General features: G+C 38.7%; 8 protein-coding genes and 1 pseudogene across 9 annotated transcripts in view; 3 read left to right on the forward strand and 6 right to left on the reverse strand.

The window, feature by feature from the left end:
• Positions 1–333: 333 nt before the first annotated feature.
• LOC126797035 (F-box/kelch-repeat protein At3g06240-like) lies at positions 334–1,370 on the reverse strand (annotated as a pseudogene).
• Positions 1,371–3,279: 1,909 nt separating this feature from the next.
• Positions 3,280–5,100, forward strand: LOC126799880 (photosynthetic NDH subunit of subcomplex B 2, chloroplastic). The gene is made up of 3 exons (XM_050527145.1): positions 3,280–3,799; positions 4,230–4,667; positions 4,889–5,100. Exons 1-3 carry the CDS (start codon positions 3,362–3,364, stop codon positions 5,081–5,083), a joined length of 1,071 nt encoding a protein of 356 aa, XP_050383102.1. The 5' UTR covers positions 3,280–3,361; the 3' UTR covers positions 5,084–5,100.
• A 12,241-nt stretch (positions 5,101–17,341) lies between these two features.
• LOC126799369 (putative pentatricopeptide repeat-containing protein At4g17915) lies at positions 17,342–20,301 on the forward strand. 2 transcript variants are annotated; one of them, XR_007672615.1, is made up of 3 exons: positions 17,342–17,729; positions 17,890–19,616; positions 19,775–20,301. XR_007672615.1 is itself a non-coding variant. In XM_050526569.1 (2 exons), exon 2 carries the CDS (start codon positions 17,932–17,934, stop codon positions 19,303–19,305), a length of 1,374 nt encoding a protein of 457 aa, XP_050382526.1. In that variant the 5' UTR covers positions 17,342–17,729; positions 17,890–17,931; the 3' UTR covers positions 19,306–19,666. The 2 variants fall into 2 exon arrangements, 1 of the variants encoding a protein (XP_050382526.1); XM_050526569.1 differs by lacking the exon at positions 19,775–20,301 and having other exon boundaries at positions 17,890–19,666.
• Positions 20,302–22,016: 1,715 nt separating this feature from the next.
• LOC126799861 (chaperone protein dnaJ C76, chloroplastic) lies at positions 22,017–26,462 on the forward strand. Its single transcript, XM_050527124.1, has 9 exons — positions 22,017–22,624; positions 22,835–22,963; positions 23,052–23,181; positions 23,373–23,493; positions 24,071–24,152; positions 24,373–24,426; positions 24,721–24,759; positions 25,422–25,521; positions 26,089–26,462. Exons 1-9 carry the CDS (start codon positions 22,400–22,402, stop codon positions 26,217–26,219), a joined length of 1,011 nt encoding a protein of 336 aa, XP_050383081.1. The 5' UTR covers positions 22,017–22,399; the 3' UTR covers positions 26,220–26,462.
• A 2,955-nt stretch (positions 26,463–29,417) lies between these two features.
• Positions 29,418–30,206, reverse strand: LOC126797036 (uncharacterized). The gene has a single exon (XM_050523725.1). The coding sequence runs from the start codon at positions 30,204–30,206 to the stop codon at positions 29,418–29,420; it is 789 nt and encodes a 262-aa protein (XP_050379682.1).
• A 29,918-nt stretch (positions 30,207–60,124) lies between these two features.
• LOC126801033 (ras-related protein Rab11D) lies at positions 60,125–64,157 on the reverse strand. The gene is made up of 2 exons (XM_050528481.1): positions 63,795–64,157; positions 60,125–60,823 (listed from the first exon to the last, which is right to left on the reverse strand). Exons 1-2 carry the CDS (start codon positions 64,013–64,015, stop codon positions 60,388–60,390), a joined length of 657 nt encoding a protein of 218 aa, XP_050384438.1. The 5' UTR covers positions 64,016–64,157; the 3' UTR covers positions 60,125–60,387.
• A 282-nt stretch (positions 64,158–64,439) lies between these two features.
• Positions 64,440–65,181, reverse strand: LOC126801032 (ATP-dependent zinc metalloprotease FTSH 8, chloroplastic-like). Its single transcript, XM_050528480.1, has one exon. The coding sequence runs from the start codon at positions 65,179–65,181 to the stop codon at positions 64,774–64,776; it is 408 nt and encodes a 135-aa protein (XP_050384437.1). The 3' UTR covers positions 64,440–64,773.
• A 754-nt stretch (positions 65,182–65,935) lies between these two features.
• LOC126797037 (pentatricopeptide repeat-containing protein At2g41080) lies at positions 65,936–68,508 on the reverse strand. Its single transcript, XM_050523726.1, has 2 exons — positions 66,545–68,508; positions 65,936–66,084 (listed from the first exon to the last, which is right to left on the reverse strand). The coding sequence occupies exon 1, from the start codon at positions 68,506–68,508 to the stop codon at positions 66,583–66,585; it is 1,926 nt and encodes a 641-aa protein (XP_050379683.1). The 3' UTR covers positions 65,936–66,084; positions 66,545–66,582.
• A 599-nt stretch (positions 68,509–69,107) lies between these two features.
• The window catches only part of LOC126801133 (ATP-dependent zinc metalloprotease FTSH 2, chloroplastic), a 4,033-nt gene continuing 1,798 nt past the window's right edge, over positions 69,108–71,342 (reverse strand). Inside the window, exons 2-4 of the mRNA XM_050528599.1 lie at positions 70,798–71,342; positions 69,975–70,215; positions 69,108–69,595 (exon numbers count right to left, since the gene is read on the reverse strand). The exon at positions 70,798–71,342 is cut by the window's right edge and continues 939 nt beyond it. Coding sequence (XP_050384556.1) covers positions 69,257–69,595; positions 69,975–70,215; positions 70,798–71,342 — 1,125 coding nt within the window. The 3' untranslated portion in view covers positions 69,108–69,256. The remainder of the gene's footprint in view (positions 69,596–69,974; positions 70,216–70,797) is intronic.

Here is a 71,342-nt window from a genome sequence, read left to right on the forward strand (position 1 = left end):
TTTGCCTATATAAAGGCATGAGAAGTGGTCCAATAAACATAGAAGAACAATAAGGGAGAGATCATCTTGTGTGTGATCAAGAGTGAGAGATAGAGAGAAAACTCCAAGTAGAGAGTTTTGTGTGTGTAGCAAAATAAAGTGTGTGAGAGTGTATCCCTTTTAAGTGTGAGTCTTGAAGTAGTGTTTCTCTCGGTGTAACCTTTCTTCGTATAGTGGAGGTTCTTTATTGTTGCTACCCGTGGACGTAGGCACTTTGCCGAACCATGTTAAATCCCGGTGTTCTCTTTCATTTTATTTTCGCTTGTGGTTGTGAGTTATTTCGATTTCCATTCTTCAGTTCATTCTTCCGCATTCCCTAACAAGCAGAACTTCATTGTTCTCAAAAATGAACAAAGGCACCATGCTCCATTCATTCTCTTGAGGCAAAACCTCAGAAATGATTTCAGCCCAAGATTCCTTCACCCCATACTCCTTCATCACTCACACAGTGTAATCATTCCCAAGACTCGGCGCAAAGTACACAGTCAGACAGTTGCTGACAGCTCCAAAATTGGAAGGACATGGGACTGCAATCTCCCGAAACTTCTCCTCTGCCAAATCAAAACACATTACTTTGGAAACAATCAACCCATCCCTCCGTTGATCATTCAACCAATGCAAAGCTCCATTCACAACACAACCCTGGCCATACAAAATAACAAACTCCAAACTCTCAAGGGTCCTCCAAGAACCAGCTTTCAGTGAAAAGACTCAATCATGGTTTCCTCAAAACCCACCCCGTACTCACCATGATCACTACCAGCAAGAGACCTATAACTCCCCAAAACTACCTTGCAATCGTCGGTGGAGGAATCATGACCAAGTCCATAAAACAGTGACACCCTTTTTTTGGCTATTCTAGATTTTGTCCAACTGAAACAAGTGGGTTCTGGTAATACTTGAACCACTCTGGTGCAAGGGTTCCATAACACAATCTTGTTGTTATCAAATGAAAGACATACAAGGCCATTGAAAGAACCAACCAGAATCCTCCAGAGAGAATATCTCACCGGACGGACAAGTTCTGTGCTTGGAACTGGGGCATCACCACCACCACCATGTTGATCACTGGAAGAAGCAATGTCGGACAGTGCTCGGTAGTCTATGAGTTGGGGAGGAGTGGATGAGAAGAAGAGATGCAAGTTGGACATGTTGTGGGTGAGGTGCTTCTTGATGAAACAAGGTTCCGAGATCAAGGTTCGCCAGGCTTTGCAGACACGCCGGAATCGGAGTAAAGATTTGGCGGGTAATCTGTAGAGGATCTCGTCGATGATGGAGTTCAATGCATCGGAGTTGGAGCGAAGAAGACGTTGCTGCTGAAGCTCCGCCATTTCTTTTCAGAAGAACCATTGAAGCATTTCTTAGTTTTCCAGTTATCCCCAACTTGTGTGCCTGTTTTACATGCACTTTGTCTCTGGTCTCGAGATCCTTATTACCATTTTTGCTAAGGCTACTGTTTTTGAGTTTTGCTGAACAGTTTGGCCTCTGTCAATTATAAATTCATTTACATGGGCACTTCTCCTATTGTACAAGGGAGACTCATTGTTGGTTGGAAAATTAGATACATCTCTTTCACATGCATTGGTATACATATCAGTGGCTTTTATGGAACTCGATGCTTATTTATGGTATCTAATAGTTGTGCCTCATACACATGAATGTCAAGACAGATCTAGTGAGCACAAGGATTTGCATCAGATAAATCATATTTGCTATGCTTCTCTTTGGTTTTCAATAGCCGAGTAGTTTGTGGCTCGTAAACCAGTACTTAGTTGATGCAACTGTTTTTTGAAGATTCACCAAGATCGAGTATATCTAATGTTTTATTCTGATGTTAAACAAGAGTGTGCCTATACACGTGGTATCAGTTCAGTGTGAGCGAGTATTAGTAAGACATGCTCTTTAAGTACTGTTAAAGGTCTGAACGAGTTCATTGAATCAGGTGCTACTAGATGTTCTGTAGTAGAAATGGCATGCTATGAAAGATGCATTCTTCTTGGCAAATATGGAAGGCCCAAAAGTTTACAAATAATGATGTGCTAAATGAGTTACTTGAGATCAGGAACAAAGGCACATGATGTGCTAATTGTTCAGATATGAAGATGGGATTAGGCGTAGGGCTACAAATTAGTCAAATGATCATGCAATTCATGAAAGCATCCGGATGTGTATCTTGTTTTCTTGTAGTTGCACACCCTGATCAAGTCCGGTGGAAATTTCGGTTCATGAGTTCGATCTCATCACTATTGGAGACGGTAAAATCATTTTGCTACGGGAAGTGCACTAGTAGAGAATAAAGTCTCTCGTTGTGGGTTATAATTCAATTTTGTGATTTACTTTCGACCATTTTGATAGGGCTGAAGCACTGGAAAAAGAAAAAGCCGTGCTGGGTAAGTTAAGTCCATAAGAAGATGGTCTAATGGTTCCTAGTTCCTAAAGTAGCAAAGGTAACTGTCGGTGGATACTATCATGCAGGTCTGATCAATGATGACTTGAGTTTAGCTTTGAACAATGTAGGGAATTCAGAAGTTTTAGGTTGAGGTGGAGATAGGCTCATCTTGTCGATCACATTAATCACCAATAGACACATTAACTTGGTTGAAGCTAGGCAAGAAGACAAGACTAGCTAGCTCTCTACATAGAAGCGTCTGTAATGTTTTATGGCAATATGAATCCAACGTGATTCAAATATGTAGTCATTCTTGCAAAATCGAATAATTTCACAGCACAAGATTATTGGGGGTAGCTCTCCACTGAAGCTTATACGATTAACATCAAGTTTAAGGACATCTAACCTTCCAAAGTCGTGTGGCTTAGCATCAAATACGTCGAACGGGTACAAGTTCATGGATATACACAGGCAACATTGCAATCCCAAAGAAAGAAGTCTAAGAGGTATATCATTAACATGGAGGATTAGAGGTTCACTGAGCCTATTCATGTATGGTAAATCTTATCAATCGCCCGCATTATACATTTGATTGAAGATGCCAAGTTTGCAAGACTACAGGTCTACCAAAGGAGTTAGTTTTAGTTTACAAGCTTGTGTATATATCGGGAAGATGGACATTTTGATGATAAGAGTACTTTTTACTTAACAAAGATTCAGGCATAGTGAACAATGAAAACAGATTATTGTTGTCTGACATTATCAGTGAATATCCGTTATTGCTACCAACCTTAATAGCTGCTCTGGGGTGATGACATATATAAGTCCAAAGTATACAAACAAACAAAACAGTTGAACAAACATAAGGATGAGCCTAGCAAACTAAGTGACTAGTGTGTGGAAGCTGTTAAAAGCTTCTTCATTCTCTTCCTTATGGCTTCTCTTCTTTCCTTCTCTCTTCCCAACTCAAAGATGATGATGATAAGAGCTTCTTCACCGTCCACTTCTTCTGCGACGACGATTACGGTGCCAGAGAGCCTTACTGACAGGTTTGGCAGGAAAGGCATCAAGTTTGTGGAGTATGACAACACTCCATTTGTTGAGCTCACAGTCAGAAATGGCAGTTCACTTAAGCTTCAAATACCTAATGCTCATGTTACTTCGTATATGCCGAAAGTGTACTGGAAAGAAGATGGCTTTGAGGAGGTTCTTTACACAATTTCAGGTAAAGGAAGTGAGCCTAACAAAGCCAAGGGGGGAATTGGTTTGGTTTTGAATGAAGTATCACAAGCAGGTTCAAAAGGGTCACCTGTATCCACTTCTGAATGGACAGTGAAAGATGTTGATTCGGATTCCATTGACGCTGTGCAGGTATAACATAATGTCATATTCTTTTCAGTCTTCATGCGCCACACATTTGAAGCAATAACAAAACACAGATAATGCGAATTCTAGTCCTCAAATATTGATGGTATCTTAGCTTAGTTGTCATCAAAGCACAGAGCCTACCATGTTTGTGTGCTGTTATTTCAAGTTCTTATACTTTGTGAAAACCATGTTTTGATCCTGAAAAAAGAAGATGCTAGCTGTGTTGAGTGCAGACATTCTGCATTATAATGTAAACTTGTAGTGGTCTAAAATTCTGAAGAGTCCACTTTCATGAAACTTGGGAGACATTGGTGCAGTCCAAGAACGACTTGGTCATCTAATTTTGATCCAAAGAGTTGACATTCAACGTGCACTGGAATCATCATGTTGCTAGAAATGATGAATTCGGGGATAACTTGGTGCTTTGTTGCAGGTTGAATTAAGCAGCACCAGTGGAAAACTAGATATCACATATGTTGTCACACTATACCCAGTAAGCATTGCAACAGCAGTTAAAGTGAAGAACAATGGCCGAAAGGACGCGACTCTAACAAGCGCAATACTCAGCCATTTCAAATTTAAGAGACGAAATGGAGCAGCAATCCAAGGCCTCAAGGGCTGCAGTTACACTGTACACCCTCCCCTATCGTCTCCTTTTGAGATTTTGTCACCAAATGAAGCATTAAAAGCTGATCCATCTCCTGGGTGGTTCTCTTCAGAGCCTGAAGGAAAACCAGGTTCCTGGACTGAACAAGATGTACCTTTCACCATTTTGAAAAACAAGCTCAGCAGAGTTTATGCTGCACCTCCTAAAGAGAGACTCAAGCCTATTTATAACACCCCACCTTCAAAATATGATACACTTGATCAGGTAATTAACCATGTCCCTTTTTTCCTATTGAACTAGTTGAACAAAAACCTAAACCTGTGTTTCACTGTTGTAATCTCTACAAAATAACTTTGGTTGAACTCTATCAGTAGCAAGTATACAGTCACCTTGTACATATGTTAAGCTTGATGATCTTAATATATGCCAGAACTCAAAGTAGATTACATTATTTCCGGACTTGTTGCTGAGCCATTTTATTTCAGGGACGAGAGCTCTTCTTCAGGGTGATAAGGATGGGATTTGAGGACATATACTTATCCAGCCCTGGTTCTCTGTCTGAGAAATATGGGAATGACTATTTCATATGCACTGGCCCTGCTTCAATGTTAGTACCTGTGGTTGTGAAACCTGGTGAGGAATGGAGAGGAGCACAGGTCATTGAACACGACAACTTGTAGTATATCCATCTTCAGTAATGTATTCTTCATATTAAATTTATACATCTGTAGAGCGCAATTAGTTTTTCCTCATTTGTTTCATCTATCTGGTTCAACCAAACATTCTACCAGCACAAGAAACGTATATATATAATTTTGATGGTGTCAATCGATCACATTGTACCAGTAATAATTCTAGTAAGAGATGATGAAGGTAGTTTATACAGACAGCACCGTCAGCACGCATTGCAAATCACAATCTTGGTATAAAATCTACTCATCGTCTCATCACAAGAATAAGTTCATTTATTGGGGATGAATGCTGTCAAGTACCCTGAGTGATGCTGCGGGCTTGGTTGTTTCTTTTAGCTAAACATTTTACTTGCATTTTCCTAAAGATGGTGCTTTAACCAGTATTGTATAGTTGCTGAACCAAAAGTTGTACACTTGCCCAATTTATTTGGCCGAGCCTGGTTGTCACCGCTTGTCACTGCAATCGCGAGCATACATTTTCACAAATCACAACTCTGCAAATCGGAACTCGCAGAATAATTGCTGTGCAGGTCTACGTACTTGTAGAGTTTTACAATGAAGAGGTGAAAATTGTAATAACCCTCGTTTTCAAACAATATTTGAAATTGAATTTAATTCTATTAAGTTGTGAAGTTTGATTTAAACCGAATATGATTACTTGCAAATGTTACGAAACGGGAACGGAAACGTTCCGAGAACGTTTAATAAGAAAACGTTACGTTTCCGAACGAATTTATCGACTTTTATTTCGTCGCTCGGTTGTGAAAACTTTCTTCACGGAAGTTGTAGAGCTCGTCGATACGAGTTCGTGAGTATGTGACGCGTTCGAATCGGACATCGTATGTAAAAGTTATTAACGATAGAAGTTGTTTCCGATTTTAGAATTTGGTATAAATAGAACCATTTTGTTTTAGGGTTTCCATTTGTGGAAACCCCTTCCCCTCACTCACCCCGCCGCACACCTCTCTCTCTCTCTCTCGGATCTCTCTCTTCTCTTTCTCCTTCTTCTTCCTTCCCGAGCTTCCTTCCTCTCATCCCTCTCTCTCGGTTCCTTCTCCTCCCTCTCCCTCTCGACCCCGAGCTCCTCCCTCACCCTCTAGACTCGCAACCCTCTCTTCTTCTCTCTCTCTCCCGACTCTCCCTTCCCTCTGAAACTCTCACCGATCCGCCGCCTTCCGAGCAACGTGGCCCTCACCGCCGGCCTAGGAGGCACCGCGCCTACCCCTGCAAGCAACCCCAAGGAGGACGCACCCACTCGAGTCGCGCCGGAGCTCCACGGATCGCTCCAAGTTTCTGCGTTCTCCACCACCGTGTCAAGCCGAACTCCGGTGGTTCTCGAGCTCCGATCGAGGTGAGGATAGCCTAGGTTTGTTGATGAGATGTTGTTGTTGAATTTTGGTGTGTTGTTGTGATGTTTTGGTGGAGATCGGAGGTTGGAGAGGATGGAGGGGTACCGCCGCCTTAGGCGGCGCGTGAGAGGAAGTGGGAGGGTCTAGGGGCGGCGTGAGGCCGTGGCGGAGAAGAGGGGAGAAAAAGGGAGAGAAATGGGGCGGTGGTGGCGTGTTATGCGCCGTCCCTGGGCTCGGCGCGTGGGCCCCACGCGCGGCCGGCCGGAGGTGGCGCGTGTGCCACACGCGCCGCCGTGTAAGGCGGTGTAATTAGTTTTGACTGAAAGGGGTATTTTGGTAATTTACTGTGTAACGGTAAATGTAAATGTAAATTTTATTTACGTATGGTAAATGTAATTAAGTTTTACCTACGGTAAATGTAATTATAAATTACTTTCAGTAATTGTAAAAAGTAATTTTGAAAAAAGGGTAATTTAGTAAATTTTATTTACTGAATTTGTATTTACATTAAATCGTACGTATACGTACAGAAATACGTATTAATATTCATACGTACAGAAATACGTATTAATATTTATACGTACAGAAATACGTATTAATATTTATACGTACAGAAATACGTATTAATATTTATACGTACAGAAATACGTATTAATATTTATACGTACGGAAATACGTATTAACATTTATACGTACAGAAATACGTATTATTATTTATACGTACAGAAATACGTATATAATATTATACGTACAGAAATACGTATTTAATATTTATACGTACAGAAATACGTATTAATTGAGTATTGTACAGTACCCGTGAATAGTGAACAGTGAACAGTAATTTCGTATAAACCAAAATTGCTGAACAGTAACCGTATATTACTGTTTTGGCATTTAAAGGTTTACGAAACGATTCTAAATTCTTTTCTTATTCTTTTAAGGTGATCGTTAAATCGAGGAAAGGAATTAGCATCGCGAATTGTGGAATTACGCTCAAGTCAATAAGGTGAGTAAAATCTCACTGAATTACGAATCTACCCCCGTGGTGATTCAACATTTTTTGCAAGTGTGTTTATTTAATGAATTACAACATGTATATAACTTAGTGGACTACGTATGTATTGTATAATGGTAATAAATACATATATATATATATGTAGTTCATTAAATTACATACTGTTATTAATTCATTAAAAATAGTCATTTCGGTGACAGAAAAAAATTGTGCATGTGTGATTTTAATAGTACGATATGATGTGAGATTATCGTACGTAATTTTTCAGGTGTTTATGAAATATGACATGTATATGATATAGTGGACTATGTATATATTGTATAAATGGTAAATAAATACGAATATATATAGTTTGCTATATAATATACTGTTATGATTTTTATTGTGGATATATTGTGAAAGTTTTAAAACGTACAATATGATGAGTGATTATTGTACATGATTTTATCACGGAAAATGTGAAATATTGTGATCTGTTTTCGGACGTGATGTGTGGTACAATATGATGTGAGATTATTGTACATGTGATTTTATCACGGAAAATGTGAAATATTGTGATTTGTCTTCGGACGTGATGTGTGGTACAATATGATGTGAGATTATTGTACATGTGAGGCAAGTCGGAACCTAGCCTTTGGCCGGGCGAAAGTTACGATACAGTTAGAGCTCTAGTCTGTCTGCCTTAGTACTGCATGTGAGGTAACAGGTGGTTATCTGCACATGGGTACTCGGTGTATTTTGGATGTTGGGTAGCGGGTGGCTATCCAATATCAGCGGTGTATTACGAAAGGGGTAACAGATGTGTACCAGCGTTCTTGGTACCCGTATTATAAATGCATTGGGTAACCAGAAGGGTTACTTAATTTCCTCATGAGCTTATTATTTCATATTTCTTTGGGTCAACCAGATGGGCTGACCATTGGCTCATGGGGGCATTTATATTTGTTGTTTTGTGATCTTTCGTATATATTGATATGCGAACTGTATTGTGATTTTACTCATACGAGCTATAAGCTTACCGGGTTTGTGTTTACAATCCCGGTGCACCAATTCGATGGTGTAGGGGATAATTCTGCAGGTGCTGATTAGTGGAGGTTGAGTGACGACTACAGAGGCTCGAAGTCGTTCGGATCCTACTTGTGGTGAGATTTTAGCATGGATTCGTGTGTGAGGATTGTGTATTTTCATTTGTGAGATTTGTGAGTGATTTGTGAGAATTATTACATTTCCATTTTGTGTATGGATTATAATTTGGGTTGTAATAATTGGTTGTCTGAGTTGTATTGAGAACTCAGAATTGATCCGCTGTTACACTTAAATGATTTCGGTTTATTTGAGATTATTTGTGTTTAACGACTTTAGAATTTTGAGTTTTTAGGCTCGAAATTTTGGGGTCGTTACAGTTGGTATCAGAGCCTAAGTGCGTATTTGGCGATTATCAATATCATCCGGGAGCGATGATCCGACTGCAGGCGGGCCCCCATCACATGCTCCTCGGTATTGATATGTCGTTGGGTACGCGAGAGTGATTTAGGAGCCATACCTAATGGTTTGGTCCTCCGAGAAGTATCGTGATGATACTTCGATGATTCATCATATCCTGAAATTTCATGTTAATACCTATTGAATCTGTTTCAGTTGAATTCGAGATTTCACAAGTATTGACTAAGTGTTTCGTTGGTTGAAGGTGATGAACGCTGATAAGGGCCGAGGACGGGCGAGAGGACGTGGTCGAGGTAGGACCGCGGGCCGAGTCCGCAACGTGGAGAACCTTTATGAGGAGGCTGCTCCACAGGTAGAGCGGGTAGGCCGAGGTCGAGGTAGGGCCACAGGTCGAGTCCGCAACGTGGAGAACCTCTATGAGGAGGCTGCTCCGCAGGAGGAGCAGGATGAGCCAGCTCCTGCGGTTAGAGATGACGGTCGAGTGTTGAAGCTGATCAAGGATATCAGTGCACTGTCAGCTCCGATATTTCATGGGGGACTAGATCACATGGTAGCTGACCATTGGATCGAGGGTATGGAGACTTATTTTGAGATGATGGAGTGCACAGAGATTGAGAAGAGAAAGATAGCTGCATTCTTTCTCAAGGGTGATGCTCTAGATTGGTGGAAGAGCATGAGACAGACTGTGGATGTGTCTACATTCACATGGGGAGATTTCACCACCATATTCCAAGAGAAGTATTTTCCAGCCTCAGTACAGGAGGACTTAGAGTTGGAGTTTCTGGCATTGGTACAGGGAGACATGACCATTAGAGAGTATGATGCTCGATTCTCGCAACTGTATCGGTATGTCAGGCCTATGGGTGTGACTGCTTTAGCTCAGAAGTATCTACGTGGGCTGAAACAAGAGTACAAGACCATGATATCAGTCATTTGCCTGACTTCACGGGAGCAGATATTTGAGAGTGCTATGAGTTTGGAGCAAGCAGAGAAGACTCGAGCAGGTGATGTGGGGAACAGAGATGCGAAGGGGAAAGGCAAGGCAGTCTATACAGGCAGCGAGCACTCAGGGCCGAAGGATAGGTCATGGAAGAGGCCAAGACCCCACTATCAGGCCCCGACAAGGGCGCCACCCTTAGCCATCAGAGCAGCACCAGTCAGACCATTAGCAGCAGTGAGGTGTTATAGCTACAATGAGATGGGACATTACGCCTCAGCATGTCCGAAACCGAAGAGAGCAGGCTGCCACCGATGCGGGCAAGTGGGACACATAGCTCGAGATTGTACCCGACCACTTCCGGGTAGACAGGAACGGCCGCAGAGACAGCTACCAGCGGGCCAAGCTAGAGTGTTCGCAGTGGGTCAGCGAGACACAGGGGTGGAAGGTACATTATCACTTTTTGACTACCTTGCTAGAGTGTTGTTTGATACGGGAGCATCGCATTCATTCATTGCTAGTTCAGTAGTGGAGATGCTAGGATTGATTCCTACACCTCTCGGGGACGCCTTATGTGTCACTTCACCCCTTGGAGTGTCACTTGAGTTAGAGACAATCTGCAAAGCTTGTCCTATATTGATTGGAAGTAGAGAGTTCTCTGCTTCGTTGATTGTGATTCCGGACCATACTTATGATGTGATCTTGGGGATTGATTGGTTGAGACCACAGCATGCTGTGATTGATTGTTTTGACATGGTAGTGTCCTTTCATAGACCCGGAGAGCCAGTGTTTCGTTATCGTTGCCTCAAGTCTGATAACGCCATGAGATCAGGAGTTTTGGCACATGTGGAGTCAGTGGATCAGAAAGTATCTATCGCAGACATTGTGGTAGTATCTGAGTTTGGTGAAGTATTCCAAGAGATACCGGGGCTACCACCTCGAAGAGTGGTAGATTTCTGCATTGATGTAGTACCCGGTACAGCACCTGTGTCAAAGGCGCCATATAGAATGGGGCAGAATGAACTTAAGGAGCTGAAGGTGCAGATCGATGAGCTATTAGACCAAGGGTTCATTAGACCTAGTGTTTCACCTTGGGGAGCACCTGTTTTGTTCGTAAAGAAGAAAGATGGTTCTCTGCGGTTGTGTGTGGACTACAGAGAGCTGAACAAGGTGACCATCAAGAATAGGTATCCCTTACCTAGGATTGATGACTTGTTCGATCAGCTCAAAGGTGCTACAGTGTTCTCTAAGATTGATTTGAGATCCGGTTATCATCAACTCAGAGTGAAGGAAGAAGATATATCGAAGACAGCCTTCAGGACCCGGTATGGACATTATGAGTTTGTCGTCATGCCATTTGGTCTAACGAATGCACCAGCTGTCTTCATGAGTTTGATGAACCAAGTATTTAGTCCTTACTTAGATGAGTTCGTAGTGGTGTTTGTGGATGATATTCTGATATACTCCAAGACACGAGAAGAACATGTGGTGCACCTGAGAACAGTGTTGCAGACTTTGAAGGAGGCGAGACTGTATGCCAAGCTAGAGAAGTGTGAGTTCTGGAAAGAAGAGGTCAAATTCCTTGGTCATGTTGTTTCAAAAGATGGAGTACTAGTGGACCCGTCAAAGGTAGAGGCAGTAAAGAATTGAAGTCGTCCAAAGAACCCTACAGAGATACGTAGTTTCCTCGGTTTGGCAGGATACTACAGGAGGTTTATTGAGGGGTTTTCTAGTATTGCATCTTCATTGACCAAGTTGACCAAGAAAGATACTCCGTTCGTGTGGACGGATGCATGTGAGGAAGCATTCAACAAACTAAAGACTAGACTGACCACAGCTCCAGTGTTGACGATTCCCTCTAGTGGTGGTGGCTATGTCATTTACAGTGATGCTTCACTCCAGGGTTTGGGTTGTGTGTTGATGCAGCATGGAGGAGTCGTTGCATATGGCTCGAGACAGTTGAAGATTCATGAGAAGAATTATCCGACTCACGACCTAGAGCTTGCGGCAGTTGTATTTGCCCTGAAGATTTGGAGACATTATTTGTATGGTGAGAAATTTCAACTCTTCTCAGATCATAAGAGTTTGAAGTACTTATTCTCACAGAAGAAGCTGAATATGAGGCAGAGGAGGTGGATGGAACTCCTCAAGGACTATGACTTCACTTTAGAGTACCACCCGGGAAAGGCAAATGTGGTGGCTGATGCCTTGAGCAGAAAACCGAGAGGCGTAGTAGCTTCACTTATGGTCCAGGAATGGTTCATGCTAGAAGCTGCATCAGAGTTTGATTTGGTACCATCGGGAGGAGAACCAAGGGTCTTTCTTGGTAGTGTCACAGTGCAACCCACATTGATCACGAGGATCATACAGGGTCAGGTGCAGGATAGACTCTCACGAGCTAAGTTGGCGGATCTTGTAGTTGATACGCTTGATGGGTGTCCTTCTGAGTGGAGAGTTGGACCCGATGGAGGGTTGAGGTTTGGGGCAAGATTGTGTGTCCCAGAATGTGATGATCTTCGGGAGGAGGTTCTTCGTACGGCACATCGTTCACGCTATACCGTCCATCCAGGGAACACCAAGATGTACAAGGATCTGTGCAGACAATTCTGGTGGAACGGTATGAAGAAAGATGTAGCAGAGTTTGTATCGAAGTGCCTTACATGTCAGCAAGTGAAAGCAGAACATCAACGACCAGCTGGCATGTTGAAACCTCTGACTATTCCTCTTTGGAAGTGGGAGCAGATATCTATGGATTTTGTGACCGGGTTGCCTAGATCGAAGAAGGGTCACGATGCCATATGGGTGATTGTCGATCGATTGACGAAGTCGGCTCATTTTCTCCCAGTGTCGATGAAGTACTCAGTGGACGTGCTTGGGAAACTATATGTGGATGAGGTAGTGAGACTTCATGGTGCTCCAGTTTCTATTGTTTCCGATAGAGATGCACGTTTCACTTCGAAGTTCTGGGGTGGTTTGCAGAAAGCGATGGGCACTACCTTGGATATGAGTACAGCTTTTCACCCTCAGACGGATGGACAGACAGAGAGGGTGAATCAGGTGATGGAAGACATGTTGAGAGCATGTGTGTTGGATTTCAAGGGTAGCTGGGAAGATCATTTGAGATTGATTGAGTTTGCCTACAACAACAGCTACCATTCTAGCATTGGCATGGCACCGTATGAGGCACTTTATGGTAGGCCATGTCGATCTCCGATCTGTTGGGCCGAAGTTGGTGATGAGGCACTGATGGGCCCAGAGGTGGTTCAGGAAACCACAGAGAAGATCTCGATCATTCGGGATAGAATCCGGACCGCTCAGAGCAGACAGAAGAGCTATGCGGACCTGAAGAGGAGACATGTGGAGTTTGAGATTGGTGACCATGTGTTCTTGAAAGTTTCACCTATGAGGGGTGTAGTGAGATTCGGCAAGAAGGGAAAGTTGGCACCGAGGTATGTTGGGCCTTTTGAGATACTTGAGAAAGTGGGCGAACTAGCATATCGACTAGCCTTGCCTACTAGTATGTCGGGCGTTCACAACGTCTTCCACATTTCCATGCTGAGGAAGTATGTACCAGATGAGTCACATGTGATCGATCATAGCACCATTGAAGTGAAGGAAAATGCCACTTTTGTTGTCGAGCCGGTTCGTATCCTGGATAGATCCACTAAGAAGCTACGGAGGAGAGAAGTTGGGCTAGTCAAGGTGTTGTGGAGTCACCATGATGAGGGTGATGCATCTTGGGAGCTAGAGTCAGACATGATGACCAGATATCCACAGTTGTTTGTTGAGTGAGCTTGAATTTCGGGACGAAATTCCTTTAAGGGGGGTAGATTGTAATAACCCTCGTTTTCAAACAATATTTGAAATTGAATTTGATTCTATTAAGTTGTGAAGTTTGATTTAAACCGAATATGATTACTTGCAAATGTTACGAAACGGGAACGGAAACGTTCCGAGAACGTTTAATAAGAAAACGTTACGTTTCCGAACGAATTTATCGACTTTTATTTCGTCGCTCGGTTGTGAAAACTTTCTTCACGGAAGTTGTAGAGCTCGTCGATACGAGTTCGTGAGTATGTGACGCGTTCGAATCGGACATCGTATGTAAAAGTTATTAACGATAGAAGTTGTTTCCGATTTTAGAATTTGGTATAAATAGAACCATTTTGTTTTAGGGTTTCCATTTGTGGAAACCCCTTCCCCTCACTCACCCCGCCGCACACCTCTCTCTCTCTCTCTCTCTCTCGGATCTCTCTCTTCTCTTTCTCCTTCTTCTTCCTTCCCGAGCTTCCTTCCTCTCATCCCTCTCTCTCGGTTCCTTCTCCTCCCTCTCCCTCTCGACCCCGAGCTCCTCCCTCACCCTCTAGACTCGCAACCCTCTCTTCTTCTCTCTCTCTCCCGACTCTCCCTTCCCTCTGAAACTCTCACCGATCCGCCGCCTTCCGAGCAACGTGGCCCTCACCGCCGGCCTAGGAGGCACCGCGCCTACCCCTGCAAGCAACCCCAAGGAGGACGCACCCACTCGAGTCGCGCCGGAGCTCCACGGATCGCTCCAAGTTTCTGCGTTCTCCACCACCGTGTCAAGCCGAACTCCGGTGGTTCTCGAGCTCCGATCGAGGTGAGGATAGCCTAGGTTTGTTGATGAGATGTTGTTGTTGAATTTTGGTGTGTTGTTGTGATGTTTTGGTGGAGATCGGAGGTTGGAGAGGATGGAGGGGTACCGCCGCCTTAGGCGGCGCGTGAGAGGAAGTGGGAGGGTCTAGGGGCGGCGTGAGGCCGTGGCGGAGAAGAGGGGAGAAAAAGGGAGAGAAATGGGGCGGTGGTGGCGTGTTACGCGCCGTCCCTGGGCTCGGCGCGTGGGCCCCACGCGCGGCCGGCCGGAGGTGGCGCGTGTGCCACACGCGCCGCCGTGTAAGGCGGTGTAATTAGTTTTGACTGAAAGGGGTATTTTGGTAATTTACTGTGTAACGGTAAATGTAAATGTAAATTTTATTTACGTATGGTAAATGTAATTAAGTTTTACCTATGGTAAATGTAATTATAAATTACTTTCAGTAATTGTAAAAAGTAATTTTGTAAAAAGGGTAATTTAGTAAATTTTATTTACTGAATTTGTATTTACATTAAATCGTACGTATACGTACAGAAATACGTATTAATATTTATACGTACAGAAATACGTATTAATATTTATACGTACAGAAATACGTATTAATATTTATACGTACAGAAATACGTATTAACATTTATACGTACAGAAATACGTATTATTATTTATACGTACAGAAATACGTATATAATATTATACGTACAGAAATACGTATTTAATATTTATACGTACAGAAATACGTATATAATATTTATACGTACAGAAATACGTATTAATTGAGTATTGTACAGTACCCGTGAATAGTGAACAGTGAACAGTAATTTCGTATAAACCAAAATTGCTGAACAGTAACCGTATATTACTGTTTTGGCATTTAAAGGTTTACGAAACGATTCTAAATTCTTTTCTTATTCTTTTAAGGTGATCGTTAAATCGAGGAAAGGAATTAGCATCGCGAATTGTGGAATTACGCTCAAGTCAATAAGGTGAGTAAAATCTCACTGAATTACGAATCTACCCTCGTGGTGATTCAACATTTTTGCAAGTGTGTTTATTTAATGAATTACAACATGTATATAACTTAGTGGACTACGTATGTATTGTATAATGGTAATAAATACATATATATATATATGTAGTTCATTAAATTACATACTGTTATTAATTCATTAAAAATAGTCATTTCGGTGACAGAAAAAAATTGTGCATGTGTGATTTTAATAGTACGATATGATGTGAGATTATCGTACGTAATTTTTCAGGTGTTTATGAAATATGACATGTATATGATATAGTGGACTATGTATATATTGTATAAATGGTAAATAAATACGAATATATATAGTTTGCTATATAATATACTGTTATGATTTTTATTGTGGATATATTGTGAAAGTTTTAAAACGTACAATATGATGAGTGATTATTGTACATGATTTTATCACGGAAAATGTGAAATATTGTGATCTGTTTTCGGACGTGATGTGTGGTACAATATGATGTGAGATTATTGTACATGTGATTTTATCACGGAAAATGTGAAATATTGTGATTTGTCTTCGGACGTGATGTGTGGTACAATATGATGTGAGATTATTGTACATGTGAGGCAAGTCGGAACCTAGCCTTTGGCCGGGCGAAAGTTACGATACAGTTAGAGCTCTAGTCTGTCTGCCTTAGTACTGCATGTGAGGTAACGGGTGGTTATCTGCACATGGGTACTCGGTGTATTTTGGATGTTGGGTAGCGGGTGGCTATCCAATATCAGCGGTGTATTACGAAAGGGGTAACAGATGTGTACCAGCGTTCTTGGTACCCGTATTATAAATGCATTGGGTAACCAGAAGGGTTACTTAATTTCCTCATGAGCTTATTATTTCATATTTCTTTGGGTCAACCAGATGGGCTGACCATTGGCTCATGGGGGCATTTATATTTGTTGTTTTGTGATCTTTCGTATATATTGATATGCGAACTGTATTGTGATTTTACTCATACGAGCTATAAGCTTACCGGGTTTGTGTTTACAATCCCGGTGCACCAATTCGATGGTGTAGGGGATAATTCTGCAGGTGCTGATTAGTGGAGGTTGAGTGACGACTACAGAGGCTCGAAGTCGTTCGGATCCTACTTGTGGTGAGATTTTAGCATGGATTCGTGTGTGAGGATTGTGTATTTTCATTTGTGAGATTTGTGAGTGATTTGTGAGAATTATTACATTTCCATTTTGTGTATGGATTATAATTTGGGTTGTAATAATTGGTTGTCTGAGTTGTATTGAGAACTCAGAATTGATCCGCTGTTACACTTAAATGATTTCGGTTTATTTGAGATTATTTGTGTTTAACGACTTTAAAATTTTGAGTTTTTAGGCTCGAAATTTTGAGGTCGTTACAAAAATAATTATGCCACATTTTCCTTCCCTCATGATCTACCTCCACACCATTTCGCAAATTTTTATGAATACTGCACATTTATGATTCTGTTATGGATTACAACCCATCAGTTTTTTTTATACGAAAAAATGTGAGCCTCTAGAGCATCCACCTGGTACGATGTCAAACAATAAGGTAATAGAAGCCTCATTTGGAACCCCATCCAACTGACTAGTTCGTTGGCTATAAGAATGACCAAGGTTTGCTACATCATCACCAACAAAATTTGCTTCCCTATAAACATGAAATTGAATCGAAACTTGCAGCTAGAGTTCTAATGGATTACAATAACACCAGTGGAATAGTATGAGCAGAGTCATTAATATAATTTTAGTAAGTGAAAATAAAAAAGAAAAGAGTTAACTAATATTATTTTTTATGGAAAAGATTATTCAAATAAGATTGGTGAGTCTCCCTTTAATCGCAACATTTTTGCCTCAAATGGTTTGTAACTCGCAGTCCCAACTGACCTCTGCTCTTCTTCTTCTTCTTCTGCAGTCGTAGGTTTGAAGTTGAGCAAGCCTTTCCTTCTTTCTTTTGTCCTCCCTTTTCTTCTTCCTCTGCCGTTAACTCACTGACTTCCACATCTGGGTTCTCTTCGATTTCTTCTTATTGTTTCCGAAACTTACACCACACCCACCTTCCCATTTCCACACCAAACCAAAACCCCAGATAAACCCTCCGACTCTACACAACCCACATCATCTCGAACACAGAGTCAAGTCATACTTAACCTTTCCAATTCCAATGTTACAAACACAGCCGCCAGTTGAGCTCCCCATTCCCGGATGACCCAACACTCTCAATCTCACCGCAGATGGCCACAACATATCTGACCAATTCCAGGTGTGTCTTCCTTCCTTTAAATATAGACCCAATAAATATCCAATGCATATTTTGCTACTACTCTTTTGTATTGATGGGTTCAATATTGCCATGGTTTCTTATGTTGGGAGATTTACATTTCATTTCCTAACACATTGATTGTGTCTTGAAATATTTACAGGTTTTGGTTTCTTTTAGGGAGTTGTCACTATGTGTGATGTAAATGATGGTTTGTGGATTATCGACTAGGCTGTTGAACATATGCATATCCTCATTGTGTAAAGTCAGGCTGTTGGCGAGGGCCGAAGTTGTTATCATTGATGGTGTACGATTAGGGGTGATTCCCAATAGACTGACTTACAATACTTTGGTTCATGCGTATTGTCAGTTTGTTGACATAGATGCAGGGTATTCTGTTGTGCATAGAATGAAAGAAGCTGGGATTAGTCCTGATGTATGTACTTACAATTCTTTGATATCCGGGGCCAGCAGGAATCGGTCATTGCCTCGATGCCTGGATTTCTTTGAGGAAATGTTACAAGAAGGTATACACCCTGATGTATGGAGTTACAATATTCTGATGCACTGTTTCTTTAAGTTAGGGAAACCTGATGAAGCAAACAGAGTCTTCCAGGACATTTTTCTTGGCGACCTCACTCCTCATGCGGCTACGTTTAACATAATGATTAACGGCCTTTGTAAAAATGGGTACACTGATAATGCTCTTATGTTATTTAAGAATGTACAACGTCATGGATTTGCTCCCACCGTAGTGACATACAATATTATGATCAATGGGCTTTGCAAGGCACGTAGAGTGCGGCAAGCAAGGAATATTCTGCAGGACTTTGGGGAATCAGGTCTTGAGCCGGATGCTATAACCTACACTACAGTTATGAAAAGCTGCTTTAGGGTTAAGCAATATGACCGGGGTCTGGAGATTATGTCAGAGATGAAGAGTAAAGGGTATACATTCGATGGCTTTGCGTACTGCACAGTTGTTGCTGCTTTACTTAAGACCGGAAGGATGGAAGCAGCAAATGCTTTCATGGAGCAGATGATGAATAATGGCATTATATTGGATTTGGTGTCTTATAACACCTTACTTAATAAGCTCTGTAAAGAAGGTAAGTTTGAAGCTGCTTATAAGTTGTTGGATGAAATAGAGAATGAGGGTTTTTTGTGTGATAAGTATACCCATACAATCATGATTGATGGATTGTGTAAGGCAGGCAATATAGGTGGTGCTTTTCACCATTTACAGTATATGAATATGTTGGGATTCCATGATAACTTGGTTGCCTTTAATTGCCTGATTGATAGCTTGGGTAAAGCTGGTGAAATCGATCGTGCAATGGAATTGTTCAATTCAATGGAGACTAGGGATTGTTATACCTATGACTCCTTGGTGTTCAATCTTTGCAAGGCTGGAAGGTTCCTTTGTGCATCTAAGCTTATGATGAAATGTTTAAGAGAGGGAATAATATTACTCTACTCCACCAGGCGAGCACTTCTTGATGGTCTTCGTAGTTTAGGGTTTACAAATGAGGCAAGAAAGCTCCGATCAAAAATTATGTTGGCTCGGTTGTTACGTTAATAATTTGATACGGTGTTGCTGTGAGAAATGGCATACCATGAAGAATTATGTAAACCACTCCTTGCACTCTAGTTATGTTGTAAGCATCTGACAATTTGGGGTGATAAACTTGCTCTACAGCATACATTATAGTCGATAGTACTGTTGAATCTGAACGCAAGGTGGATTGTCTATCCTGTAATGCTTTGCATCTAGTCTGCTGGTCCTGCTTGGCTTGTGCAACTTTACGACACTGCTTGCTGTGATCAAACTACACCCACACTATGTTTTACTGGGAAAATCATTGATGCCAGTTTCTTCAGTGCTTACTGGTGAGTGTCTTTTAGTACTCAATACACAGTATATTCTCTTTCAGTTTTTATTAAACAATCTTTTACAGGTTTGCTACAAAAACATCTAAATTATTATTCTCTCTCCTTTTCTCTTCTTTTGAGAAATAACTTATAAAATCTATGCTCACTTTTCCCAGGGATGCTGCATTGTTCATTTCGGATGAAACAGAGGACAATTCGAGAGGGAAACATTTTTTATTGAATACATCTAAACTTGTGACTAATTGTTAACATGAATTTTGATAAAATGATTTCATCTGTACAATTTATGGCTGCACTAGATCAGAGAGGAATTGAAGTTTTGATTCCATTAATGGTTTTCATTCCTTAAAGAGAGAGAGAAAAAAAACTCCATTTCCTATAAGGATCAAGTTTGTATTCATGTTTCATTAAGGTCATAATCTTTTCAAAAGAAAAGAAAAAAAGAAAAGGTGATAATATTAAGTTATTGGATATTCCTTAATATTTGTTCTTTTGCTTCTTAACCTTTAAATGAAATGATGTTTTCATTACTTGCCAGACGAGATGAAACATTTTTGTGGAGCAAAGTACTTTTACAGTCGTCCAAAAATGCTCCTTACTATAGCTATATTTTAAAGTTTCCTCCTATTTCTTTTTAGTCTCTACCATTATGTTAACTTCTTAATCTTTGCTGATAGTGGCATATTAACTTCAGAAATTTCATTTCATCAGTCTGTCCGCAGTTCAAAAGGGAAAATAAGGATTTGGATGCAAACAGGATGTCATAGAAGTTGATATAGGTACCTTAAGATAAAAGATGTATGATATCTGGTTTTAAGCACTACGTAGGTGTTGTGGCTGTTAGATGTGATCTATTATGTTAACCATTGTAACCTAGCTAATTTGATGCATAAAGATTTAATTCACAGAAGGGATATAGGGTAGGTAGAAGAAAGAAAATAGATATGACAATGAGATACTGGGGTTCCAATTTATTCATGAAACTTGAACATGTCGAAGCTGGTTCCATAGGGTGCGCTTAGTACAGGACTTCTGTGGTATCATGAAGTATTCAGGTAACCTTGCTGATTTATATCTTTTCTGGATCCATTTGGGCAGGTCTTTATTTATTTATTTATTTATTTATTTTTAAGTTTCAGCCAACTCTTGGAAGCTCTGGCTTCTCTTGAGGTCACAAGTTGTTAATCTTCTTGTATTGCTATGCTGCTCCTGATGTTGGCTATCTGAGCTTGCGGTATTAGGCATACGAAGGCACTAACTTTAATCAAGTCCTGAACTTGCTATGTAATGCTTGACACTAACTTGAATCAAGCATCTTGTTTCAAGTTTCATTTGCTTTGTGAATCTGTTTTCAACTGGGACCTACTGCTAAACAATTCCATTCGACACATCTTGATATTCAAACATGTTTAGTTCTGTAGTCCTGTAAAGCCTATACTTTTGTCTCTCAGTGTTTCATTCCAGTCTCATTAAATTTTTATCAGGCATAGTGAATTGATGATTGACTATTGATCATGTAATATCCTTCTGAAATTCGGCATATGCAATAACTTCATATATGTAGTCGCAGTGATACCATTGGAAATTTTATTTATTATAACTTCCATACTCTTGATCTGTTATAGTTTGCTGGAGTGTTTACTTGTGTAAAATGTCCTCTATAAGTCATTAACTCCATATGCACTTGATTTACTTGGCTCATTTCATGTGTCATGATGCCGTCATCTACATTTTCTTTTCTTGGATTGGACATGTGAGTGATATGACATTTCTACAGTTAGTACCTATAGACAGATTGACAGACTACGAGACATAAATGTTGCATTTGGTTGATTTATCTATTGAATAAATGTTGATGGACTCTGAGATAAAAGATATATTGGTACGCAGAAACGAAGCAAGGTGCCTCAATTTCGAGCTTGCCTTGAAGAATCAGAGGAAACAAGACAAGTGTATGGTATCCAAACACAACACTACCTGTTTGTTAAATGATTGGGACATTGGGTCGTCTTGAGTCGTATATTTCATAAACAGGTTAGATCTAGTTTGCAAAACGAGTTGTTGCTGGAGTAAATCCAGTAAAAATTCAGTTACTCCAGTGTTTATTTACTGTAGATCAGTGTATGACTAGTTTGAGACTTGTCTAGTTTTGTATAGATCTTCTATAACCCAAGTAAATGTATACATTAGCAGACTAATATGAGACTATCCTAGTTTTTTATCGAACCCTATTACTTATACAGAACTAAATCCATACGTATAAATACAAGTAAACTTGCTCATCAGTAAACTAGCTTTGTATTGAACTATGTTACTTCAATGTATCGAATTAAATCTACTTTCAAATATCGATATTTGGCAGGCAAATTGTTCAATCTGTCCTACCAAAACCCAAACTCCAATTGTGGCATGGTTGAATAACATTGGCAACAACCAGTTGCTGTAAACGTGAAGGAACAAGCAGCCACGAGGTGACACGTGCCCTGTGCATGCTATACGTACTTTGACTGCATTCCACAGTAAGATTCAACTCAGGTTCGTCCAGATTCTAGGGAGAACCTTTGGCCCTGCAAATGCCATCTCAGCATTACACGCTTGCACGTCAAAATTTCTTCCACCTCAAAAATTCCCAAGATTTTTTTTATATGCTCCCAAAAAATCTAACCCTGATAATTTCTATTGGTTACTTCTCTCTGTTTCTCCCTATTCCTTTTACGTCTGTATCACCACAAGTTGAGCTCAAACCAAAACAAAGCATTGAGCTTTGAGTTTCACGTTCAATGGCTCAGTTGCTGTCCCCTGTTTTCTCTGAAGCTCTTAAGTTGCAGAATCCTTTACTACTACCGAGCCCATGGCGCGTGTTGGCTAGGACGGGTAATATTAACAGCTTGAGTTTGATGGGTCATGCTGGGAAGCGTAGAGCCTGTGGCAGAGTTAGAGTAGCAACTGAGGGCTCTACTTCGGTTGACGCTTCGGCTGATGACTATTATTCTGTCTTGGGTTTGGTAAATCCTTTAAAAACTCATCTGGGTTTTGTTTCCTTTGTTGTAATGAAGTGTTGTTTGTTTGGTTTGGTTTGATGAGGTTCTGTTTGAGCATGCAATATGTTGTAGTCAACAAAGTCAGTGATGGATGTGTATCTATGAATTTTGTATGGTTAGATATGTATATATGATGTCTGATTGTTGGTTGTGTTTGTGTGTGGTTTTATATAGCTTCCAGATGCCACACCAGCACAGATCAAGAAAGCCTATTACAATTGTATGAAGGCTTGTCATCCTGACTTGAGTGGTGATGATCCGGAGACAACGAATTTCTGTATGTTCATCAATGAGGTCTATGAGGTGGGTTTCCATGCTTGAAGTGGTTTAGGTGTTTGGATTTTGCTTTGTTCTTTTGAAATTTCACTAGTATTAAAGCCTTTAAGTGCAGGTGCTCAGTGACCCTGTGCAGCGAATGGTTTATGATGAAATTCATGGTTATGCGTTGACGGCAATCAATCCTTTTGTAGATAACACTACTCCAAAGGATCACACATTCGTTGATGAGTTTAGCTGCATAGGTATGCTCTAGTAAAGAGCCTAATGGGGTTTTACATTTATGAGTTTAATTGGATCTTGCTTTGTAGGACATTAGTTTAGCAATGAAAAGGAAAAAGAAATTCTCCCTACTATGGAAAGTAGCTGCTTGAGCTCATTGCTGCCTCTGAGCAATGATATGGTAGGATGTTCGATAACCTATTTATCTTTGCAGGCTGCAAAAACTGTGCCAACGTGGCTCCAGATGTCTTTGCAATCGAAGAAGACTTTGGAAGAGCCAGAGTATACAGTCAGTGTGGCAATCAAGATTTAGTTCAACAAGCTATTGATAGTTGGTAAGTCCTGCTTTGTGATCATGCTGATATACATTTGTATAGAAGTTGCCATGTCCAATTTCCAATCTTGTTGTGTAGGCCTAAAAGAAAGTATTATATGTGGAAGGATAGACCGGAAAACCATTAAATGCATCTTTGTGTGGTTGTTGTTTTCTTTTAATAAACTAAATATAATAGAAAGTAGGATACACTTCCAAGCTGAATGTAAATAGTTTCACTCCACACAGGATATTGACTAGATTAGAGTGCACAACCGGTTAATTGATGGTACAGCTCTAGTTTTTTCTCATTTTCCAATGGACGGTTGACTGCTGAACAAGTGACGTTATAAATGGTTGATCCAATCTATCATAGCGTTGCTCCTAGTTCAAATTATTCATCTGAATATAAATTTCAATGCTTTCATGCATGTATGTGCTCTTGTCAGATACTTGACATATTAGGTTCAAATATCATGTATCTAATTGGTTAATAATTTGACCTAGTAGATAGTCATACGTGCAGTTTTAGGGGTCTCGAATTGGCTAAAAGTTTGGACTTCTAACTGTTTTTTAACAAAAACTTTTCTTTATTTCAGCCCTGTTGATTGCATCCATTGGACTTCTGCTGCACAACTATCATTGCTTGAAGATGAAATGCGCAGAGTAGAAAGAGTAAACGTAAGGAAAACAATCGGTGTAATTTCCATTATAATATATACACCTCTTTTTTCTTTTCTTTTTTATCAATGATACACCTTCTCATTAATGTCACCATTTTAAAAATCATTTAGTTGTGATCATCATTAAGAATAACTGCATATCTGTAGCTGCCTAAACCTTCTTGAACCAAAAGGAACTACATTTATATTAGTGGCTAAACGATACTGTGAATGGTCAGGTTGCACTGATGCTTGCAGGTATGGGCTCAGCATCAGCGGATGTTTTCAGAACAGTACGTTACACTTTTCTCTATATATGAACATTCTATACAAATGAAGCCAGTCTTGATCTTACAAACTAAGAGGTTGTGTGGTACTTTGTAAGATTTCAAATTTAATCAAGAGACAAATGGAGAAGGATGTAGAAATATTTGTTACATGTAAATATTTAGTAACTCTTGTTTCTAAAACCCTTCTTCGTAAATTAGCGCTAAAAGGAACTTAAGAAACTTATGTTGGGCATCTCTTTAGCATTGTGATAGCTGGCTGAGTTGTTTTCTCATTCATAAATCTTAATATTGTGGCAGGCAAGTTCTCGATGGCAAAGAAGGCAAGCAAAAGTCTTGGTAAGAAATGATTATTTATTGTTGTCATACTTTTACATCAGTAAGCTTCATGAAATCATAATTTCATCAAAGCAATTCAAATTTTGCCTTGCCATTTAGCCAAAGACGTTTAAATAATACACTTAGTTGTCACTTACCCATTTAGATATATAATTGATTAAACAACACCATTCAGTTGTTTTATCAAAATTTCTCCTGCAGATTTGAAGCTAGAAACTCATGATTGATTATCAGTCTTCTCTTGTAAAGTAACTCGCATACTTCTGGATCTTATGACTTAGTAGGAAATACACTTCTATTTTGACAGATTATCAGGCTACTAGTGTGAATCTAGGAAACATAAATTTGTACACTTGCTAAAAAGCAAAAAATAAATAAGATATCATGGTATTAAGTATCATACACAATATTGGTACCAGGATGCAAGCATAAGATGTAAATTGCCAACATATAAATACTGGTGGATGTTGATAACTGTATAGGACAGTTATGGTTGTCAAATAGGGTGGGAAGGGGAGAAGATGGGAAACAAGAAGGGTATAGTTGTCACTCATGTTAAATAAGTTGTATTGGTTGTAGTTGTCTGAACCAAAGGTGTACTTAAATTGAAGTAATGATTGCATTCTACGCTCCATTTATATACTTCGGTGGTGTCATTGCAGGAAAAAGCGAAAGTGAGGATGAGAAAGCAAAAAGATTCAGACAAAACGGAATCATACTGGGATAATTTATGGGGCCAACCAAAAGACTACCAGACTTCAGGTATAAAACTTTTCCTTTAGTAAACCTCAGAATAATCATACTAGATAACTGAATGCGCACTACTGCCCTCATTTATGTATGGTCTGTATCATACTCTCACTATGTTAATATACCTTTGGATATCTTGATATGAATTTCATCTCAATGAAAATCATTCTCTGTAAAATATACCTTTCTTTGGTCACTACCTTTTCATAACACCACTAAAGAAAACAAAAATGCTGCTTCTGCAGCTACAGATGCCTCAAATTTGATCCCGAGGACCATTTACTTAGAAATTTCATTACGTGATTGCTAAACTAACTTGCTTGATGCCTCAGCTGCACATAGCATGTTACCTTCCATTGAGTTTTATGTTTAATTTTAAGCTTGCATTTAGCAGACTCATCAAACAATTTATAGTTTCATGCTAGGATTGTAGGCTTTTAGTTTAATCTGGAATGATTGTCTTTTCCAATCGTGACTTAAACTTCATTATGGTATATGCCTGTCCGATATTTTTGCATGAATCAAAAATAATGTTGTAGCAATTCTAAATTATATATATATATATATCTTTAATTGCAGAGGAGGAAACAAAAGAAAGAGCAAAGAGAGCTGCCGCTGCAGCTAGAAGATGGAGAGAGTACTCAAGGAGGGGTGCTGATAAGCCTCCTAGCTATAAACTTCCAGAGCAAATCTCCAACAATGAAAATTGACCGCATAATTAGATTTAAGGCCATTAGTACGAATAGGCAATTGTACGTAATTAATTGATCATATATATAGTCTACACCTCCTGTAAATTTGTAATCCTGTGAAACTTGAAGTCTTGAACAGACTGTATAATCAGTATATATAGTTGCTACAAGATTACCACACAATGATCTATAAGTAAAACAGACTTGGAGAAATACCAAGTGTCCTGTGTCTTATGTTTATTTGAAAACCATTACTGTAACAGGTTATATAATTGGTAATAAGTCCACTGCGTTTCTACATAATTGAGAAGTCGAGAATACCAATTGGTCATTCTTGACTGGGACAGGGTCAAAACAGATAGATATAGTGCACAGTTGGATACATGCAGATTCCATACACAGTTTAATAGTCATCTGAAGTCATCACAGTTGGATTTATAGCCCAGTTGGAGCTTCTTATAGTTTGGCCGGTTGATCAAAGTAGACCAAAAAGTCCCATAATAGTAAGTTTGCTTCATAATACAAACTTTAAATACAGACGAATGAGTCGATGCCAAGTTGCATAAACAAAGCATATTAGATTAGATAAGTCGAGGCCATAGTTGACTACGAAGTCGATGTATATATATGTAGTGCACACATTTGAAGTATCTGCAGCTCTTTATTGGGTCTTTTTTTTTAAGTATCTAGGATTAAATAGTTTAGAATACGAAATAATTGATACGAATCAAAGGAAGCATAAGAAGACCCCAAGAGCATGGCGCATCATCTGTTCGGTGAGGAAGGTGGAAAGGAGATTTTTTAAGGGATGGCTGCCTCCACCATGTAATCAAAAGAAATCTAATACCATTCCACATTTCTTTGTTTATTACTTTTCTTATTTGTATTATATGGTTTGTATCATAGAATATTGATATGATAGGAACATAAAAACGTTATTATCTAACCTTTTTTCCACGTGAACATGCATATTATTATGTTTGTTTTCATAAACCAAATGATATGTTCGCGTGCAGGTTGATACATGTAATGTTGTTCATTACCTATTTTCTATCATGAATATGCAAATCTTCATTACTTCACAAAAGGAGCTTAAAGACATCATGATCAACTTCGGATTGATTTCTGCAAGCGATAAATGAGTAGGTGCTTCATTGTTACACATTGAGATTCATTATCTAATTTTGTTCACCAAATAACATTAAGGAAGAGTGCTATTAAATGATGCATGTTTCAACTTTGAGCTTAGAAAGCCAGATTAAAGTTGTCATTCAAATATTAAGCTCCTCAACCTTTTCTATTTTAGAACCCCGCGCCTGCTAGGTTAAGAACTTCACTGTGCTCAAAGCTGGGAGCCAGCCTCCATGTGAAACAATTGTTAGTGGCAACATGGCTCCACGTATTGGCCTTGCAATAATTATATCATTGTCCTTGATTATTGTGGCCATTTTGATTTAGCTTATTAGTCTCTACTTGGTTTGAAAAAAAGTTAATCATTTTACAAACAGCATGGAGATTTTTTTTAAATAGCAGAGATGTCACATCTATTAATAAAATAAAAAATTAAATTACCAATTTATTAAAAAATTTATGACGGTGAGTCATAAAAAACAAATCTAAACTTAAAACCTAATTTCATCTAAACTAATAGAACCTTAAAAATAATAGTCCACGAGAAACCGAGATTTTCCTCTCATTTGTAAAAGAAACCGTAAAATTATTAAAATATGATATATGAGACCAGAATTAAAATTGTGTCATGTTAAAATTTGTGAAGCTGCTAATATCAATCATGCATCTTTAATATTGTTTATCTGATGCTTGGGTTTAGTCTCTCTATTCAATATGTTTAGTAGACCAAGAGCAAGGACTAAAATATCTATAATTTTCTCTATATTTCCACAAAAGTTTCCATTTTTCGATAGAAATTTTCGAAATTTCTCGATATATCCGAAAATTTTTAAAATTTCCCAATATTTTCATAATATCGCTACGTGTCAAGTCAAATTTAAATAAAATAAAAAATCATTGGTTAAGAGAATCAAACCTCTTATCAATCCTTTTGCAAGCAGAAAGTTATAGTCAACACTACACCAACTTATTGTTATATATGACTCTTTTTATTATATATTGCATTACATATTTCAACATTCATCTAAAATTGAAATAAAACCGAACTAGTTGTTGAAGGGAATCAAACCCCTTTGGTCTAGGAGGAAGCAATGATGAACTTTACCCTTATGGGGGAAATTCAACATGCCTTATCTACCATATTTATTCTCTAATGAGATGTAATCAAGTGAAAACATATGGACACAATTTGATGCACAATCTTCACAAATCGATGATTATGGTCAAAGTCGAGAAATGCTTGATTCAAACGGGAACTACCAATAGCACAATCCACATTTAATCACTCATGACTCATATGGTTGGCATATAAGTCAATGTATGAAAAATTAGAAATATGAGGTATCATTTAATGACTATTCTTCACAATGTACTCAGAAATTTACTCAAAAACATGATGAAAATAATGAAAATTTTGTACCTCATAGATCATTTATGTGATTCTAAATCACTCATGTAATTTAATGTTTAATGTATCATATATAAATAAGGTGTGATGAGCTAGTCTCCCTTTAGGTAAATATATATATATATATTAAGTATATTTTTAATAGTGATCGACGATTATTTCACCTCAAATTACTATAACTTATTATAAATTAATAATTATATAATAATTTCTTATGACATATAATAGATAATTGATCATATAAACATTTCTTAAAATGTCATTCAAAATTTTCATATTTTTATATAAATTTCTATTAATTTTCTTAATTATTTTTTTAAAAACGAAATTTTCGTAGAAATTTCTAATTTTCAGATCATCGATATTTCCGTTCTCACCGATATTTCATTCCTTGACCAAGAGAGCAGGTAGTACGTGGAGAGTTTATCTTGTAGTCATGTTCTTGTAACTTGTAAGTGAATTAAAATGAATAATACTCTTAAAAATATATAAAAATATATGTAACAAAATTTAACCCAAGATACATGCAAGACCAATGCACTAAAGCTGTACTATAACATATTTATTACATTTACAAATTTGATGGCCACTTTGTAGCCTAGCTGAACTTATTTGCAAGAAAATTCAAGCAAAAAATGGAAATGTGAAAGAACAAAAAAAAAAAGTCTCTGCCAATGCTATCTTACTGTTGATGCAACTGTATGAGCCCAGAACTTAAGATGATGCTTCATGTCTTTATCTAAAGCAGATGGAACTCTCCAGTTGATCAATTGGTTCTCTTTTCTTTGATATTCCAAAGCTTCCCAAGCTTCAGACAGGTAAGGCCTCGAAACAACGTGTGAATGATGATGACTTCCATCAGATATACTCTTCTCTTCATCTCTATCTTCTTTCCCAACTTCCTCACTGACTCCATGTCTTTGCAAGCCGGGAATTATTGCAACAAGATTGGAGTCCTTGTTGTCTTCCTCCGTGAACACAAACCCCAGATCCATGAACCCTTTCAGCTCGTCGAACTCCAGGTCTGACAAGCTCTTGCTGCTACCTGAACTCTTCCTTCTTTTTGCTCTTTCACTGTGCAACACCCTTTTCTTCAATGGAGCTGAGCCAACCTCGAGTTCTTGTTTCACAGGGACACTCTCTCTGGAGAAGTCTGTAAGGACTTCTTTGCCGGAAGGGATTGCCTGAAGCTTTGGTGACCGAGTTGGGAGAACCGAGTGCGGAGAGACGCTCGAGTCGGAGAAAAGGCTTTGATTGATATCGAGGATTTGGTCACTTAGTGACCTGACGATTAGGGTTGGTAACCCTGAAGGGTTTGGTTCTTGGAGTATCGATATCTGATCTTCTTGGTCCAGCTGGAGACTTGGGTTGCCTTCTGCTGCTGCATGCGGTTTGGAGCTGAAAACTGCGTGTTGAAACCAGAAGGAATCAAAGAGGTTGAGCAGAGGTACTTCGTCGGCAGCCATTTGTGTTGGCTTTAATGGAGAACACAGAGTTTCGAGGTCAGAGGTGAGGACGAACAGGTTTGGTTTCGCTAATTGTAGATAAGAACAAGAAGGATGGGGATGAGTACCTGGTCGACGTCGTGTATGTATTGGGAATTGGCTTTAACTTGTTTCAGGCTCTGATCGGTTGCAAGTGTTTGTTTATATATTATGTAGTTAAGGCAAGTTGCTTGGTTTTTGAAGTAGATATACAAGACGTGGTAATGCATACAGTGGGCACATTTATATGCCATGCGCTCCAGCACATTCTCTTCTGTGATTCCAATTCGTTCATAGATAAGAAAGATGGAAGGGTTTCAACTTTTACCCACGTGGCGAAAAAGGTACTGTGGCACTTGTCATGTCGAATTATGATTTACTTCCCGAATTCATTATGTGAATTTCATTTTGTCAGGTGCAAGGAGGCAAACTAGCAGTGAGTCACAGGAAGCAAACCGCCGATTAGAAATAAGCTCATATCCAGTCATCAATAGACTACCTCTCAAACCGGAGTTTCTTCCATCCACCTTGTGGATCTTCACCTGCAGTTTCACTAACGGAGTATAAACCGCACACGTTGTTATCCACTTAGCCTGCTCCAAAAAAATGAACAGTAAAAATAGAATTACCAATTATCATATATTGAGTCTTAGTGGTCCATGTTCGTCTCCATCCTTTTAAACTTAACAAACCCATATTCTTTTCCTTTCATTTGAAGAAGCTTCTATTCAAATTTTTGTTTCGTTTTCGACTTGAATTTTTATTTCTCTAAGTTGAACAAAATTTAATTAAGATGTTGTTAAACGGTTGAACCATTCAAAACGTGGTGAGAAGAGATAAACATGGTCAACGACGTGCAGTCGGTGCAGAGAATGGACAAGAGAGAAGAAAATGTCATATTACGGTTCAATGTGAGCAGACTTAGGATATAAATAGATTTACCAAAATCAAAGAAGAGAGCTTGCCAAGACTTCGATTCTCGCCGGTGAAGTTCAAGAACACAAACTGCCTCCTCACCGATTTCGTGGAATACGAGCTTAAATCCAACATGCAATTGGAGGCTTTTGGCTTTTGTAGAGAATAGGAAAAGGAACCGACAATTTGGTGAGGCGGCGGTGCGGCAGAGAGAAAAGTTTCGCCGACTTTATGGGTGAGAGAGAGAGAGAGAGAGAGAGAGAGAGAGAGAGAGAGAGAGAGAGAGAGAGAGAGAGAGAGAGAAACCAGAAAGCTGAAAACAAAGGAGCGTCCTTCGATTTTTTTCTTTGTAGAAGTTATTTTATTTTATTTTTTTATTTTAATAAAACGTTCACAGAGAGATGTTATTGGAGTTAGCAAAACTCAATATTGACTCAAATATGTGGATATAATAATATCATGTCACCCAAGTGAACGTTCACACGGTGAGTGGAAGAATTTTCGCTCTCAAACACATAAGTAAACAATATAGATATTGAAGAAAGCATATCACAATCATACTAAAAACCGTCACCCCTATCATTGTAATGCATACAAAAGTTAGTATAGAAAGTACACCACACAATCCCTTCTTTGGAAAAATAGAAAGTACATGTCATTACGAATTTGACATATTTTTTGGTAGAATTTTCAGAGTTCCAGACTATTTGTAGCGATTTATCAAAATTTCATCAAAATTGGATCAAGTGGTGACGTGGCAGTTTCTTATTAGTTGAAAGTCTAACTTGACAATCAAGACAAGCTGCCAGCTTTTCACCTCTTATCCGATTGAAAGCCATGAGTCATATGACATGTCACTGTGAGTTAAGAAAGAAGTGGAGTGATATGGTGTTGCTATGTGGCATGAAACCACCAATGGCGAGTCGACACGTGGTAATTTTTCATTTATAAATAGGGAGATCAGCTGCATTGGTTTTCATTTTGGAGAGAATATTTCTCTCTCTATTGTCTCTCTTCTATTTATTATTATTTTCTTAGTTCTTGTAACGAAAGTTACACCGATCATAACTTTTGAGTCGTAATTCTAATTCTTGATCGACGAGCGGCTATAGGTTCGTATTGACAAATTTTATCTATCTAGATCTAATGGTGATTTTTAGAAGGCTCAGTTTAGGGTTCCATTTACATTCAGTATACGGGGTGACGTGACGAGGTGAGTGGTTTATGTACTATGTTTCAAATGTTCTTATATGCTTTTAAAATAGTTGAAAAGCATAATTTTGTTATATTTATAAATATCTCTCTTTTTAAGTGAAACATGTCGATTTGTGAACTGTGTTAGATTATACGTATTATGATGTTTAAATTATTGTTTGACACTAGTCATAGAACATCTGAACTTCTTGATTAGATTATGCCGAAGTATGGCACATGTGGCACACGATCATTAGTTGTCTATGGGGATCACTAAATTGAAAGATAACATATAAGAAATGATTGTGCGATGTGACGCATTGTTGTGAACTATGTTTATATGATATTCTATTGTCTTATAGCGTGTGTAAAATGACATAGCTTTACTTGCATATTACATTACCCACTCACTGAACACGTGCTTTTGCTTACCCACCCATTTATACACTATTTTGCATAGAAGTGCAAATTTGTCGAGTCAGGAATGGATTTGACGAGCCTAGAATGAAAAACCTAGAAAGACTATTTTAAAAGTTGTATAGTCTCAGGTTTTCACAAGTATTTAATGCATCAATAGTAATTTCAATCTCGAGTCCTAGACTATGAATTTTGTATAACTAGCCAAAGCAACATGAGAGGGTTAGCTCCCCTACCTGGAATGATGTGCATAAATCCCGAGTCCAAAACGTAAGTTCCCACTCCAAGGATCGAACAACTCTTGTAACACCTTTTCTGAATTCCAACGAAATGTAGAAGAGTCAATCTCAGATCTGAGACTCGTAGATTAATGACTCGACCTTCTTTCCTAGTTTGACCAAGAAAGTCAAAGTTTGACTTTCCATTGACTAAGTCTTTCCTTGTTTGACCAGGAGTCGACTTTGTTGACCTCGTTTGACCTTTTATCGACTAATTATCGGATAACCCGAAAACAGTTTAACTTTAGTCGTCGAATGATATTAAGCATGCATTAAGGTTAGAGGTGGGCACGGGACGGGATAGAACGGGATGAGGCTCATCCCACGTCCCGTCCCACTTTTTTGAATCGGGACGGAACAAGAGTTTTTAAGAATGCGTCCCACTCGAGATTAATCTCGGTTGGGACGGGACGGGACGAGACAAATCCCACATTCCTATGAAGTTAAATAAAAACCTATATTTTTACTTTTTCATTAACAAAGTAACATTTAATAATGAAATTTTAACAAAAAAAATACATATTATGTTCAAAATATTATAATTTACCATTATTATTTGAGTTGATATAATTTTGGAGTTATTAAAAACATAAATTAGTTTAATTTTGATACAAATATATAAGAATTTTTAAGTTTTCATTAAACGTGGGACGGAACGGGACCAAGCGGGATATAAATTATTCGTCCCACGTCCCATCTCATTATTATGAAACGGGACGGGACGAACGTTTTTAGATTTCCGTCCCGTCCCGTCCCTATGAATTTCAGGACGGGATCGAGATTTCCGTTTTATATGCCCACCCGTAATTAAGGTTAAAGACACTTAGAAATATATCAACGATTTATTTAAATTACCAACACATTTTCTAAGTTTAAAGAGTTCTCGATTTCTGAACCGAGCGGAAATCGTAACTATCGATTAGTCTTCGTCGCGGATTGAAATTACATTTTTACTAAGTTATCTTTAGTTAAAAAATAGCAGTAAAAGGTAAACTATATCAGTTAAAGGATAAACCTTAAATAGTAAACAGGTAAACAGTAAAACTGTTTTTTCCATCAGGGTAAAATGGTAATTTCACATATAAGTAAAACTGTCAAAAGGTTAATAGTAAATCAGTAAAAACCCAGGGGATTTACCCCATGCTTCTCCGATCATAAATCCGGTAGCAAAACTCGACTCTAATCATTCCAACTTCAATATACAAAACTAGCATAACATCACCAAGAATCCAATAACACCAACAAACAACACAGAAGCTAAAAAACTGGTTTTCTACCTCAATTGAACTAAAAAATGCATAATTAGTATCCTATGGCTCCTACTTGCTTCAGTTCAAGTCGCTGCACTACCACTTGCTTCTGCTGCTACCAAAATCTTCCTAGGTCTCGCATTGGTCGTCTAAACGTCAAGGACTGAAAGAAAGGATTTATTAGGAAAATGGGTTCATTGGCAGTATGATGTAGATAAACATAGCACAGATGGAGCAATATTTTCTCTTAGTTGTATTGATCAGTTTGAACTTACAAGTGTGGGAATATATATGAAACCAGTATAACACAGTGGATAAAACTGAAGCCATGCTGCAGCATGGAATGCAGCAGGCAACCTAATCACAGATCCATAAATCTAGCAATAGAAGATTACATACACAATCTCATTTGTCACCAAATCACCTCAATAGATTTAGTACCATACTTATCACCATGCTTCAATACTCCCCCTCAAGCTGGATCTAGGAGATTAAGAGATCCAAGCTTGCCAAGAATCAGTTGAAACTTAGCAGAAGGAAGAGATTTGGTGAAAATATCAGCAAGCTGGTCTGCACTGCGAGTATATTTGGTTACAATGATTTGAGCTTGCACTTGGTTTCTCACATAATGGCAATCGACCTCAATGTGTTTTGTACGCTCATGAAACACAGGATTAGAGGCAATATGCATGGCAGCTTGATTGTCACAGTGTAGAGAAATAGGTACCTGACTATGAAATCCTAGGTCAGCTAGGAGACCTTTAAGCCAAATTAATTCGCAGGCTGCAGATGCCATAGCCCTGTACTCGGCCTCTGCACTGGATCTTGCCACAACATTCTGCTTCTTGCTTCTCCATGTCACCAAATTTCCACCAACCAAAGTACAAAAACCAGTCATACTTTTTCGATCAAGAGAGTTCCCTGCCCAATCCGCATCAGTAAATCCAACAATATCAATGTGACCATTGCTGCAAAAAACAAGACCTCTACCAATTGAACCCTTTAAGTACCTCAAAATTCGCTTGACAATATTCAAATGGAATGAGGTAGGCGCATGCATAAACTGGCTAACAATACTGACTGCATATGATATGTCAGGTCTAGTAATTGTTAGATAAATCAGTTTACCTACCAGCCTTTGATAAGAAGTTGGATTTGAGAGAAGTTCACCACCAGTATCAATATGAAATTTGCTGCCAAGTGGAGTGCGTGCAGGCTTGCAATCAAGAACTCCAGTCTCTGCAAGAAGATCTAAGATGTATTTTCTTTGACTGAGAAATAAACCATTGTGTGAAGCAGCAATTTCAATCCCAAGAAAATATTTTAGTTGTCCGAGATCCTTCATTGCAAATCTAGCCTGAAGAGAGTTTTTTAGTGCCATAATCTCATCAGCATGATCACCAGTAATAATCAGATCATCCACATAGATTAAAACTGCAAGTTTTCCATGATCACCATTTCTCACAAATAGTGATGAATCAGCATTGCTCCTGCAAAAACCAACTTCTTCAAGAACTGAGCTTAGCTTGGCATACCAGGCTCTAGGAGATTGTTTCAGACCATAAATGGCCTTGTGCAGTCTGCAAACAAGGTCACTACCTGCAGCTTGAGGATGACCTGGTGGAAGCTTCATATACACTTCTTCCTGTAAATCACCATGCAAAAAGGCATTCTTTACATCCATCTGATGTAAAGACCAATTTTGATTCACTGCAACAGAAAGCAACACCCTTACAGTGTTCATCTTTGCCACTGGAGCAAAAGTTTCTTTGTAATCAACTCCATAAGTCTGTGTGAACCCTCTGGCTACAAGTCTAGCCTTGTGTCTCTCAAGAGTACCATCAGCATGAAGCTTGTTTTTGAATATCCATCGACTTCCAACAGCCTTTTTTCCTTTAGGTAACTTGACAATGCTCCAAGTTTTGTTATCCTCGAGAGCACGCAGCTCAGCTTCCATGGCTTGCCTCCAATTTTCATACAGATTTGCATCTTCAAAGGTCTGAGGCTCATGCAGACCATCAATAGTGCTAAGATATGTTTTATAGCCCGAAGACAACTTTTCATAGCTTACAAAATCTTGAATTGGATACCTGGATGTGTAAGCAACATAGTCTTTGTGTCTTACAGGAGGATGCCTAACTCGAGCAGGATTCCTTCTTGGTTGAACTGGATGTGTAGGCTGAGCAGGTTCATCATGACTACTAATTACTTCCTGACTCACTTGCACTTCTGGTTCAGCATGTGTAGGATCAGCAGTATTAGAAATAGTTTCAACAATTTCATGATCACTGGAATATGTGCCTCTTGATGCAGGTTCTGCATAATCCACATTTTCAGTGCTTATAGATGGCTGAGGAAATAGATCATCATAAAACTCCCCCTGTCCATTAGCACCAAGTTTTTCACAGAAATAATTTGACGACTCATCAAACTTAACATCTCTGGAAACAATCATTTTCTTGGTAGTAGGGTTGTAGCAGCAATACCCTTTTTGAGTGCTAGAATATCCCATAAATAAACATTTTACAGCTCTAGGATCAAGCTTGTCTCTCTGGTTGGACTGAATGTGGACATAGCACACATAGCCAAAAATTTTCAAATGTGACAGGTCAATTTTTCTGCCTTTCAGAACTTCCAAGGGTGATTTAGAATTCAAAACTCTACTTGGAAGTCGATTTATGAGATATGCAGCTGTTAGAACAGCTTGGGACCAATATTTTTTTGGAACATTGGCATGAAACATCAAGGCTCTGGTTTTTTCTAGCAGATCTCTATTCTTTCTCTCAGCAATTCCATTTTGCTGAGGTGTGCCGACACAACTTGTCTGATGAACTATACCATTTAAGTTCAGAAAATGAGACATTTTATTGGACATGTATTCTGAGCCATTATCAGATCTGAGAATTTTAATTTTTGATGAGAACTGAGTGTGAACAAACTCATTGAAATTCTTAAAAACATTAAAAACTTCACTCTTGTGTTTCAAAAGATAAACCCATGTAATCCTTGTAAAATCATCAACAAAGGTTACAAAATACTTAAATCCATCAAATGAGGCTAAGACAGGTCCCCAAATATCAGAGTGGATGATTTCAAACGGATTACAAGCCCTGGAGACAGACAAATTGAAAGGTAATCTAGAAAACTTAGACAGATGACAGACTTCACAATGCTTGATTTCTTGATTGGAGTTGGGAAACAAAATAGACAACACTTTTTCAGAAGGATGGGCTAGACACTGATGCCAAAGGAGGTGGTCTGCAGCACTGCATGAACTAGCTTGAAAGGCAAAAAACTTCTTTGACACATAGTACAGCCCATTTAGATAAAACCCTTCACCAATCTTCTTCTTGGTGATGATATCCTGAAAGACAACATTGTAGGGAGAAAAAGTGACTAAGCAGTGCAGGGTTCTTATGATTTTTCCCACAGACATCAATTTAAATGGAAAGGATGGGACATAGAGGGCATCTGAACTGATATGATTAGAGAAAAAATGAATTTTACCCTTCCCCAGAACTGCTGCACCTTTACCATTAGCTACAGACACATGACAAGACAGTTTCTCAAAATCATGTAAATTTTGATAATTATTTGTCATGTGATCTGTGGCTCCAGAATCTATTACCCAATAATCATGCTCATTACTCACATTAAGTGCAGTTTGAAAAGCTTTCAGAATACCTGAGATATCACACTCCTTCATATGCTTAGATTCAGCCAAAAAACCAGCAAATTTTCCAATGAGAGCTGTGTGAGATCCATTTCCAGAAGTTGAAGCTGTAGCAGACTGCTTTTGTTGCAAGTAACTAGCAAACTCATTTATCAGGGCTGTAGGATTGGTGGTGAAGTCAAATAGGCAGTCAGATGGAGGAGATGAAATTTCAGTAGCAGCAAGATTTGCTTTCTGAGAACTATTCCACCCTTTCTGATTTTTCTTGCTTTCTCTTTCCTTTATGAACTTGACATTTAGTTCTGGATGCAAGATCCAGCAAGTGTCTCTAACATGATTAGTGGCATTACAGTGTGTGCATTTTAAATTTCCACGCTTACCCTTGTAAGACCTCATCTCAGAAGCTTCATGAATAGCTGCATAAGCTCTCGAGTGTGCAGTATTGGAGTAGACATCTGAACTCATCACCTTCTTTCGAAGTTCTTCTCTTTGCACAGTAGCACACACATTTTTGAATGAAGGTAAGTCAGCATTCATGAGAATGTGACTTCTCAGATCTTCAAAGTCTGAACTGAGATTGGCCAAGAGTTGAAAAATTTTGTCCTCTTCAGCCCTTTTAGCCAAAGTGACAAAATCGGTGGTATGTGGACGATATAGTTCCAGTTCATTCCACATAGCAGTGAGGCTGCCAAGGTACTGCACAAAAGGAAGATCTTCTTGCTGCAAGTTGGAAATGTCCTTCTTGAGTTGAAAAACTCTCACTGAATTGTTTTGATGACCATACAACTCCTTGACATTGTCCCAGATATCCTTGGCCGATCCAGAATAATTGAAAATCTGAGCCAGCCTTGGCTCCATAGAGTTCAGCAACCATGACTGCACCTGTTGGTCCTTGCTCACCCATGCATCATAACCATTTGTACCAACTTCTGGCATTGGTATATTACCATTAACAAAGCCAAGCCTAGATCTGCCACCAATAGCTAAAGTGACAGCCCTAGACCAATTAAGATAGTTATGCTCAGAAAGAAGAGTTGAGCATAACCTAAAATTGTGATTTGAATCTGCATCTGAAACACTAACCATATTGGAGTTAGTGTTTCCAGCGGATGAAAAAGGATTCTCATCAACAAAAGAGCTACTTCCAGACATTTTAAAAAATGGAAGAAAGAAAATGAACAATCACACAAGAGAGCAAGATCGGAGGAAAGATAAGCAGAAGCAGGACACTAAAGTTCCTGCTCTGATACCATGTAGATAAACATAGCACAGATGGAGCAATATTTTCTCTTAGTTGTATTGATCAGTTTGAACTTACAAGTGTGGGAATATATATGAAACCGGTATAACACAGTGGATAAAACTGAAGCCATGCTGCAGCATGGAATGCAGCAGGCAACCTAATCACAGATCCATAAATCTAGCAATAGAAGATTACATACACAATCTCATTTGTCACCAAATCACCTCAATAGATTTAGTACCATACTTATCACCATGCTTCAATATAGGAACACAAAGAGTGGAAAAATGAAGTTTAGATTCGATTCTCTACGATAAAAGGTTTAATCAAATCCGATAAAATTGAAATATAATTTGGCTTACCCAAAGACGATGGAAAGGAATGCTTTGAGCCTTGATTGCCAGTCGGAATTGTCGAAGCTCCATGGCGGAGGAGTGGTGGCGATACGACATAAAAGAGAGAATTAGAGTTAGGCTCTGGATTCACAAATTCGAAGGAGAAATGAATTGGAAATTAAAGATAGAGACTGGGTCTTACCAAAAGGAAGCCCAAAAACCGATCCGAGCTCAAATTCCACCGGAAAACCTTGATTGAACTCACTGCTCCTATTTAGATCCGACAGAATCCTACAACGTCTAGCTAATCGAAGTACATGGATGTGTAGAGATGATCGCCTCATTAAAGACGGTGAAAATGCATGTTGTAAGCCTCGCCGGACGACGACGCTACGTTACCGAGAAGATGGTGGTTCGGTGGAGCTCGGTGGAAGAAACAGAGAAGAGGAAAGAAGAGAGCTATGTTGAAATGAAAAGGAGAGAGAGAGAGAGAGTGGTCTGAATAAAAAAATGAAGGGAAATAGGGCCAAAACTTGGGCCCGGGTACTGGACAATGAAGAGAAGGAGATTTGGCTTCTTTAACGTCGAAAACGAACGACGAAGAAGAGCGATTGAGAATTCGGCATTGTAAAATCGACGGTCACGATTAAAATCATGTTAAAACAAATTAAAGTAAAACATATTTTTTTAATAGAAGAAAATATTTTGTAAAGTCAATATAAATAAATTTGAGCGTCAGAAACACTCATGACGACGTGTAATTTAATATCGACATATTAAATTACGTTATTTGACTAATGTCGATTAATTAATCATAATGTGTCTGTTAAACGAGATTAAAAATCTCGGGTATTACATGAAGCCCTCAATAAAATCCATACCCAGCAAATTAATGCTGTAAATTATAAGATGTGATCAAGATATAAGTGATATATGTACAGATTAAAAATAGAGGTCTCAAGAATATGCGGATACTATACAAAGTTACAAGCATAGATTATAGATTATAGAAGGTATGAAGCCCCTGAACATTTCAGAGAATTTTATTTAGAATACAAGCAATAATGGGGAATTTAAAATACGCTACTGTGATTTCGCATATCAAACTCTGAATGTACACAGTATAATGCTTGTTGCTACAATTGGCAATGAGTTTAATTAACTTGCTTACCGTGGCCCGAGGTAGATAGAAAGCAGAATAAGAAATTCCGCACTTGTACAACACAATCAAATCCCAACCTTGTTGGATTTCCAGAATCAAGGATTGAAGCTCCAGCTTCCGCGAGAAATTTTGAAAAATGACCCACTTTGTTTCATCAAATTGATTTCTAACCACATTTTGTAAAATAGTTAAAAAATAACCATTTCATACAGCAAAAAGTCATGTACACCCTCATTTATTAAACAACAACACTATTAAAACAAAACATCAAAAACCTTACTGTGAAACTTCAATTGCATATACTCTCGTAGCAATTTAAAGTTGAAAGCTATAGTAGTATGTTTTGGATGTACTCTCAAAGCAATCCTACACAACTTTGTTTCAAGTAAAAGTAATTGCGCACTCGAAAATCACAGAAAATAAAACTCAATCTGCCATTGATTATCTCTGGAACCTAATTTTGGATATGACTTATTCAAACTACAGACTGGTGCCAAATCCACCAAAACCTAACCACGCTCGTTCGGAGCTGTGATAGGAAATTCAAGTTCTCTCACATTGCTCAAATTTACCCAAAACAACGCTGCCACAGTAAAGGTAACGAACTAAACTCAAAACCCTACCTATTACATAGGGTGTATATCACAATCAACAAACTAAGATCAAGTTCAGTGGAGCAAATTAGAGAGTAATTTGCAGTAGCTTTTGAAGAATTTTTTATGCGGTTGTTTCATAGAAGAGTATTAAAGACTTTTCACGCTCGCGTATGGTTATTTTTCAATGGTTTTACAAAACAGTTAAAAATTAATTGGGTGACTAAAAATTGGTTAGTTTTCAAAATTTCTCCAATCAACCTTCAACATGTGTTATTGCCTTCACCAGAGTTTCCGCTGCTCCTCCAGTACTTCGATGCCTCTCTAGCATTCCTCCTAAGCTTTCCATTAGTTATCTCGATATCGAGGAGATCTCAGGTTGACTAAGAGAGCCACTAGAGCCCTAAAACACCGCATGATTTCACAAAGTTCAATGACGGAGAAGATTGGATCTATACAGCTCTACAAATTATAGATAACCCACCACAGAGCAGTCCCTCATAGGCTAATCCCTGCTTTGATACCATTAGTGACACCCCATTCCGGTTTAAGTAGGATTGGTCCAAATCAAGTTGCCTTGGTACTTTCCGACGCTATCTATCACCCATTCCTCTTGTTCGGAAAACTCTCTTGCTCCCCCTGTTCTTTCCTCTTTTCCCTTTTGTCTCTGCCCAGTGATCGATAACCCCTCTTGTTGGTGGAGTCGGTGAGGTACGTTTTTTAGATAAACTCCCCCACTCCCCCTTTTGTTTTTTAATGTATTTCTTATCCCATTCAAATGTGATCTAGAGGTTGACTCTAAACGGTGGATATTGAATGACCTAGATGATTTTCTTTTGATTATTTACATATTTCTTTACTTTGGACTATTTTTATCTAGAAAAAAGTTCACTATCGGTATCCAAACTCTTGTGGCAATGTCAATGTAGTACCCTAACTCGAACTTGTACCAATATAGTACCCTAACTCGTTATTCGCTATCAATGAGAGGTCTGATACCAATTTCCGAATTGACCTTACTATCGAATTCGATCAAAACAGAAACACGACATTTTTAAGCCCCAATCTCCCTCAAAATCTTTCCAAAACCTAGATCGCGATCAAAATCCCTCAAAACCTAAACTAACCTCACTTCTCCCATAAATTATCGATTAGAAAGAGTGAAAGTAGAGATATTGGGAAGCTAATCTGATAGCATCCCCTTTGTTCAGAATTTGTATAAGCAATGGAGAGTAGAGTGATGTTTGGGATTTTTCGAGAATCTGGGCCACCTCAACCCGATAGTAAGTTTTCGATTAGAATATATATCTTAATCTCTTTTTCATGTTGTTGTGTTATCATGATCTTGTGTATTGGTGATTCGAAATTGATTTTAGGGTTTAAAATTGGGTTTTGGGTTAGGGTTTAATAAATGGATTTGAATGTAATCGATTTTGTGTGTTCTGGGTTTTTATCTTGTTTAGGGTTTGATTATTGTTGAAGATGGTTTAGGGTTTGAATTTTTTATGTTTAAACCCCCAAATCTAGTTTGAATCGATACTTAGAGTGGTTTCTCCCTTTTTTCGGTTTGATTTCAGTACCAGCTCATATGTATACGATGGAGATAGTCCATGGAGGATATTTCAAAACTGATACATATGGGAGGAAGAAGTACTTTGTTCCTGTGTTTAATAAGAGGGGTGGGAAGACATATTTAGATGGTTTGGATCCGGAGAAGTTTTCATGGGTTGAATTGAACAATATAGCTTGGAAATTAGGATACATGGAGCTGCCCATATCTTATCATTTCAAGATTCCTAAGACTGAAGCTCATGAAGGGTTGATTCTAATTAAAGGTGATGGTGAATGTATGGAGATGATGAAGATGATACCAAACAAGAGACAAATATCTATTTACATAACAGGTGGAGGGAGAAGAAGGTATGATGAAGCTTTAGCTGAGCATAATCTCCCAACTGATCTAAATTGGGAGAATCCCTTGAATAGGCAATCGACAAGAGAAGCAGAGAGAAACCATTTTGAAGCAAATTTGATGGCATCACAGTTATATAGCAGTGCTGAGGCCTTGGAGGGTAGAACTGTGCTAGGTGAAGATGTAGATGTAATTGACCTTACTGATGTGAATGAAGATGATGTTGAAGTATGTGTATTAGGTAGAGATGTAAATGTGGGTTGTGTGAATGAGCCTAAGGTGTGTCCAAGTGGAGGGACATTTGGAAATTTGTCTGATATATTAGGAGATGAAGATTTGAACATGTATGATGAGGATGATGAGGATGATGAGGATGATGATGATGATGATGATGATGATGATGCAATTTATGGCCATGATGGGAAAATGATCAGAAGAGAAGTGGTAGGAGGTTGTGAGTTTTATTACAAACATACAACACATAGGTCATGGCCTGTTGGTTATAAAGATCAATTGGCAAGGGAAATTGAGGAGACTGAGAAAAAAGAGAGAGAAGCAACTGAAAAGAGGGAAAGAAAAGAGATTGAGAACTTGAGGATAGAAGAAGAAAGAATTTGAGAGAGTCAAGCTTCAATTGGGCTTAGTAGGGATGAAATTGAGGAGAGAGTAACAGAGAGAGAAGCAGCTGAAAAGAGGGCAGCATAGGCTCTTAAAGTGAGGAAAAATGGAAAGAGGCCTGTTCAAGGAAGTGAAACAAAGAAGAGTGGTCCTAGGCCTAAGGATGCAAGGTATAACACAAGAAAGGGAGGTATAAAACCTAGTAGAATGGTTGTAGAGGAATATGACTCCACTGATGACTCTGAATACTATGTGGATCTGACTATGATTTGGAGCATGATGAGGTTGCAGATGATGTCCAGTTTGAAAATGTGTCAGAACCAGAGCAAGTGTCTGAATATGAAGACATGGGATATGTTGGCCATTTTTCATATGATAATGCTGGATCAGATGAGCTTGAGAACTTAAGTGGTAGTGACACAGGAGAAGATTCTGACTTTAGCTGCTTTAAGGTGGGGGGAAGGAAGATCATACCCTGGATCAGATCAGTCGATATTAAAAATCCCATATTCAAGATCAACCTTGCATTCCCTAATCCAGAGCAGTGTAGGGAAGCTGTGAGGGAACATGCAATTAGAAATCAGACTGGTTTATGGTATAAGAAGAATACAAGGAAGAAAATTGAAGTTAAGTGTCAATTGGGTTGTAAATGGAGAATGTATGCAAGTAGGGTTCCGAAATTTAGTGACACCATGGTTATGAAGACCTTGTTTGACACACACACATGTTCACCAGTGGAAAGCAGCCACTTTCTCAATTTCAGAAGAATAGCTGAAGAAGTGAAGGATGCTTTATTGGCTGATGAGAGCTGGTCAAGGCAAGGGATACACCACCATATATTAGAGAAGTTTAAATTGGATGTGGGTGTGCAGACCATCTCAAGGGCTAAAAGATGTGCAAAAAGGATGAATGAAGGGCATTATATTGAGCAGTACAATCAGTTGGCTTCATATCAAAAGGAGTTGTTAAGAAGCAATCCTGGATCCACTGTTGTGATCAAAACACAGATGGATGGACAAGTTAGAAGATTCCAGAGGATGTACATGTGCTTCAAAGCACAAAAAGATGGTTGGAATGCTGGATGTAGACCCCTGATTTATTTAGATGGCTGCCATATCAAAGGCCATCATCCTGGACAGCTTTTAACTGCAGTTGGCATTGATGCAAACAATGGGATGTACCCTATTGCCTATGCACTTGTGGAAATAGAGGATCAAGCTACTTGGATCTGGTTCCTGGAATACTTGAAGGGTGATTTGGGTATAGAAAACAGCAAGAGGCTTGTGTTCATGTCTGACAAACAAAAAGGAATAGAAAATGCTATTAAAGGTATATTTCTTCAAGTAAATTTCATTAATTTCAAGCTGAATTGTTTTATGTATCACCATTAATTAATACATTCTAACACAGATGTTTATATGAAACAGCTTTGTATCCTTATGCTGAACATAGGAATTGTGTTAGGCATTTGTACAACAACTTCAAGGGTAAGAATCCAGGAGAGGGACTGAAACAGTTAATGTGGAATGCAGCAAGAAGTAGTACTGAAACTTGGTATAAGAAGCACATGGATGACTTGAAGATGTTGAGTCCTGATGCATTTAACTGGTTTCATGACAAACCTCCAAGACATTGGAGTAGAGCTTTCTTTGTTGATGACTCAAAGTGTGATATCCTTCTCAACAACCTGTGTGAGTCCTTCAACCATGCCATCTTACCTTGTTGTTGGTCCTAGGATAAAGAAGATAATAGTTAAGACTGCAGAGAGAGTAACACAGTACAGAGCACATAGGAGCACTGAGTATAGCTACCAAGTTACTGGAACATGGGAAAATGGCAGCAAGCATGCAGTGGACTTGGGTCTTCATACATGTACTTGCAGAAGGTGGCAGCTTAGTGGCATACCTTGTGTACATGCCCTCTGCGCAATAAGATTCAAGAAACATGATCCTGATTTGTACTGTGATGACTACCTCATGGCTTCTACCTATTTGCAGACATATACACATGCCATAAGCCCCATTGCAGGGCATGATGATTGGGAACAAGTTGACTTCCCAATTGCTCCTCCTCCATATAAGAAGCAAGCTGGCAGGCCAAAAATGAAGAGAACTAAGGAAGCTGGTGAGAAGAACAAGGGCATGGCACCACCAGCTCCCATCTAGGGGAAATTGGGGTTGAAAAATGGTAAAACTGGCATTAAGATGACTTGTGGAATTTGTAAACAACAAGGACACAACAAAACTGGTTGTCCTATAACTAAGGCTAAAAAACTTGCATCAGTAAGTTATTTTCACTCACCTACACTGATTCATTGCATTAGAGCTAAGGTTTGTTGTTTATTTTTATTCAATTAAATAATTTGATTTGTTATTGGAACAGGGGGAAGGACAATCTAGTGGAGCTAGCATAAAGAAGAGAGTTAGAGCTAAGGTTTGTTGTTTTGACTTAATTATAGAGTAATGAGATTGTTGTCTTGCAATTGTTGTGACATTGAATATGTGATTTTGCTTTGGAATTTTACACTGATTTAGGTTACCAGAGCTGCAGCCCCATCTACAGCTGCTACTAATGTCAAGGACCAAGTCATAAGGTCTGTGAAGGGCTGGTATAAGAGAAAGGCAACAGAGGGAGGTACTTCTGCTGAGTTTGCTGCTGCTTCTTCCTCAACTCAAACTCAACATGTAGCTACACAAGAGAGTCAAAACAATGTTGATTAGGAGTCCTAAAAAGTGTAATTCATCCAACTAGGTCCCTTTTTGTACTCTTAAATTTATGGTGTTTAATGACAATGTTTAGTGTACTTTGAACTCAAAGTTGTTTTTAATGACATCTCTTTTTGAATGCATACATGCAGTTCAATTTGCATCCATATGTTTTTCTTCTTTGTATTTGTGTTAGTCAATCACAGTACCCATACTTTTACATGGATGATCAATGTAGTACCCAGAAGATGGAGGGAAATGATGTAAAAGAGATATAATAACAATTGGCAGGAAAATTTGATTTGAAACGCACATAGAATAGGGTTATTTCGGTAAAACTCTTTTTTAGTTAGATCCAATAGTGATTTCTAGAAGGCTCGGTTTTAGGAATTCTATTTATGTTTGGTACACGGGATAGCGTGTCGAGGTTAGTAGTTTTTGTGATGTGTTTCAAATATTGTTATATGTTATTAAAATTGTCGAAAAACATGTTTTAGATCTATTTTGAAATATATCTTTGTTTTTAAGTGAAGCATGTCTATTTGTGAAATATGTAGAATTTTTATATATTATAATATGTCATGAAACATGTGAACTTCTTGATTAGTTATGTCAAAGTAAAGATGTGTCACACTGAGGTATAAGATGTGTGCATTAGGTTCCTGTGAGATGCACTAAATTGATGGATATCTAATAAGAATGGAGGATGCAATGTGATGAATTGATGAGATCAATGTATATATGATATATATATTATTTTATAGCGGGTGTAGAAATGGTATCGCTTCACTGGCATATTACATGATCTAGTCGAGCGTATGGTTTTGCTCACCCACCATTTTTACACTCTTTTGCAGAGAAGTTTAGATTTTACCAAGCTCAGGTTGGACGAACCTAGAAAGAATAGACTAGAAGCAAGTCTTTTATTTTTCTATTTACATTCCTCCCTATAACATTTAACTCATGCTTCGGGATTGGCGTTTGATGGGGTAAAAACCACCGGCCCCGTGACCGTGGTGTGACATGGGGGACTTCAAACCAAAACCCATAAGAAAGAAAACAACAACGAAATGTGGAATAATAATCATAGCCGATTAAATGAAAGATGAAGACGCACAACTGGAATTCGAGTGCATGTAGGGTAAGGGTCTCATGAATTGTTTTTGCTTTCAACTTTTTTTTGAGACTTCGGCAAAGACCGGAGAAGATTTTCCTCTTCCCAAGCTGAACCCTCATCAAACCAAGAATTTAAAAAACTCAAATCTTTCAGTTTGGACATAAGTATGATGACTATTCATTTTCCAAATCACTCCAACAAAATTTGGGTTGTTGAATGCAAGTTTTTACCAAAGCTGAATTTTTATCAACTAAAGTATCATCACGGCTTAACATTTAACTCATGCTTCGGGATTGGCGTTTGATGGGGTAAAAACCACCGGCCCCGTGACCGTGGTGTGACATGGGGGACTTCAAACCAAAACCCCTAAGAAAGAAAACAACAACGAAATGTGGAATAATAATCATAGCCGATTAAATGAAAGATGAAGACGCACAACTGGAATTCGAGTGCAGGTAGGGTAAGGGTCTCATGAATTTTTTTTGCTTTCAACTTTTTTTTGAGACTTCGGCAAAGACCGTAGAAGATTTTCCTCTTCCCAAGCTGAACCCTCATCAAACCAAGAATTTAAAAAACTCAAATCTTTCAGTTTGGACATAAGTATGATGACTATTCATTTTCCAAATCACTCCAACAAAATTTGGGTTGTTGAATGCAAGTTTTTACCAAAGCTGAATTTTTATCAACTAAAGTATCATCACGGCTTAACTTCGGTTATTTTTTGGGGTATTTCACTATCAACCCAATTTTCAGAAGCTCTTTTTAAAGAGAAATCTACTTCTATTTTTCTTCATTATTTACCTAATTATTGCCATTCATTTAAATTTAAATTACAAAATGTCATTATTAAAGGTTAATATATATCGGTGATTAGTTAATGAACAAATTATGGTCTCATTTATTACCTTAATTATAGATTTTTATAATCCCTAAATAATTTCAGTCTCATAAATAAATAGAAATAATGGAACATTTCCTTAATTACATATCTAGAAGTAGGGCTGTCAATGGGTCGTGTCGGGTTGGGTTCGTGTCGGGTCAAGGTGTCTCGCGTGTTATAAAATGTAAACTCAAACCCAACCCATTTAATAATCGTGTCAAAAATTTAAACCCAAACCCAACCTATTTATTAAATGGGTTACCCGTTTCCTACCCGTTTAACCCATTTAATAAATATATTTGTCGTTTTAGATAAGATAACTAGCTAAAACAATAATCAATAAAAAAATTCATTGTATTACCCACAATTCTAGTTCAAAATGAGAAAAAAATTACTAAACCTTTATATACATATAATATTACCATTTTAAATAGCTTGTCATGCGTATTTTATATAGAATTTAGTTCGACTCTTTTATTAAACGTGTCATGCGGGTTAATTTCGTGTTAGCGGGTTAACCCATCGTTGACCCATTTAGTAAATGGGTCATAGCGGGTTGACCCGCCGCTGACCCGCTTTTTAATCGTGCGGGTTCAACCCGTTTTATTTCGTGCGGGTTTCGAGTCGTGTTATCGGGTCGTGTCGAAATTGACAGCCCTATCTAGAAGCATGGTGTTATAAATGTTCTATTTTTTTTGAATAATTTTAAACTTTCTATTTTATTGGGAGATTGTGTTCATATTTCATTAATGCAACCTATGTTTGAGGTAGAGATATAAGTATTTTTTCCCTATCTAGTAGGCTTATCTTAATTACAACCTATATATATGTGTGTGTGTGTTTATATCTTTTCTACGGATTTTTACACTCACATGTTTGTTAGGTATTCTATCATTCCAAAAATCTATTTTATACGTTGAATGTGAAATTTATACTAATATGTATGTTTCTATCTATTAGGTCAAAGTATAGAGTGGAAAAAAATGCAAAGTTGAAATTTATACGTACAATGATACGAAAACAAAAGATTTGAGAACACATATTACATAGGTAACATACCTTATTCATATATTCAAAATATTGAAACGAACAAATGATGCACAACAAGCTTGAAATTCTTTTGTATGATCAATAAAAGTTGGAGTAGTGTTTGTATTTTGCAACTTTGATATCAGTTATATAAAAAAAACTTTTCTCCAATAAAATTCTGAAATCGAAACCTTCAACATTTTTGAAGTTTGAAAAATTAATGGAATGTTTGAATTGTACAATATTTTAAATAGATGTTAAAATTAAGCAAACCAAAATGATCAAAATGACAAAATAGACTCATATAAAAAGAATTTGGGTGCAAATTGGAAAAACATTTAGACGCGGGTTTAACTTCAAAAGGGGTGCTCCAATATTAGCTATATCTCTAATTTCTCTTATATTTGTCCGATATGTAACAGTCTAAGATTCTACCATCTCGTTCTCTCGTCTTTAACTTAGTACTAGAACCAAGAGAGAGCTGCTCCATTTTCTAGACGTAGTCGTGCACCGCCGGCAACCGGCCAATGTTCACCACGAAGCCACAACCATAAAATATATCTCTTCACCACTACAAAACCTACTAACTACATGTTTGATCTAATTAAGTTCATTCACAACCAATTGAAGAGTGAGATGGTTCACCACCTTGAAGAATTTGCAATAAATTGTGGATCTCCGGCGAGATATTTACTATGGTGGTCACCACAACTCCACCGTCGCTCATTCTATTCCTGATGAGAATCGAAGCTCTAGCCATATAAGAGCCAAAATTGGGGCCTTCAAATCAAGGTTGTGAATTCTATGTCCTTCAAACTCCATCTTCATCTTCGTACTACCACTGTCACGTTCTTCGCCCCAAGTCTCCTCTCCAAATCCTTGAAAATCTATATCCTAACATGGATATCCCTTCAATTTCTGACACCGACTAATGGACATTGTTACTTGCGTCGTAAACCCATAAAAATGACGTGATTCATTCTTTTGATTTGGCGACCACGTATTTGCAAAATGATATTGTTAAAAGCATGTCGCCGGCACGATTTAGGTTAGATCTCCCTTTGATTCAAGTAAATTTAGATGGAAGTACTAGTACATATATAACAACCACATGTTGCGTATACAATAAAACCTTTATAAATGAATAGGCTCAGGACTAAGGAAATTTATTATTTAGCGAGATATTAATATATCGATAAATTAATAATCTATTGATGCAAAATGATAAATACGAGAGTAATTCAGATAATAAATGTAACTTTATTGAATGATATGATGTCCTATATATATGTATTACATAATCACAATCCCGTAAGATTTGGATTTATAATTTATTACAAAGAATCTATCTCTAACAGAAAACCTAATAAGGCTAAGACACACATAAGTATAAAATAGTAATTCTCCCGGAACACTCCCCCTTGTGTGGCATGCCTAGGTTGCATGACACACAACGTTGCCTTGGTAAAAACCTTGTCAAGCAAAACAAAAAACTCTTGGGTAAAACCAAAACTTGATCGAAGGGAAAAATAGCACAACACACCAACTATTAATGATCCTAACATGTGACGTGGACTCCCACTGAAGTCTACCAAACTCTAAACTTCTGATAAATAACGCATGCCAATGGTCTTCATATATTTTAAAAAATTAGATTTAGGCAAAGACATAGTGAACAAATCCACAACTGTGGATTATGAACTCACTTGATTGATATGAACATTCAAGAACTTCTGATGTTGAATATTGTAGAAGAACTTGGTCGAGATATACTTGGTGTTGTCTCCTTTGATGAATCATAACTTAGTCTGCTCTATGCAAGCAACATTATCTTCATAAATGCACGTAGGTTGATCAGTTGTAGAGACTAATCCACAAAACTCATGAATATGATGAACAAGTGATCGTAGCTAAATATATTCTTTAACTACTTCATGAAGAGCAATGATCTCCGCGTGATTCGAAGTAGCAACAAGAGATTGGTTAGTAGATCTCCAAGATATCGGCGTATTCCCAATGGTAAACACATAACCGGTTTGAGAACAAGCCTTGTGACGGTCAGAGAGGTACCTTGCATCGTCATTACCAACTAACACGTTGTTTGATGTCTTTGCACATGAGGAACGAGCAGGACAAGACCGAGCCTGCTCAGTGGCACCGTGAACGGTCTCCACGCTGTGGCATACGGCGGCAAGGCTAGGGTTGGCGACGGCGGTGGTGTGGGGAGACACTTTGACGGTGGTGTTCTCTATGCAATAGGGGTAGAATAATCCCATGTCGAGGGAACCTTTCAAATATCGAAATAAGTGCTTGATACCATTCCAATGACGTAGTGTAGGCACGGAGCTAAATCTAGCTAATAAGTTCAATGCGAAAGATACCATAGTGCCCCAATTGCACTAAGGTATGAAACTTTAGAACCAAGAACTTCTTTATCATCATCTTTAGGATGGAATGGATTCGTTTTGATATCTAGACTTAGGACGACCATGGGAGTAGACAATGGACTGCATAGATCCATATTGAAACTTCAAAACATTTTATGCATGTAATTCGACTGATGGACAAGGATACAGTCGGCCCTATGCACAAGCTCAAGGCCGAGACAAAATTTCGTCCTCCCTATGTCCTTCATCTCAAATTCCGACTTCAAATAAGACACGGTCTCTTCAATCTCATCAAGAGTACCAATTATATTAATGTCATCAACATAAACTGCAATGATGACGGATTCAGAATTTGTCTTTCGTATGAACACGCATGGGCATAGTTCATCATTCATATAACCTTTCTCTTGCAAATACTTGTGCAATCGATTGTACCACATTCTTCCGGATTGCTTCAACCCGTACAATGAACGACGTAATGTGACTACATGAGCATTCCGTGGTCTGGAGGCATTTAATGGAGGTAAATGTAGTCCTTCTAGAACTTTCATGTATATCTCTGCGTTTAGATCCCCATATAGATAAGCTGTGACCATATCCATAAACTGCATGTTTAGTTATTTAGACACTACCCGACTAATGAGGTAGCAGAAGGTAATAATGTCCATAACTATAGAATAAGTCTACCCATAGTCAATGCCAGGTTGTTATGAGAATCCTTGCGCCACGAGTCTTGCCTTCATAACGCATGACCTCGTTCATCTCATTACGCTTACAAACGAAGACCTATTTATGTCCAACATGTTTGACATCTCTTAGAGTCCATTCAACCTTTCCGAAGACTTTTAATGAGTCAAGTTCTACCTGGATTGCTTCCTTCCACTTCGGCCAATCTGCTATGCGTTCACATTCAGCTACAAAGCGAGGTTCAACGTTGTATTTAGATATGATCTCATGTGTGATGAAATAAGCGAAAACGTCATCAATGCATGTAGTGGCTCGGTTTTGGACCGATTGCTCACTTGTATAGTTCACTGAGATTTAGTTTTTCTCTGGCATCAAACAAGATTCCATAGCGTCCCACGGTAATACTTGAGTAGATTCATGGACATAGCTATAATCAAAGACAACTTCATATGATGGAGATTCATCGTTGATGCCGTGTTGTGCCTTAGTCATTTATTTATTTCTAGGCTTTGAATCCTTAGAGTTTATTGGTCTCCCTTTTTTCGTTTAAGGAGCCGAGGCCGAAGTAGCTCCATGCCAGTCCATCTTCGTGACGCCGTCGATAGGGACACCGACAACACCACGACGAACGGTGGTGCCGCCGCCGGCCTCCATCCCAATGTCAAGGGAGGTGCCAACATTGCTAGGTCTAGGAGCTTATCTTCTATGCCTGTATTTCGGAACATCCAATCGTGCCGGTACATTTGGAACATGTATGTTTGATTTCGTCACTTTAGCAATATCTAGAAATCTGTCAGACATCGAATCCACAACTTTCTCGAGGTTGATAATGTGTTGCATTTATAACTCACTTTGAGTAGTGCGGGGATCATAATGAGACATAGTGGGGACACACCACGTCAATTCTTGACGTTCATATGAAATGATAACATTCTCATCTCTCCCTAACAATGGGAAACATATATCATCAAAGTGACAATCTGCAAATTTTGCAGTAAAGAGATCTCCGGTGGTTGGTTCTAAGTAGCGCACAATAGTTAGGGAATTATAGCCAACATAGAAACATAATCGTCTCTGAGGACCCATCTTAGTATGCAGTGGAGGCGTAATAGGCACATAGATGGCGCAACCAATTATGTGTAAGTGTGAAATATTGGGTTCGTAACCAGTAACCATCTAGTACACACTAAACGCTTAGTTTTCTGCGGGTCTGAAACGAATAAGTGTATAAGAGCACGGGTAGGCACAGCCTCACCGTGTGGAGCACGAGTGAGGTGGTCCTCAAATCGCTTCTGGGACTTGAAAAATGGATGACCGTGTGAATTCTTGAGAACTCTAGTCATCATATCACGTTTGGGGTGACCAAGACGGGCATGCCAAATCATATAAGTGTCTGAATCACAAAATTTGCGTTCAACCGCATATGTTTCAAAAATTCAAATGGAAGTATGATACAAGCCATTCCCGAGACTTTTCATCCTCTCTAAGATGCGGCGTTGGCCTATTTTCTCGAAGGTAACACAAAGATATTCATCTAAATTCTCAACGTAAGTATCGAGGTGAAAACCATAAGCATGTATGTCCTTAAAACTTAGCAAGGTGTGGGGAGACTTCGGCGCATAAAAAGCGTCAACGATGTTGAGAGTCATACCATTAGGCAACATGAAAGAAGCGGTGCATCTTCCTTAAATGATGGATTTTGAGTCAATCATTGTAGTCATCAAATCATTTGAAAACACAAGATCCGTGAACAACTGCATGTGTGGTAGGACAGTGTGGGTGGTTCCACAATCAGCTAGACACTCAATTTCGCTGCGGGAAATCTACAAAATGAAAATTAAGAGAGTCAGCGACACATGATCAATTCTAAACAATATGCCGTAGGATATTGTAAGAAAGGGGATCATTTCAAAGTGCAATCCCATCGAATATATCACATGACAATATTACTACATTCTTCAACTAAACAGTTGGTAAAACATGGTATTGAAACAATGAAATACCAAACAGTAAAATAGGGTGGTAAAAGTCATCCAAAACCGATGTAAAAATACACTTAAAGAATACTGGTGAGTGTAGATAACGAACTTGGAGAGAACTGAAAAACTAACTGGAAAACCATGTCAAAAGAACTCAAAACCAAGTGAAATTTTGACTGGAAAAATATGGCAGCAAAACTGATGGAAATATGCCGGAAAAATGACGAGAAACGATAAAGAAATCACCGCAAAACTCGCTAGAAACCGGCGTCGACAATGACAGGGAAACCAGACGGCGGCGGCCGGTATGGAGGCCGGAGCTGCAGGTCCGACAGGGGACGCCAACAAGAACCGGGTAGTGGCGCCGAAAATGCCGGAAACCTTTTCGGAAACTCCAAAACAGTGGCAGAATACTGCTAAGGAGACTAAATGACGTCAATTTTGACGTTCCGAGGTTTGTTTTCTAAATTTTAATTTTTAAATTCACAATGTAGTGCTATTGGTGTCCTATGTCACCCACAAACGTCCAATTTTAAAAATCACCTGAGTTGTACATGTTGACCATCATTCTAAGTGTAAGGTAAATAAAACTCTCAAAAAGATCAACTTGTAAACAAGAAAATGAGAAATTTTATTGAATGACAATCTTTAATTCCAAAATATCACACATGAACTTCTAATTTCAAAATCAAAAGACTATTCCAAAGTCAATGAAAATAACAATGGTGGTCGGCCATAACAATACTTGAAATCATCAAGCTAGAAGAAGCTAAAAACGACTATTTAAAGTCGGGAGTATCCATGGTAGTGGCCGGAGGCTTAGCCTTGGAAGCAAGGGACTCAAGCTTTATGGAGATGTAGTGAGTTTCGATCTCAGGTTCTTCATCCACATGGTTCAATTCGGGTTGTAGAAACTTCTTGTAGGTGGAGTATGCCTTGATCATCTCCTTGCTAGCTCGACAATTGCGATTAAGGTGCTTGAAGGAGCCACATTTGAAGAATAGAGACTTGCCATTACCAGAATTGGAGGCATGAAGAGGCACATGGCCTCCTTGAGGTTTTGGACGGGGATGGCCTCCCCCTAAGGGTGCGGCGCTGCCACCATCAAGGGTCCAAGTGTTGGACTTGGGCTGAGAATGGCCTGTTACCTTCCACCACTAGAATATTTGCCTTGTTGCTGGTATGGAGCGTTCCTCGCGTGATTCTTTTGCTTAGGAGCTTTCCCATAGTTAGACTATGGCGTAGCAATCTTTTTAGTGCCAATATGTCTATTGTTATTGTTGAGAAGGATCTAAGAATGCCTCTCATTCTTTGCCAAGAGCGCCATTAAGTCGGCGAAAGACTAGATATTCTCATTCTCTACATGAGTGCGGTATGTATGAGCTTGAACCTCATAGTTGATTGGAAACGTGTCTAATGTCTTTTTGAGAAAATCTAGGTCGGTTTTGATGACACCAACGGTGCCAAGGCCAGATTGCAGGCATAACATATGCTGATTGAAGTCCAATAGACGGATGTTATCCCATCTAATGGTCAATTCAAGGAGAAGTTTATCATGAACATTGTTGTACTGCAAGCGAAGTTTGTCCCATAATTCTTCCTTTTACGTTCAAGTATTGTCTCTTTTGAGTTGCATGGATGTGACATCTCATGAAGATGAGAGCTTGAGTCATGGTCATAGGTGGGAAAATAGCAGGAGGGTCGGCAAACATGCCTTGAATCTCTCAACTCCCAAAAGCGAGCTCCATGTCGGAAACCCAGCAGTGGTATTCCTTGCCTTCAAGATCAAGAAGGCCAAATTCCGGTTGCGATGGCGATGACATCTACAAAACAAATACGGAATCGATTAGCTTTAAGTATAATATGAATTAGAAGGGGTGACGTATATAGTCACAAGAAAAATCGATGCATACGGCGATACTCACGATCACACCCAAAATAGCGGTGTACTCAGGCAGGCGATCACACGAAATCGATTAACTTCCCTTTCAAAACAATCGTGACTCCCCCAGGACCGTCACACGAAAAACATCAACCAAAGAGAAGAGTTACGAGTTTTCTCGTTTGGCCTCATCTGCGTTATAAGAACAACGAGAGATTGAAGTAAGGTTAATATTGCCCGATATAATATATCTATACGTTAAGAAACGGGAACATTAATTAAAAATTACTTTTGAAGGTGTGGAGAAAACGAGAGTAGTTTCTGTTCAAATTCGCGTTGCTTGCGTGAATATGCCGGATGAACAATTTTGAATTCTTTGATGCAGGGTCTTGCAAGGCAAAAAGTTGATTTTGTGGGGCAAATGCGTAGGAGGCACTACGGAGTTGCGGGGTTGCGTGCAGGGGCTGCCGGGGGTGGTCTACAGGGGTTGCGGGGGCAGGGGCTGCATGGTGGGTAAGGACTGCCGGAGGTAATAGGGATGTGCAAGGCTGTCGCCAACGAGGAGCGTCGACGGAAAGAAGGTGCTAGATGCTAGAATCAAGGGCGGTCGGCGGGGAGGAAAAAAAAAGTTTTCTAGGGCTCTAAAAGTTCGGGATTTTAGGGCAAAGTGCGTGATAACGTGATGCAGAATGATAAATACGAGAGTAATTCGGATAATAACTGTAACTTTATTAAATGATATGGGGCCCTATGTATAAGCATTACATAACTACAATCTCTTAGAATTCGGAGTCCTAATCTATTACAAAGATGCAACTATATCTCTAACAGGAAACCTAATAAGGCTAAGACACACAAGGGTAGAATAGTAATTCTCCCGGAACATCTATTAATTTATCGATTAATTAATAATTTATTAATTTATCCAGGTATAATACATATTTTTCTTTCACTTTTTTGAAGAAAAAGGAGATTTACTTTTTGTTCATACACCATATTGTTGGATTTATCATGGATACCGTTGTTCAAATATTATATTATCCGATGTATTGTATTATTTTATTTGATGATAATTGAATCATAAAAATTCTTCAAGCACATTTGATAAAGGTATATAAATTATGTTCTTATTAATTTATATATTCGATGGGGTTTATATGAATTCTCAAATTTCTATTATATTTTTAATAAAATATTAATTTAACACGTTAGTCCCAAATCAGGACCGACAAAAAATATTATTTTAGTGAGATTTTAATTAATCAGGTATTAATTTAATGAGGTTCTATTGTTTCTGTTTATATTTGTTATAGTGAAGGTGGTCGTTGGGGGTTGAGGATCGGTGATCGTCCTCCGACTTGGTGGTTATCTGTCTAAAATTTATACAAAGTTACCGATACATATAATTTTACCTCTGTAATTACCCGAAGTAAGAAACACGCTTTTTATTTCCTTGTGGTTCATCAATTTAACAGATAATTGACTTTTGCCGTTAGTGTATTTAAAAGTCCAATTACCAAAACAGCCCTCGTTTTAACCGAATATAATAACAATTGTCCTGAAGTGTCGGCCTCTCAAGGAACCTGGGCTTTTTCCGAATATAATTGAAGGTAGTTTTTTTTTTATATAAATTAAGCACCCATTTAAAGTAAACAAAAGTAGTAAGTGTATATAATAGTAATTCATTGTAAAATAAAGTAGTAAATGTAGACTCTCTTTTTTTTTGGTCTAAGTAGACTCATTTTTTCGATTGTATTGTTTGGAAGCTTATGTAGTCTTGTATACATTTTTTTCATAGAAATTAAAAGAACATCAAACTAAATTGAACCGGTGTCACACCCCGGTCTTCAAATTCACTATCCTTCTTAAAAATATAAATACTTATGGCTCTACACTATAAAATAAAGATCTTAATTTACCACAGATCCTAGGGTTCTAGTCACTGGTTTGCTCTGATACCATTTGTCACGCCCTAGTCCTGAGGTCGGTGGCTTTTAAGACACTAAACGCTGGTCCTGACGCGTGATTTAAATGTTACAGAGTGGAATATAAGTAAAAAATAAAATAAAAACTTGCTTCTTGGCTCTTCTTTCTAGGCTCGTCCAACTCTGGCTCGGTATGAGTGTGCAAAAGAGTGTAAAAATGGGTAGGTGAGAAAAACCACGTGTTCAGTGAGTAGATCATGTAATATACATGTGAAGTGATATCATTTTTATATACGCTATAAAATAATTATATATATATATATATATCTCACACACATTGATCACATCAATTCATCACATCTCACAATCATTTCTTATTAGATATCTTTCAATTTAGTGGACCCCACTAGTACCTAATGCACCCAACCTATATCTTAGTGCGTCACATCCTTAATTCGGCATAACCAATCTAGAAGTTAACATGTTACATGACTTGTCCATAGTAGATCCAACACATAACATATATAAATTCCACATATTTCGCAAACATACGTACTTCACTTAAAATATGGAGATATTTTGAAATATATCTAAAATATGTTTTTCGACCATTTTAACAGCATATAAGAATATTTGAAACAGATTACATTAACCACTCACCTCGACACGCCACCTCATGTACTAAACGTATACAGAACCCTAAACCGAGCCTCTAGAAATCACCGTTGGATCTAGCTCAAACCTCTAGGATGGAAAGAGGATGTCAATACGAACCCGTAGTCACTTGCAAATTTAGAATCAGGGTTACAGATCAAAAATTATGATCAATTTGTGTAGGAAATAGTGATTGCGTGGACGTTGATGTTGCAACGAGGTTGGAAAATGAGGATGAGTACTTGTTTGCTGATTTAGGTGAGTTACCAGAGGGTTCGATGAATTTTCGAAGTAGGATGCTCAAGTCAGATGAACAAAATCAAGGATGTAGTGTAAGTGTGGTTACTACAGGATAAGACTAGATATTTCAATCAAATTATAAAGAATAATGCTAGATCGATAGATCACGGATCCAAGTTTTAATCTAATCGCATGATGTAATTGTTGTTGTGTCAATTATTATTAGTTCCTACAGGAAGTCGGTTATACCAAGAGATGAGTGAAAGTTAATTAATACTTGAGACGAATCATGATTGCATTTCACCATCGCTTAAAATGATAAATTCAAAATCATTTGTGCTAAACACATCGTGTAGTCCGTGAAGCATTACTCAGTATTTCTACTGATTCCCAATTAGCTGTAGAACTTGCATCTCTTTACAGTACTTTTTGTTTTTGTATTGTTTGTCATGATCTGTACTTCCATTGGACAAACATAAGGATTAAAGAAAATAGAAAAGGGTAACACAATTTTGTATAACATCATTTCCAGCTCGAGTTTTTCTCATTACATTAGTTCACGTTGTTCCAGTAGTTGATATTATTGCCGACCGGATCCAATACGATAACGTTCATTGACATCATAACATAAACAAGACCCTGTAGATGTACATTATTTATCGACGAGATCCATTCCACAATGTGAACTGTTTTAAGCAACAGAGCAACGACAATTCCTTTCCTAGTTCATGTCTATAGCTCAAAGCGTCAAACTCATCATTGCAACTTTTTCTTTACGTTCTTTTGCTGAAAACTGATTTCATGATTATTCTCATGGACCCTATATAGGAGTGAATGGCTGAGATATAATAAGCAAACAATTTAATATGGGGACCAAGAGTTTAGGAACACAAAGAACACACCTGATGTTTAGTAATTAGTATACAGATAGAACCTGGCCTACGCAATGTTTGCAAACAATATATCTGACACATTAGTTTCTTATTCTAAAAGAGAGTGCTGGTAATCCTATACAAAGACAAAGAACTTTAAGGCAATTGAAATAGGAAACTTCTGTAAAAAAAAACACCAGCAGGAGAATATACTAACTAGTTTGAGCAGCATCCGAATCGATTTAAAACAGAGCCATCATCTTTAACATTGATGGTCTGTCCTTTGGATGGAACAGCGGAAGCACTACCATTGTCGCCTGCTTCGACTGCCCTCTTGCTTACAACCCGGTATATTTGACCCAAGATTTCAGTAAATGCATTTTCCACATTGGTTGCTTCCAATGCTGAAGTTTCCATGAAGTAGAGGGACTCTCTTTCAGCAAAAGATTTGCCATCCTCCTTCGAGACTGCCACCAGGTGACGAAGATCGGATTTGTTGCCAATGAGCATGACCACAATGTTGGGGTCTGTGTGATCCCTCAGCTCCTTCAACCACCTTGCTACATTCTCAAATGTAGCATGCCGAGTGACATCATACACCAGTAAAGCACCAACGGCTCCTCGGTAGTAGGCACTTGTAATGGCACGGTACCTAAAACAATACAAAAATTAGTGGAAACTACACAATAGCAGCAGATTTATATCACCCGTAATTTTACATTATACGTGGAGGGCGTTACATGGGCATTATACCTATAAGAATAATTTGGTGTAAACTACATGAAACCTGTCAGCATATAAATAACCAGGAATTTCATAGTTCTAATTTCGGACTTGGAAATTTTAGAATTCACCTAGCCAGGGCATTTAACATGGTACAGTAGTTTTAACTGGGTGGCACCCAGTTTTAGGACATCTAGACCATCACAAAATTGGGTCAACTAATGATATTATTCTGGAACCTAACAATTTGACCATCATGAGATCCAGAAAAAAAACTCCAAAAATTCAATAAAATTCACCCAGAATGCAATGAAGTTTAACGATGAAGCATGATGACAAGCAAAAGCTCATTTAAGATGATATTAGTGAATAAATTGTAGCCATCCATCTCTCAGAACATTGTTGATGAGAGAACAAATTCAGGAAAATCATACCGCTGATGAAGGTCCATGTTAATCATCATAACATATAAGGAGCAAAGAAACTCATGCTAGAACAAGGAAGCTAAAAGGAGCTAAGGTGGTTGAAGGAATGTAGCAAGGTAACAGTTGTCTAAAGCATCATGAATGGCAAATTTATGATCAAGTTAACTTCATAAAAGTTGTGCCTCTTAGGTTCCCCGGTTACAGCTGATTCACTGAACACCAAACATTCCATGAAGTCCATGTTTATCAGCATAGCAGACAATGAGAAATGATCAATCAATCCTAAGAAGATTGACAACCTAGCTAGTAGCCAATTATCTTGCACACTGACTGGACTAGTGCTGTTAGCCAATTCATCCTTCTACTAGCATAACATTCTCCCCTTCGAAATCAATAGATATCAACCAATATTAGACAGCCACTTATAACCCTCAAAAAATATTTGGGGTAGTTTAAATGAACCTATGAGTCCTTCGATAGCCAAAAGAATATGCAATTTAGGAAAACTCTTTTTATGACGAAATAACTAACACTGAAGAAAGCTGAAAACCCAATTTTTTTGGTTAGTTTTTCCAAGTCAACCACCACTGTAGAGTTTTATGTTCAAGCAGGGCAGGATATAAATAATTCTTTGTGAATTATGAGGAAAATAATGCTGCTAGCACAACCGAGTTACAAAGATCAAGACTAATAATTTTTAGACTTAATTTATTGTTTGCTCTGAGGACTGGTTTACATTTCGCAAGTGTGATTCAGCGTCTAATTACAAATTTGAGCTATGGTGACATCAGCTTGAGCACCAAAACACTATAAAAACCCAGATACTTCTATTCTATCAAATCAATAATGTGGACATAAAGCAACAAAAAGGCATGCCACACCTCACCTGGCAAACATTTAGAACCTGAGCATAGCCTGGCCCACACTAAATAATACAGAACCATGATTGACTGCCCCCCACAACATTTAAAACTATGAATGGTTCGAGATATAAGGAACAGGCAAGGACTCACACAATTAAATTGTTGGGAGAATTCAAAAACCACAAGGCATAACCATATCTAGGTAATTACAAAAGCTGATAGATCTCTCGCACCATTTGTCTTCTTATACAACACTAAAAAGAAAGAAACTAACAATTTCCTACAAAGTAGATCAACTGATTCACACCACCAACCAGCTATGATCTATTCCTAAGATCAAAACTCAGTAAGCGAAACAGAGCGGTCTATGTTAAGGCATACACTTTGAAAAATCAAAGCACTGTTTTGAGCTCTGGCATAATGTATAGATAGGAGCAACCAAATCAAGTCTCCAGCATCTCATACTTAGTTAACACACAACCAAAAAATGTCTACCAGGTTCCCACGAGAAGAATGTTGCAAAAAGAGAAGCAAAAGAATATTTAAAGGTCATATCATTACAAGGCAAGCTATATGTTGCAAAATAAAACATTTTGCGACCCAGGGCCCATTTGATTCGAAGCTTTTATCTTGTTTAGTTGTAGTATGCAGCTCTTTCATTACATACCCAGTAACTGATTCCAAAACACTTCATTACAGTCTAATAATAAAAACTGAATGAACATGACAAACAAATTTAAACCTAGTACAACAGGTGTACAACTAATAAGTTACGCTTATGCTTCATCAACCCTTCAAGGACAGATGGGGAGGGTTGCCGACTTGGGTTATTGGACTTAGGGACATCATGATATACACACATAGTTAACAAGAAGCTATACATGATCCTCTTTGAAGCAACCAAAGTGCTTGAAGAAGGAATTTATTAGACAAACAGAAGTCCTCATCAGTTAGTACTCCATTGACAGTGAGGAAAGAACTGACACTGTTATTGCATGTTGATGAGGACATACCATGTCCACACATGTTGCTCCAGTACTGATAGAATAAGCATATTACAAACAACCACAACATGCAACATGATCAGAATTGCTATTCTCAGATTGAAGCACTTTGAAATTCATTTAAGTGAATTACATACTCAGTTAATTTAGCAAAGCAACTGACACAAATCAGGAGACAACAAACAAGCAAAATTTCTAAAGGGCTGTCCAGGGAAAACCACACTTAGGATATGAATTGCACCACGAATTTGAACTCCTAGATGCCATGTCTTCTATTCATGCAAACACCATGCCAATCAACTTTAAAAAAAAACAGCAACTCCCACATCAAAATCTACACAACTGAAACACTTCAGTAGTTCATGCACACATCTCCAAAATAAAAACCCAAAATCTCCCAAGGTTTCATAGGCCATAATAATTCAACATAAACCATTTCCACACATAAAAAACATGATCAGAAAAGTTATGACCTTTAACAAGAATCCATCAAACCCAAAACTAGTTACTAAACAATCAAACACGATAGCCAAAACCCACGTAGAATAAACAAAACCAATCAAAACCCACATCAGAGAATTAAAAAAAGCTTCGATCTTTGAGCATACCTCTCCTGGCCAGCAGTGTCCCAAATCTGAGCCTTGATGACTTTGTCATCAACGCTCAAAGTCTTGGTGGCAAACTCAACCCCAATAGTAGACTTGGACTCCAAATTGAACTCGTTTCTGGTGAACCTGGAGAGCAGGTTGGATTTGCCGACGCCGGAGTCGCCGATCAAGACAAGCTTGAAGAGGTAATCGTACTCGTCGTCGGCTCTATACGCGGCCATGAGAGACAGAGAAGGACAGAGAAGTGTTTGTGTTCGGTTGGGTTGATCAGTTTCGAAGATTAAGCGAGAGAGTCGTGGGGATGTGTTGGGGTCTTTTAATTTTGGCAAACAAGGATGGTGGGGTTTAATATTGAGGAATATGTTTGAAATGGGAAATGATAGAGACTGCTGGTGGTGGCTGGAATCTAGGAAGAGTATTATAGGAGGAACATACGAGAATGGCGCTAATTGCTAAGCAAACTTTTATCTCAGCTGTCAAAAACAATACATATTTACATAATTTCTTTAAGAAAATATGAAAATACAGAAGAAATAGAAAACTCTGTTATCATCCGGTTTTCTATCTATTTTTATTTTTCAATAAGGAATTCATTGAAACTTAGTGATTACAGTCACTTAGAATGGCATCCCAAACAATCTCGGCAGCAATGCTAAACCATGAGCGACTCTCACGCGACATCAGTGCATGATTTGCTGTATTCCTAGCAGCAGCTCTATTTGCTTAGCTACATAGCTTACACTCCGGGAGTCTATTAATGTAAGTTCTGAGCTCTGCTAATAAGAGTGCCATGCTACATAGATCAGGTTCTGTACTAGCAATTGCCGTAACAAGACGGCTACAATCAGTTTCCGAAATCAGCTTATTGATATGGACAAGCTCGGCTGTCCATTTTTGGCTTCTTCGTGGTATGCTACCAAACTTTTGCACTTCCGTCTGTCATTACTGTTCTTTCCATTCCAGCCACTATTCTATCAATTCAGTCATCAATCTGTATAGATGAAATTGCTGTCTTCCCACGCCAACCAGCCAAAATGGCTGCTTCATTTAGAAGGTTGGCAAGATCTGCTCCACAAAACCCAGGTGTTCTCATAGCTACCACATCAAGGGAAACATTTCCCTCAAACTTTTTATTGTTAGCATGAACCTTCAAGATATCTGTTCTGCCACGTACATCTGGAACATCAACCATCACTTGCCTGTCAAACCGACCAGGCCTCAACAAGGCAGAGTCGAGAATATCTGCCCTGTTAGTTGCTGCAACCACAATAATTCCAGTGTTACCCTCAAAACCATCCATTTCTGTCAAAAGCTGATCAAATGTCTGCTCTCTTTCATCATTGTGTCCACCAATTCCAGTTCCTCTTTGCCGCAGCATCAATTTCATCAACAAATAAAATGCAAGCTGTGTTTTTTCTGGCCTTCTTAAAAAGATCACGGACTTGGGAAGCACCAACACCAATGAACATGTCAACAAACTCGGAACCTGAGATAGAGATAATAGGAACACCAGCTTCACCGGCAATTGCCTTTGGTAGCAGTCTTTCCAGTTCCTTAAAGGCTGACAAGAAGAACCCCTATAGGAATTCGAGCTCCAACAGCAGTGAATCTCTTAAGCAATTCTGAGGCTCAGACATGTGATGGGGATGCTGCCTCGAAGAAGATGAAAGTTTTTAAACAATGTCACAGAAGGCACAAAGGCACTGAACCTACAGGAGAGTGTAAGGCTATTGTACTTGTTACTATTGAGGATGAGAGAGACAAAGAACCAGCACAGAAAATCTTGTTTAGATCATAGGAACATCAGGATGAAGATAATACTTTTTTTTTCCTACATAAATCATAGGGAATCATGTTGTCCAAGATTCCCTATCCCCCTGTATACATGATCATGAAGCTTTAGTGCATGCAACATGGGCCAACCATACCTGGTAAACAAAAATTAGTCAGAGGGCAACAGTTTGGCTTTGAAGAATCAATGAGGGAAGTCTTAGATCCAGGAAGTGATCATGAGACTGATGCACCTATTTTGGCTTCCATGGGGAAACAAAAATCAAAGAAGAGGCATGCTCAAACGAACGAACAGCAGTCACTCAAGATGATCCTGATGCAGGAGTAGTACCTAACAAGAGGAGGTCACAGTCAAATCTGGGAAGTGTTAGATCCAGGAAGTGATCATGAGACTGATGCTCCTGTTTTGGCTTCCATGGGGAAACAGAAATCAAAGAAGAGGCATGCTCAAACGACCGAACAGCAGTCACTCATAATGATCCTGATGCAGGAGTAGTACCTAACAAGAGGAGGTCACGGTCAAATCTGGGAAGGAACAAACGAACACTACTGCAGATAGCGGCTATGATATGCCACTTGCTTGTTTTATACATAATAGATCAAAAAAAAATTTGATTAGAATAATAGGGCTGGGAAGCAGAGAGCTTTTGATTGACACTGCTGTTATTATCCATTTTTTATTTTTCTCATTTGTTAATAAGGGGGATGGAGCTTAAAATTGAAAAATCTAAGTATATACTGATTTTTTATCACTTAATTTGCATGTTTTTTTAGGATACAACTCTAAGCATGAATTCAAGGCAATGGAGAATTAAGATAGTAGACTAAGGATAGGTAGAGCTTGAAAGCTGAAAGAGAGAATGAGCATTTTTTGTCATTGATTAAGATATCATAGTTGATTCGTTAACAAAATAATAATAACAATGAAAAGATTCTAAATTAGACAGAATAAAATTAACCTTCTTCAGTGTGATACAGTAGAACCTTCCTTCATCAGTTACCAATAGTCACCGCAAGAACACTTCCCTTTCTTAAAGTGATGAAATCTACTGGCATCACGGACGACGATTTCTCTGTTTTTGATCTGGGATATGTACTTGATAGCAACATGACAGTCAATGCATACACGCAAGTTCTTCATCACCCTCAATGGTACACCTTCAGGAGTGTTTATTAAACCAAAAGCAATTGCCAACTTCTCACTATGATGTGCCAAATCGTATTCCTTCTCCTCATCATCCATGTCATGCAATTCTGAACCAGTATCAGGCACATAACCATGCAACTTCATTTCTGATCTTAACTCTTTTAGATACGAATCAATTATCCTATAATGTGGGTGGGATTTATCACCCATATGAAACTGGTAGACTTTATTCTTTATTTCCAGCCAGCTTATACCTGGCTCTTTCTTGACCTTTCTATCTCTCATGGCTGTCCTCAGCTCAGAAACATCCTCCCATCTTCTGGCTGAAGCATGGATGTTTGAAAGTAGCACATACGAGGCTGAATCCTCTGGATCTTGCCTAAGAACATCTTGACCTATCCTTCTTGCCATGTCTGCATTCTTGTGAATTTTACATGCAGATAATAAAGTTTTCCATATGACAGCATCTGCTTTAACAGGCATTGATCTTATCATTGCCTCAGCTTCATCCAAACAGCCCGACCGGCCAAGAAGATCAACCATGCATGTATAATGCTCTAGTTTAGGTTCAAGTCCATACTTCTGTACCATTGAGTCGAACAATTCCATTCCTTTCTCCTTCATCCCACAATGACTGCAGGCATAGAGCAAGCTTAGGAAAGTAACGTCATTAGCCGCCAAACCTTCACGCTCCATCTGTTCAAAAATCTCAATCGCTTCTTCTCCTCGTCCATGAAACCCATACGCAGAAATCACAGAACTCCACAACACAACATCCCCACCTCCACATTCCCTGAAAGCCTTGAGAGAATCCTCAAGACACCCACATCTAGAATACATGCTAATCAACGTGCTTTTCACGGCAACCACCGAGCTAGCCCCAGCTTTGATCACTTCAGCATGAACCTGCTGACCCTGACCAAGTGTAGCCAACTCTGAACACGAACTAAGAACACTCACAAACGTAATCCTATCCGGCCTAACCCCAGCAACCTTCATCATATTAAACTGCTCCAACACTCCCTCGGCCTGCCCGTTCTGCGCTTTCCCCGCAATCAGCGTGTTCCAAGCAACCACATTACAAATCGGCAGCATCCTAATCACCTTCTCTCCCTCAACCAACCTCCCACACCTCATATACATATGAGCCAAGCTACTCCCAACAACCATATGACACTCAAACCCACATTTCACAACATAACAATGCACCTGACATCCCTCATTGCCTCCTCGCAAGCCCGCACACCCCCTAAGAACACTCCCCAACGTGTATGCATCCGGCGACATCCCCAGCTCATACATCTCCTCAAAGAGCCCCAAACCCTCCTCGTTCAGCTCAAACTGCACCAGCCCACCCACCATCGCGTTCCACGTGGCGACATTTCTCTCAGGCATTTCGTCGAACACCTTCCGGGCGCTGCCCAAGTCGGCTTTCTGGACGAACCCGTTGATCAGAATGTTACCCGACATGACGTTGCGTCTGGGCAGACGGGAGAAGAGGAGGGAAGCGGAGTTTAGGTCGCCGAGTTTGGAGTACAAGTTGAGGAGGTGGTTGGAGACGAACTTGTCGTCGGAGGAGTTTGATTTGATGATGAGGGAGTGGAGCTGTTTGGAGAGAGGGAGTGAGTTGGTGGGAATGCATGCTTTGAGGAGGAGGGAGAAGAGAGATGGGTCGGAGAATATGTCGGATTTGAATGTCTCAAGTGCTTGTTTGATGAGTCCCTTCGAGCAGAGACTGGTCAGTTGCTCTATGCATGAAGCCGATGTCCGAGGCATTGATGCGCGCGCAACTAGTTGGCCTACTCAGACCAACTGACCAAGAATTTTAGAGTGAAGTTTGAACAAGTTTGCAAATCCAATTTTCGAGGGTGATTGGATTGAGTATGAATTCATTGGTCAGTTAGTAAAATATTTTAGTGGATATTATTGTGTATATACGAGTAAGCGATATCTCGCTCGATGGTTGGTCCGGAATTTTAACCTAAAAATGTCATCATATGATCCGAACATCCATGAAAGTCTTCCATTTAGATTTCGTTTTGAATCCGAAACGAAATATTGTAAGTGATTTATTGAGTCTAACTCATGATACATAGTATGACACAGTTAGACAAGGTAATTTCTAGTAAGAAAAGAACTCCTACGTACCTCGGAAACGATACATAGTACAATGCACCTTGTTTTAACTATTTCTAGTAAGAAAAAAAATACTAGATACCTCGAGAACAAGTTAAACTCATCGATTTACGTTTTAGAACCTCCCATTGGATTACTGAATTTGGAGTTGCCACGCTCACCAGTTCATTATGTATGGACAGACTAGGAGGAACACATCGTTTACCAGATTATGTTTGCAAAGGAAGTAGCAAGAACTATTATATAACCAAAGGCCGGAGTATATTGGTCATTCCAAATTACAGTGCTTTACACATGATCCAAAAAAATTACAGCTTTTTTATACATTTAAGTATTTAATCAATTATAGATGTGCAACTAGTGTCAATCACAGTAAGACTTACACTAGCTAAACAGCAACGGGAGTGGGAACTGCAGGAGCAACCCGGTTCTCTACTGGGATTTCTGTGAATTCTGAAAGGATTGCCCGGAATTCATCACCTGTCATTGTTTCCTTCTCAAGAAGGACCTCCACTATCTTGTCCATGGCTTCACGGTTGTTTCTTATGTGGCTCAATGCAATCTCATATGCTTCATCAGATAATCTCTTAATGGCGGAATCAATGTCTTCAGCAAGTTTTTCTGACATTGAGTTCCTCGCCATCATTCTCATTATGACATCACCACTCTGAGCTGAATCCATCAATGACCAAGGGCCAATGTCAGACATTCCAAATGTGGTTACCATCTGCAATAATGTCAATAAATCTCAGTTCAATTGATTTTAATACGTTCAATAAGCTTAAGACAGGGTACTCTTGAACCAATTAACTATGGAACTGCAGTAGAAAAAGAATGAAAACTGCTGGAAAATTGTACTGGGGTAACCACATAATTAAGCTGTGAATTCCAAAATTTTGCCCTCAACAAGTATAAGAATGTAATAGGAAAATAAAAAGAATCCACATATTAAGAATGAATGAAATCAGAGCCATAGAGTTCATTTCATAACCAAATCCCAATGATATGAGGAAGAGAAAGGCGGGAAAGTAAGGATCATAATATTTCACTATTTCAACTGTATAAATTCGTATGAGCAAATTAGTTAAGGTGGATATGATGGTTACCTGTTTGGCTAAACCAGTAATCTGCTGCAAATCACCAGCTGCACCTGTTGTCACCTCAGGCTCACCAAAGATCACTTCCTCTGCAGCTCTACCACCAAGCCCACCAACAATTCTTGCAAAAAGTTGCTGCTTGGAGATCAAGGTCGGATCATCTGCAGGAATGAACCATGTAAGACCACGAGCTTGACCACGTGGAACTAGGGTCACTTTCTGAACGGCATCGTGCCCTGGAGTCAGTGTCCTGTATTGAAGAGAAAATGGAACAATGGGCGGTTATTAACATTCCTTGACACGTGAGACTTAATAAAGCTTCATCAGCACAAGAGAAGAAAAAGAAAATGGAAGAAAGCATGAGTGCGCAGCTATATAACCGAGTTTACCAGGAACTTGAGTATTATTGTTAAAATTCTATATAACCAAAAGAACCATAAAATTGGCTACACTTTATAGGCAGCAAATCTATTTTTTTATTCAACTTTATCAGCTAACATTTGATAACAGTGCATTTACCTGTGAAGGTTTATATTTTAATTGAATGTTTTTACTTTTTAGGCTCACTAGCTGAGTGATGGTCAGAATGAGTTCAACTTAAAAATACCAAATATGTTGAAAACTATAATGCAATTAGTAACAATACAGAAAACTATATAAATTAATGAACAATATAGTAATAAGACGACTCACAAACAAAACAAGTGTTGTATTGCAGAGAAAGAATTAAACAAAAAAAAAAGACTAGTATAACGAATGACCATGGTTTGATAAAAGCTACCACATACAGAATTCTTGAACTGAAAAATTCAAAAACTACAATATGACTTACCCACAGATGGCGTGCCCTACTTCATGGTACGCTACCAGACTTTTGCTCTTTCCATCTGTCATTACTGTTCCTTCCATTCCAGCCACTATTCTATCAATTGAGTCATCAATCTCTTTAGATGAAATTGCTGTCTTCCCACGCCGACCAGCCAATATGGCTGCTTCATTTAGGAGGTTGGCAAGATCTGCTCCACTAAACCCAGGTGTTCTCATAGCTACCACATCAAGGGAAACATTTCCCTCAAACTTTTTATTGTTAGCATGAACCTTCAAGATATCTGTTCTGCCACGTACATCTGGAACATCAACCATCACTTGCCTGTCAAACCGACCAGGCCTCAACAAGGCAGAGTCGAGAATATCTGCCCTGTTAGTTGCTGCAACCACAATAATTCCAGTGTTACCCTCAAAACCATCCATTTCTGTCAAAAGCTGATTAAGGGTCTGCTCTCTTTCATCATTGCCTCCACCGATTCCAGTTCCTCTTTGCCGTCCAACAGCATCAATTTCATCAACAAATACAATGCAAGGTGCGTTTTCCTTGGC

Source organism: Argentina anserina, chromosome 6 (assembly GCF_933775445.1).
Source record: "Argentina anserina chromosome 6, drPotAnse1.1, whole genome shotgun sequence".
Classification (NCBI taxonomy): Eukaryota; Viridiplantae; Streptophyta; class Magnoliopsida; order Rosales; family Rosaceae; genus Argentina; species Argentina anserina.

Bases quoted from the DNA above. Each gene is read 5' to 3' on its own strand.
- LOC126799880 (XM_050527145.1), top strand. From the start codon at position 3,362: ATGGCTTCTCTTCTTTCCTTCTCTCTTCCCAACTCAAAGATGATGATG. The intron at 3,800-4,229 runs GTATAACATAAT...GCTTTGTTGCAG, and splicing joins ATTCCATTGACGCTGTGCAG to GTTGAATTAAGCAGCACCAG. The intron at 4,668-4,888 runs GTAATTAACCAT...ATTTTATTTCAG, and splicing joins AATATGATACACTTGATCAG to GGACGAGAGCTCTTCTTCAG.
- LOC126799369 (XM_050526569.1), top strand. From the start codon at position 17,932: ATGATGGTTTGTGGATTATCGACTAGGCTGTTGAACATATGCATATCC.
- LOC126801033 (XM_050528481.1), bottom strand. From the start codon at position 64,015: ATGGCCGCGTATAGAGCCGACGACGAGTACGATTACCTCTTCAAGCTT. The intron at 60,824-63,794 runs GTATGCTCAAAG...GTATTGTTTTAG, and splicing joins GACACTGCTGGCCAGGAGAG to GTACCGTGCCATTACAAGTG.
- LOC126797037 (XM_050523726.1), bottom strand. From the start codon at position 68,508: ATGCCTCGGACATCGGCTTCATGCATAGAGCAACTGACCAGTCTCTGC.
- LOC126799861 (XM_050527124.1), top strand. From the start codon at position 22,400: ATGGCTCAGTTGCTGTCCCCTGTTTTCTCTGAAGCTCTTAAGTTGCAG. The intron at 23,182-23,372 runs GTATGCTCTAGT...TTATCTTTGCAG, and splicing joins TGATGAGTTTAGCTGCATAG to GCTGCAAAAACTGTGCCAAC. The intron at 25,522-26,088 runs GTATAAAACTTT...CTTTAATTGCAG, and splicing joins AAAAGACTACCAGACTTCAG to AGGAGGAAACAAAAGAAAGA.
- LOC126801032 (XM_050528480.1), bottom strand. From the start codon at position 65,181: ATGAAATTGATGCTGCGGCAAAGAGGAACTGGAATTGGTGGACACAAT.
- LOC126797036 (XM_050523725.1), bottom strand. From the start codon at position 30,206: ATGGCTGCCGACGAAGTACCTCTGCTCAACCTCTTTGATTCCTTCTGG.